Source organism: Momordica charantia (assembly GCF_013281855.1).
Source record: "Momordica charantia cultivar OHB3-1 chromosome 6 unlocalized genomic scaffold, Mcharantia_2.0 BLBB01000006.1, whole genome shotgun sequence".
NCBI classification, from domain to species: Eukaryota; Viridiplantae; Streptophyta; class Magnoliopsida; order Cucurbitales; family Cucurbitaceae; genus Momordica; species Momordica charantia.
In genome coordinates this window covers 24,369,208-24,430,155 of record NW_028275164.1, presented here as the reverse complement: position 1 = coordinate 24,430,155, position 60,948 = coordinate 24,369,208, and the positions used below count along the sequence as shown (strand labels likewise).

The 60,948-nt window shown below is 35.1% G+C and overlaps 7 protein-coding genes and 1 long non-coding RNA gene across 14 annotated transcripts in view; 2 read left to right on the top strand and 6 right to left on the bottom strand.

The window, feature by feature from the left end:
• Window positions 1–1,818: 1,818 nt before the first annotated feature.
• Window positions 1,819–20,939, bottom strand: LOC111025715 (uncharacterized). 7 transcript variants are annotated; one of them, XM_088125900.1, is made up of 9 exons: window positions 20,811–20,939; window positions 4,578–4,829; window positions 4,218–4,488; window positions 3,507–3,657; window positions 3,009–3,231; window positions 2,833–2,924; window positions 2,581–2,716; window positions 2,170–2,501; window positions 1,819–2,085 (listed from the first exon to the last, which is right to left on the bottom strand). In XM_088125900.1, the coding sequence occupies exons 2-9, from the start codon at window positions 4,826–4,828 to the stop codon at window positions 1,835–1,837; spliced, it is 1,707 nt and encodes a 568-aa protein (XP_087982026.1). In that variant the 5' UTR covers window position 4,829; window positions 20,811–20,939; the 3' UTR covers window positions 1,819–1,834. The 7 variants fall into 7 exon arrangements, with proteins under 7 accessions (XP_087982026.1, XP_087982022.1, XP_087982024.1 ...); XM_088125896.1 differs by lacking the exon at window positions 20,811–20,939 and adding an exon at window positions 7,926–7,969; XM_088125898.1 differs by lacking the exon at window positions 20,811–20,939 and adding an exon at window positions 7,437–7,622.
• On the top strand, window positions 15,200–16,715 carry LOC111009471 (uncharacterized). Its single transcript, XM_022282558.2, has 3 exons — window positions 15,200–15,334; window positions 15,418–15,470; window positions 15,641–16,715. Exons 1-3 carry the CDS (start codon window positions 15,265–15,267, stop codon window positions 15,758–15,760), a joined length of 243 nt encoding a protein of 80 aa, XP_022138250.1. The 5' UTR covers window positions 15,200–15,264; the 3' UTR covers window positions 15,761–16,715.
• On the bottom strand, window positions 16,803–20,949 carry LOC111009195 (importin subunit beta-1). The gene is made up of 3 exons (XM_022282181.2): window positions 20,811–20,949; window positions 17,797–20,220; window positions 16,803–17,698 (listed from the first exon to the last, which is right to left on the bottom strand). Exons 2-3 carry the CDS (start codon window positions 20,211–20,213, stop codon window positions 17,500–17,502), a joined length of 2,616 nt encoding a protein of 871 aa, XP_022137873.1. The 5' UTR covers window positions 20,214–20,220; window positions 20,811–20,949; the 3' UTR covers window positions 16,803–17,499.
• A 2,381-nt stretch (window positions 20,950–23,330) lies between these two features.
• LOC111009453 (acyl-CoA-binding domain-containing protein 1) lies at window positions 23,331–32,341 on the bottom strand. Its single transcript, XM_022282538.2, has 6 exons — window positions 31,624–32,341; window positions 30,022–30,127; window positions 29,803–29,903; window positions 26,973–27,064; window positions 23,993–24,090; window positions 23,331–23,659 (listed from the first exon to the last, which is right to left on the bottom strand). The coding sequence occupies exons 1-6, from the start codon at window positions 32,115–32,117 to the stop codon at window positions 23,489–23,491; spliced, it is 1,062 nt and encodes a 353-aa protein (XP_022138230.1). The 5' UTR covers window positions 32,118–32,341; the 3' UTR covers window positions 23,331–23,488.
• Window positions 25,262–26,209, top strand: LOC148210999 (uncharacterized). The gene is made up of 2 exons (XR_015791708.1): window positions 25,262–25,415; window positions 25,565–26,209. It is a non-coding gene; the product is annotated as an uncharacterized LOC148210999 (long non-coding RNA).
• Window positions 32,342–34,663: 2,322 nt separating the features above from the next.
• On the bottom strand, window positions 34,664–38,674 carry LOC111009210 (importin subunit beta-1). Its single transcript, XM_022282217.2, has 3 exons — window positions 38,502–38,674; window positions 35,563–37,986; window positions 34,664–35,475 (listed from the first exon to the last, which is right to left on the bottom strand). The coding sequence occupies exons 2-3, from the start codon at window positions 37,977–37,979 to the stop codon at window positions 35,277–35,279; spliced, it is 2,616 nt and encodes an 871-aa protein (XP_022137909.1). The 5' UTR covers window positions 37,980–37,986; window positions 38,502–38,674; the 3' UTR covers window positions 34,664–35,276.
• Window positions 38,675–47,503: 8,829 nt separating this feature from the next.
• On the bottom strand, window positions 47,504–52,887 carry APO3 (APO RNA-binding protein (DUF794); the record flags this gene model as incomplete). Its single annotated transcript, XM_088125663.1, has 4 exons — window positions 47,504–48,900; window positions 49,526–49,891; window positions 52,325–52,418; window positions 52,728–52,887. Coding segments are annotated over 4 exons (1,506 nt in total), but the record flags the coding sequence as incomplete, so codon positions are not given.
• A 6,346-nt stretch (window positions 52,888–59,233) lies between these two features.
• Window positions 59,234–60,948, bottom strand: part of LOC111009204 (O-Glycosyl hydrolases family 17 protein) — a 2,265-nt gene continuing 550 nt past the window's right edge. Inside the window, exons 2-4 of the mRNA XM_088126177.1 lie at window positions 60,213–60,948; window positions 59,792–60,116; window positions 59,234–59,552 (exon numbers count right to left, since the gene is read on the bottom strand). The exon at window positions 60,213–60,948 is cut by the window's right edge and continues 244 nt beyond it. Coding sequence (XP_087982303.1) covers window positions 59,530–59,552; window positions 59,792–60,116; window positions 60,213–60,948 — 1,084 coding nt within the window. The 3' untranslated portion in view covers window positions 59,234–59,529. The remainder of the gene's footprint in view (window positions 59,553–59,791; window positions 60,117–60,212) is intronic.

Here is a 60,948-nt window from a genome sequence, read left to right as displayed (position 1 = left end):
CAGCTTACTGTTATATTTATATTTATAGAGTTTGAATCCTGATGCCCTTAGGAAATATACCTTGTTGGGTTGTGGGCATCTTGTGGGCCAAATATTGAACTAAGGACCGGTGGCCTGTAGTAGATAGCTTTTATCAAGCGGGCCGGGTAGGTTCGGTTCGATCTCCATGGGGCTGCCAGAGGGCTTTATTGGAGTTCTCCGCAGGTGGTCGAGAACTGGTCAGCTTTGATCGATTCGGATCGCGACCCCTTTGTGTATGTCGTGCCTCGGCCTTCCTGTTGATTTCCTCCATTTGGGTCTTTCCTCTTTGGACCTAATTTAAGCATTTTGTAGCTCACTAAGCTTGACTTGATTTCCCCATACAAGTTATCTACTTTCAAAACTAAGCATATATGATTTTATTTTTAGCCTCTACCTAAATTATCTCAATGAAGATGGTATCCTTAATACTACTACAAAAATAGGCTTCAATGACGGTTATGAACACTAAAAAAATTGAAAAAAAACCGTCATAAATTGCTTCGGATGTGATTTTGATGGGAAAAAACGATAATTTTCAAATTTTTATAAATGTATGATAGTTGAAAGAAAATTGATTCAATTGTTGGGTTTTATGTCCTGAAACTCATAGTTTGAAAATACCAGATATACTTTTATCTTTCAATAAAGTTGTTATTGAAGGTTTTAATCAATAAGTAGTTATTGATCCAATAAAATATTCTTACTAGATCTAAATCCAATAAAATAAAGGATCCTAGACTGTTACCTGAGACTCAAACGCTATGTAAGAGACATAAATATGGATCAAGTTTGATTTAACAGTCTAAATGGTCCATAGTATAGGAATAAGGTTGGGCGCCTTATTTTGGGGACACTATAGATGCGGCCCACTTTGTAGCTAGTACAAACGATGTGATCCTAATTCGTTCATGTGAAGACATGCGAGTGGGGGTGTCCCGTGCAAAGAGTTTGCATAAGATCGGATCATGAGATAGTCACTTTTACTTTATAACACCGTTTACTGTTTGAAACTGACTATCTCGACTTTGATGGCCTAGGTAACTCGATCTTAATCCTGAGCTAATTATGACCGTTTCCACTATTACCAAGTCTTCCAACGAAATTGCATGAATTTTTTTTTTCAATAAAATTTATCAAACCTCAAGGTGGAGTTGTTAACCTAGAGTTATTAAATCTGGGGACTTAATTAGTCTAATTGTAGAGTTTATGGGTGTTCACGGGTTGGGTTGGGTCGGGTTAGAATAATTTTTTGGACCAATCCGAATTTTTAGGTTGGTCAAATTAAGGAATCGACAGAATCGAATATTATGGTTGGGTTGGGTAACCGAGTTTTTGTTTTTGTTTTTGTTTTTATCTGGACTGAGAAAAATGAATAGGAGAACTTTTAAAGAAAGAGCACTGAGAGACATAAAGAGATGAAATCGTGAGAAATTGAGAATCATGTGAAGATGAAAAAGATGAGGAGATGGAGAAGATGCATGGAGGAGAAAGGCAGCACGAAGATGGAGAATCTACTTTCAATGGAACGACACAATAAGATCTACTTCACGACGGGACGAGCGATGAGATTAATGCTACATCAGCGACGAGTGGTGGACCAGTAGCTACTACCGACGATGAACAATCTAAGAAGGGAGGAGAAAACGAGATTGAGAGGCAAGAGGCAAGAGGGGAGAAGGCTTGAGATTTGAGTGATTGAAAAGATGGTGAAAAGATAACCTAAAATGAAATGATGAGAAATTGAATATATAAATCAAATCACAAGAAGATTCAGAAAGATGGATGAATGATGAATACCATTAGTATTTAGTATTTAGTATTGCATCTGGTTCTTGAATTTCATTCGAAGCATTGACAGTCGTTTTTGAAGTGGAAACTTCTCATCTTTGATTCCTAGTTTGTCCATGTAGAACACAATTTTCTTGAGGGTGTCAATTACCTCTTTACCCTCCATCCCAAACTCTTTCTCCTGAATCCTCAGAATTCTCATCAGCATATTCAGTAGCTCCTTTTCATCCTTCCCCACCCTGCTCTGAATGCAAACCAAACAGTCTAGAGCCTCACCTGCGTCCAGTACATCACAAATCAAGTCACCAGAAAACGATTGTCCAACCAAGTACAAAAATAAGCAATTCTCAGTTTTCTCACCAACAGGAAGACAATCTTTTCCAAATGCAATTTCCCGTATTCGCAAAGCTTCCAGCGCAAGTTGCTCGGCGTCTTCGTCCCGGTTTAGATTGTAAAGAGTGACAGCAAGATGCAGCATTGGGACCGTAATTGATTCATCATCTGCTCCAGCTGCCTTAACCATAATGTTCAATCCCATTCGCAACAAACGCTCAGCCTCTGCATAGTTCTTTGACCGCGAATAAGATGATGCAAGGTTTACGAGGTGCTTCACCGAACTAGGATCGTCTTTTCCTTTTGACTTCTCATTGATCAGCAAGCACTCTTCTAGCAGTTCTCTGCCTTCATTTCCTCTGTAATAAACCAATTTCCAGGAATTCATGAACACAAAATTTTACTGTGAAAATAATCCCAGTATCAGTATGACCTTACCTTCCTACAACATGTAGTAATTCTGCCAAATCAATCCTCATCTTCTCCATCACACTGTCATCTAAAGCCATATAATTTGAATCCTTGATAATCTGTAAAGCTCTTCTATATAAGATAACAGCTTCCTCTGCTTCCCCTATGAACAAGTGGAAGAACATGCTTCAAATGACGGACAAGAAATGAACAACATGCTACAAATGACAGACCTCTCAAATGGAGGAACTCGTATCGTCACATATACACAGAAGTTACCTCTTGCACACTTTGCATTAGCCAGAGAATACATAGCCATTCCAACTTTTCCATCTTTCTCTCCATATAAGTTTTTGTATATGTTCACAATCCTAAGGATAAGAGCATACAAGTTTAGTGAATAATCCAAAGGAAGGAGGGAAGGAGAGAGAGAGAGAGAGAGAGAGAGAGAGAACCTCGCAAAACAAGCTTCTGCATCCTTTCCTTTTCCTTCTTTGAGCAAAAGATCGCCCAGATTAAATAGAGGTATAACCAAATCCTCGTTCTCAAAGCCTCTGCTTGATTCCAAAATTGAAATAGCACGATGGTAAAACTGTACTGCTTTTGAGGTTCTTCCAATGGTACCAATAACTTTTGCCATCCCTAAAATTGGAGTGATAAGTAAGCTACTGTCTTTTCCTGCAAAGGAGAGAACTAACGATAACGAGACAAAGATCAACTAAAATGACCAACCCAATTATTGCAGTGTATTTCAACCCAAGAAAATAGCTTCTTATATTTTCTTCTTTTATGGTCTTATAAAAAAAGGTTAAATTACAAGTTTAGACCCTGAAATATAAGGTGGTGATAGATGTATAAAATCATAAAGTAAACTGTAACAGGAGAACTTGAGAAAAATCATAAGAAAAGCATCAGATGGACAATTAAATACTTGTCCCCACTAGCTACCGCACCACTTTTCTTCTCTATGATATCAATAGCCCTCTTGTACACAGACATCGATTTCTCAAACTTCTTTAAGGTAGAGTACATGCTCCCCATATGCAGAAGCACTGAATCCAGAAATGGTTCACCGTCCTTCAGATTGTCAACAACCTTGTTCAACTGCATATACGAAAACCCATCAGAAGAAGGAAACGAAAAAATAATAATGCCACTCGGGAGAAAATTAAAGACTAGAAGATTGGGCAACTAACAATTACAACGGCAATTAAAATTTTGGCTGTAGAAGATATTGGATACTTTTGGAGCGTAAGAATGAGGTAAATATTAAAAGTTACCTCTTTATTACGGCAAAATCACCTAAGATGAGACTGCATTACTAGATGACCATGTGTCTTTGAGCAAGATAAAGGCACCAGAAAACATGCTCATGTAATTTAGAAAACAGAACCAAAATGCCATCAAGAGATAAAAGAATATAGAGTTTATGAGTCCTATATATGTGCATGTCATCTGTCTACATATCGGCCATCATAAAGTGAACACTACATCGCCCAAACTCTAAAAGCCCCCTGATTGCAATTATGGTTAGATGATAGCCTAAAACAGAAAACAATCCTAACAAGTCATGCCATGAAGTTAAAACTTTGTTGCACAAAACTGACAAGCAATGATTTTTTCAAATAAATTATTGTACAGATGATTAGGGAAAAAGAAGTTACTATATCCAATATAGAAGCAACAAACTTCAAGTCTCCAACAGTTATATACCCCAAAGCCACGATGTCAAGGACAGCAGCTTGTTCAATTCCATTAGCACCTGATTCCATCTGTTCTTTTACAGCTTCATAATTTGCTTCAAGTAACTCTACAGCATCATTCTTCCTCCCACTCATAATCATCATTCTAACTTCATTGAATAATTCTTCCAACTGACTCTCAAGTTCACTGATGTTGTTCTCATCAGTTCGGTAATGCACGTGACCAGTACTGCTAAAAAAGTAAACAACCGTCATTCAATATTTTATTTGGACGTCATAGGCAACTCTTAACAGCATTCTAAATGACAGTAATTAAATTACCAAATTGATCCCAACCTTTGATAACCATTTGGAGCTGTGAAGGTTGAAGGAACATGTTTTCTCCGACCCCACCTTAAATCAGCTCTACTAGAAGCAGATGGTGTTGAGGAAGAGTGACAAGAAAAAGCTCTAACAGGTACCGCATAAAGCTTGACATTACATTTCTGTCTTTGGAGACAAACAGAGGTGCATGTGAATTTGATGCCCTTTTGCAACTGCAATGACTGCATGCACATACAGATTTCGCTCATCCTAAGATGTTCAAGAGAGAGATATTAGAATAACTGATCTCCTGAAACTGCAAGGAGCATCTTAATCAACAATTTAATAGTTGTGAATACGCATAGATTGACTTGAAAACAAACGTAATAACTCTGTGTAATCCTAATATTTGACTCGTGGAAATAGATCAGCACCCGCATCCATTGTCTAAAATTGGGGCATATTTTCACGTAATTGGTGCGAGTAGAATTAAATAGCATGGAAATTTTGGTAAAGGCAATGCCACCAACCTCGAAAGGACGCTAAAAAGAAATGAATATAGAAGCAACATCATTGAAATCTCGAGTAATTAAGTAGCAGAAGCAAAATACACAGCCAAACTAATGCAATCCAGCGGTCAGTCAGAGTTGACACGAAATGAAACACCAATAAACCAGTAAACAAAGACATAAACGTAATAGGAAAAAATCCGGAGAGAAGAATTGTAAGAAGCAAAAGAAGGCATCCCAGTTGCGAAATGTTAACTCAGATGGGAATGAAGAGGGGGAAAAGGAAAAAACCTGTGGCAGGAGAAGGAGGGAGAAGAGAGAAGAAGGAAAGCCGCCATTGTAAAGAGTTTAGTTGCAGAAAAGGCTCAGCTGATGAACGAAGGGAGGAGACGGAGACCACTGAGTCGGGGGTCATCGAGCGGGTCAAGCTGATTTGACCCGCCGAGTTACTGATAAAGCAAGGTTTGGGCTTTTCCCTTAACGAGGCCCAAATCCAACACCATCCAACTTAGCCCAAGTCGACGGTAGAAATGGCCAAAATAAATAAATGACCAAACTATCAAATGGCATAAATGGCAAGAAGAATTAGAACTGCCATGTTTTGTTATATTTTAATCAGTGGAATTAGAACTGATCTCGTGGATAATGAGTCCATTGTTTAGGACTCCACAACTTAATCTATCACTTTGGTAAAACAATGGATAATGAGTCCATAATTATCTAACCTTCCAGATTAGAGCCAGGATATTGCCGAATGAAATAACAATCATCCGTAAAGCCTGTAATTATACCAAAGTGGTATCTCAGTAAAATACCCTTACCAGGTTAATTTGTAATTATACCACTTTTGATTCCAAGTCTCAGCCAATGATTACATATATAATTAGGTTGAGGTTATATCCTAATTGCTCCTTTTTGCTCCTTATTACCCGAAATTTGAAAACGGAAGTGTGGTCGTTCGAGAGCGACCATCTCACATAGTCGTCTCTTGAAGAGATGACTGTCTGGACGTTCGGATGTTAATTTATGGAATTTTTTTTTTTTTGATATTTATATATTATTCAGTAGATTAAATGTATAAAACCTCTCAGAGGTGTAGTGGATGTATTGCTACCCTGATATCCCTTCCTTCCCAGGTTCTTATAATTTCCATCCCAGCTTCTTTTTTTTTATTATATATTATTATTTATTTAATAATAATAATAAGTTTCTATCATTGTATTTTCTTTTCTTTTATATATTATTATTCATTTTTCTCATTTTTACTTAATATTATCCTTTTCATCCCAACTTCTTTTTTATATATGTATATTTTATATATTATTAAAATAAAATATTTTATATGTTATCAGCCAACTCCATTTTGAGACGGAGTAAAAGTACTTATTGTGTGAACAGGGGAAGAAAATTGTAATTTTTAACTTTGGATAATTTAAGTAGAACCACTTACACCCTTTGTTGAGGTTGATAGTTTTCACTTTGATGGTAACAGGCATGATTCCTGTACTCTTGTGCCGCTTTGTGTCATTGTCTTTCAACAGTTACAGCATTTCTGCCTTACAAACTTTACTGACCAAATTTGTTGGGGATAAAATATAAACCACGAGAATGTTTAAATTTTATTTTTCATTTTTTACTTGTTACCCTTGGTTTATTTCCTACTTGTTCTATCCATAAATCCCTAAAATCAAGTATATATACCTAATTTGTTATGGGGTCTAAAATTTGTGCGGTTGGAGCTCACACGCAATTATGGATAGAACGCCCGCACAGTCTCATTCAGATTACATTTTTATAGTGTTATATAAAGAAGCTGACTTTATAGTGTTATCAAAGGAAAGTCGATTAAACTTTAACAAATTAATTATAAATGCTTAGATTCTAACAAAGTGGAGACTAGTAACAAGCCTTTGTTTTCCTCCGTGAATCATGCAGGCCAAATTTCACGATAGTTACTACAAGACCAGTACCACTTTTGTTTGAAGTCCTTCCTACCCCAAGTTACGTAGAGAATATTCCTAAACCCTCTGACCAGATAAGATCTAATTCTTCCTTTCCCCAATTTTAAGAGCTAAATTGTTTCTCAATCTGAGATCCTAAACTCCACTGATCTAGATTTGCCTCCTAAAGGAGGAGACACCAATTTCGGGAGCCTCATGCCCACCCCATGAGATAAAGATAAAGCTGTCACTTCGTATTCCTAAGTTTAAATTTAGAAATACTTCATGAATCTGGGGTATAACTTGATTTTAGATGAAAATAACATTTGGAAGTATCATATTTCATGTAGTGCTTCTGATAAAATATGAGGTTACCTATTGTAAATACCTATGCTAGGAAAGGTAAGATGGGATGGGAAATCACCTACCATTTGTGGTTAGGAAACCTTGCTGTACTGGTTAGTTATATAGGGAGGAAGTTTAGCCTAGAAAGGGATCTTTTGTCTGCTGGAACTTCTTCCTTTGTATGCCATTAGGCTTTCTCTATTGTATTTTGGAAATCAAGCTCTCTCTTGTCTTTTGGAAATCAATCTGAATATCATATTGTAAGGGGATACCTTACAAGTTCTCTGTGCAGGTGTTTTTTTTTCCCTTGCAAATGATTCAAGGAGGAAGTTGGGACTGGCTACATTTATTTTTTTTCATCCAAGAATAATCTTAAGTAATATCTTTGCTGAACAGTTTTTTTGAATTGCGGTTGGAGCATCCCCGGCGCGCTTCTTGCATAGAGAGCTAAAGAAATTTGTCACCATGGGACTAGCACTAGAGTCAAAACCCAGATCTCAACATCACAACCAAGCAGTCATAAAACTAACCCAACTGCAGGTGATCTAACCGCTAAAGTTACATAGACCAACCGTGTATCGTCATATTGAAGCCTTCCCATCTAAACCACGAGAAAGAAAAATGAGAACAAATCATCACAAGATCGAAATGAGCTGAATGTGACGATACAGACCACTAAAACAAACTTCACCGCAGTTGAAAAAACACTGATACTGAAAAGGAACTACAAAATACGTCGAGAACTGAATCCTATCGAGGATACAAAACACAATCATAGATGAATCGGGAGAAATCGAATAAAAAACAGACAGATATAGTGTATACTTGCACTGGTATTCACCGTAGTTGTGAGCATGTAACATGGTGTTAGCCACACAGGCTTTGATGCCTAAGTTATAATCAGAAGTTTGACGAGTACTGAGAAAAGGGTTTTCAGTGCACTTTTAGGGTTCAACTTACTGTTATATTTATATTTATAGAGTTTGAATCGTGATGCCCTTAGTAAATATACCTTGTTGGGTTGTGGGCATCTTGTGGGCCAAATATTGAACTAAGGACCGGTGGCCTGTAGTAGATAGCTTTTATCAAGCGTGCCGGGTAGGTTCGGTTCGATCTCCATGGGGCTGCCAGAGGGCTTTATTGGAGTTCTCTGCAGGTGGTCGAGAACTGGTCAGCTTTGATCGATTCGGATCGCGACCCCTTTGTGTGTGTCGTGCCTCGGCCTTCCTGTTGATTTCCTCCATTTGGGTCTTTCCTCTTTGGACCTAATTTAAGCATTTTGTAGCTCACTAAGCTTGACTTGATTTCCCCATACAAGTTATCTACTTTCAAAACTAAGCATATATGATTTTATTTTTAGCCTCTACCTAAATTATCTCAATGAAGATGTATCCTTAATACTACTACAAAAATAGGCTTCAATGACGGTTATGAACACTAAAAAAATTGAAAAAAAACCGTCATAAATTGCTTCAGACGTGATTTTGATGGGAAAAAACGATAATTTTCAAATTTTTATAAATGTATGATAGTTGAAAGAAAATTGATTCAATTGTTGGGTTTTATGTTCTGAAACTCATAGTTTGAAAATGCCAGATATACTTTTATCTTTCAATAAAGTTGTTATTGAAGGTTTTAATCAATAAGTAGTTATTGATCCAATAAAATATTCTTACTAGATCTAAATCCAATAAAATAAAGGATCTTAGACTGTTACCTGAGACTCAAACTCTATGTAAGAGACATAAATATGGATCAAGTTTGATTTAACAGTCTAAATGGTCTATAGTATAGGAATAAGGTTGGACGTCTTATTTTGGGGACACTATAGATGCGGCCCACTTTGTAGCTAGTACAAACGATGTGATCCTAATTCGTTCATGTGAAGACATGCGAGTGGGGGTGTCCCGTGCAAAGAGTTTGCATAAGACCGGATCATGAGATAGTCACTTTTACTTTATAACACCGTTTACTGTTTGAAACTGACTATCTCGACTTTGATGGCCTAGGTAACTCGATCTTAATCCTGAGCTAATTATGAACTTCTGTTTACTCGGGATTACCCTTAGATCTGCATGGGTGAGAGCAGTTCAACAGCGCTGGTTCAATAAGCCTCCCATTTCAGGGGTAAGGCCAGGTAGATAGCTAGGAACATAGGGTGCAAGAAGGAATTCACTTCTACCCAATTTTAGGATAGTAGAAAGGTTGTTCTCTTAAGAGCTGAATCCATGTCTTGAACAATAGGCGCCACCCTCATCAAAAGGTTTGAGAGGATTTTTGATTTGATAGTTGGACTACAAATCATTGTTCATTAGAGGATCAGTGAGACTTAAGGAACAGGAGGTAATTACAGGGGTAAAGCGGTATTTGACCTAGCTGTAATTACGAACAACTTGTGAAGGGTCGACTTACCGATCATGGTTATATCAAATGGACATAATATATCTACAGTGAAGAGAGTGCAGCTACGGGCTTTAGTGGAGTGACCCGGTAGTTAACGAATGTTGGTTAACTAGGTTAAAGAGTTTAACCGGTTAATCTCAGATCGTTGGAGCTCATAATCTATAGGTCCATAAGGTCCCCTGGCTAGCTCATATAGGAATAAACTTGGAATAATTTGAAGGCATAATTCGAATGGTACGAATTAGGTTAATCATATGAGATATGATTAAGTAATTGATATATGATATCAATTTGAGAAATTTGGACAAAATATTTAAATAGGATTTAAATATTAAAATTATGAATGTGGATTCATAATCGGAGGCATGGATTTCATCAAACATCGGATTTTGGAAAAAGTCAAATAGTTGACTTTGACAAGAGAAAAGTCAAAGGTTGACTAAAGTAGATTAAAATAATGTTTTTAACCAAGTTGGTGGAAAATTTCACTAACTTGTTAAGTGGAACATTTAAATAATCTCAAAAATTCACTTTTTGACACTTAGTCATGCCATGCATGAGTGGAATGTGTGTTGTAAGCTTTTGATGAACTTAGACATGTATTTTGACGCTTAGTCATGCCATGCATGAGTAGAATGTGTGTTGTAAGCTTTTGGTAAACTTAGACATGCATTTTGACACCTAGCCATGCCATGCATAAGTGGAATATGTGTTGTAAGCTTTTGGTGAACTTTGACATGCAAGAGTTGCATGTAATTTGCTTATTTAAGAAGGCCTTTGTTCAAACATTAAAAGGCTTGGAACCTTTGGCTATTTTTTCAAAAAAAGCTTACATAACTCTTGTTAGCTCCACTTTTCTCTAAATTTTTCCTTCTCTAAAAAGAGTCTCACCACTCTATTCCAAGCCTTGAGAATAGCTAGGAAGATCTCTTGGTGGTCCTTCATTGGATCTATTTGAAGATTTTTGAAAAGCTACAAATGTTTGTATTTTTCTCTACTTATCTCTAAGCATCATAATGTATGATCATGCATGTTTAATCCTAGATTGTATTATGCATCTAGATTGTTATTTCGATTCTTGCTCACTTCCGCTGCGCATGTATGTATATTATCCATCATCAATGACATTTAAAAACTCCCACTTTTATTCAACCTAAAACTATAGGCCATACAAACATTATTCAAATCCCAACTCACTCCAATACTCTAAAATATGGTGATAAGGAATGTGTGAAGTAATAATTTTTCCTTGTGAAAAAAAAAAGCTATAAGTCAGAGAAGCAAGTCAAATTACTTTTAGCATAATATTTTTCCTTTCAAAACCCCAAATCCAAACAAGTCAACACATGATGTGACTAGAAGTGGAGATAATCAAACCATCCATCTCTCATTTCTCATTTAAATGCAATTTTTCTAATTCTGTTTTTCTTTATTGGGATAAGAGTTCAGAATTTGAAGCACAAGTTTGATAATCACTTTTATTTTAGTATGAAAGGGAGCAAAACAAAAGAGATCGTAACGAAGAGAGCGAAATGAGCGACAATAAGCTGTTTTTTCTTTAAATATCATGTTGGCCAAAAAAATTTTCAATTGTATATCTAAAAGATTTCGAAATGATTTCCTAAAGCAATTGAACTTGAAAAAATTTCGTGGAAACAAAGATCGAGAGAGATTTGATAGTAACCTTTTATGATGGTGACAGCCACAAACCAAATTTTCAAACAAAAACAATGGTTGAATTTAGATTCCCAATCCCTTCATCTTTCATAGGTCAGCTCAGCCATATTGAATGAAAATGTGATCAAAATAATTAAGGCATCTCATAGAGTACTCTCAATAGCACTCACCACTTTGAGTGATTGCACAAAAAACTCACAATATTAATTTTTGGTGTTCAGTCCACTCATAAATGTGAATCTACCACTATTGGACCCACATTTCTCGTAAGAAACTGTTTGGATAAATATATGATGTATATGTAAATTGAATAACACTGACAAACAGATTATAATGTAATTGACTACAACAATATAAATTCGGACAACTTGATGAACACCACAAACTTGATTAAATTAGTCGAGACACGTTTCAATAGAGTTGACCTAAAGATAATTATTTGCTCTGCACAAGTTAGCAAATTACAGCGATCGTCTCAGCAAGATACAACGACTAACTTTAGTAGAACAGCAACCTCGAACTACTTGGATCTGGCAGAACTCTTAGACACTTTGCTCTCAACACAAACAAGAACAAGAACTCAAACAGAAGAGAGAATTCTTGTGAGAGGAGGAGAATACTCAATTGAGGTATCCTTGGATATCATTAAACATGAAACTTCTCATACATGAATTAAGTTCAACTTTAACAACATGAAAAAAAACTTCTATTGGGAGTATAACTTCAACTTTGACAACATGTAACTTTAACAAAATAAAGTTACATAACACAAAATTGAAACAAAAAACAACTTATGAAATAAATAATAAATTTGTTACAAATACAAAATAAGTTTCAAATTCTTAATACACAAATTTAATTATTTCCGGATGTTAAATTTGTATACTCAACGGTTTTCTCACTTTCTTTCACATATTAAACATCTAACAGAAACATTTTCTTTAGAATATTTATGTCATTTATATTTTCTCCTCCAAATAATTTTTCATTATTTCAAGAAAAAATTGCTTCCTAAAGTGCTTTGGGAGGAACTAATTAAGGGAGTACTTAGTTAAAAGTAGTTCTCTAACTTGAACTTTTATGTTGGAAGCTTTTTTTAACTCTTTTTAGGTTGATTTTCTTCTTGGATGCTCATTCTTCGTCTATTCCTACAAAGGATAACTCATGATCGAACATGATGGTCTTTAGCATTTTCTACTATAGCTGGAGCATGTACCTACACCGGAATCCATGAGACATCAAGGATTTTTCTTATTATAATCAGTTTTTTTCTACATATATATATATATTTTTTCTCTTACTTTATCTCCTTTACTAATTAGTAATTTCTCAGGTGTTATTACACGCCTTCCATGTAGTAAATTATCTCTTCTAGATGATTTTTTTTTTCAAAAATTTCACTAAGAAGTTTCTCATGTGGTTTGTAGCAAAAGAGGTCAAATAATATAATGATTAATTTCCAAATCTCAAAGCTTATACTTTGTTTCCAATGCTTAGCATTTGCTTAATTAATTTATGAGGCCACTTTCACAATTTTCAGACAACATTAAAGGCTACAACCCAACCCAAAACAAGGAAAAAAAAAACTAATTACAAAAAAATTATCATTAGAAAAAAAAAACAGAGATTTTTATTAAGTTAACTTATGGTCTATCACTATCCCATAAGCACCATGATTGATTTAGCTTTGTTTTTGTCTTAATGAGTGATTAAAAAAAATTTAGAAACTTTTGTTGAGAGTTTTATATTGAGTTGTCTCTTCTTTTTATTTTTAGTGCTCCCACTAGTGGGAACCTAATTCAAATCTCTTTCCAAAGTTCAAATTTCTTCTTTTTTGGAAAAAAGAAATATATATATATATATATATATATATATATTATGATTTATTATGATTTATTATGTAGCCCACTTTCATGTGTGTCTATTACATCTATTTGAGTTAGAAAGTGATGAAAGCCAAATTATGAGGACCAATGGCTCTCTTTTGATAAAGTGGGTCTTTTTTGCTACCACAAAAATGAGTCCCAAAAGAAAAGGATTTTGGAATTCCCACTATCTTACTGTCGAGCTACCTAAATTTGGTTCAAACCATAATACCCAACAATATGATATTAATATATTTATATTCTATGAATTATTTGATGCTAAACCTAGCAAGATGATGAGTTGAGAGACACATATTTAAGTTGATTGATTATAAAAATAAAAGAGGAAATTTACCACTTCTCACGAGTAAAACATCTATCACTTGATCTATAATATTTCATCGTTATTGTTCGGATTATCGGTAGGTCTTGGGAGTCAAAAGTACAAGTTAGGTACGTTTTGATATTTTTGAAGTTATAGGTTCAAAATTAGAATGAACACCTTTAGATGAAATATTCAACATCTTAGGAGTTTTCTAAACATGTTTAAGGGGGCACAAAATTTTCCTATAAAATTATTCAAAATACATATAAGTTGTTCTAGACATTCTTGGATCTATTATATGTCATAATAAAATAATAATAATAAGGTTAAAAAACACTTTTGGTTCATGTACTTTTCGCTAAAACAACAATTTAATCCTTGAACTTTAGTTTGTGACGATTTAGTCCACGTACTTTCAAATTGGTAACAAATTTAATCATTGAACTTTAATATGTAACAATTTAGTCCTTGTAATTTAAAGTTGGTAATGATTTAATTCTTATCGTGAAATTTTTTTTGTTAAATTTCTTATATATATATTGATAAACTAAAGAGGGACCAAATATGTTTAAAAATTAGAAAGATTAAATTGTTATATGATAAAAATTGATACTTAATTTTAATAAAAGTTTTTATGACAGAGAACTAAATTGTTACAAATTTTAAACTACATGGACTAAATCGTTACAAGTTAAAGTTCAGGGACTAAATTGACTTTAGTGAAAGTATGTGGACTAAATGATTACAAACTAAAGTTGAAGGACTAAATTGTTACTCTAGTGAAAGTATGGAGACCAAATGTGTTTTTTAACCTAATAATAATGAGATAATAGACAAAGATACTATGAATTCACAAGTGAGTCCTAGTAAGATTCAGGGGAACAAGTTGTTAAATATTACATAATGAAGCAGTTGTCTCGAAAACTATTAAGAGGTGTCGGGGGAAGGGGCTCGAATGTGATGAGTATCGCATCTTCAAAGTCGGGTTACGCCACACCGATCACACGCTACACAATCCCATGTTACACATTCCTATTTCCAAAGAAAGGCTTTTCAATCCCAGACATCACACACTCTTAAATTTATCTCCCAAGTTTAACACTCTTAAAAGTGGAACGTGCGCCTCGTCGAGGTGCAGATATTGTGGCAGGTCAAACCCTCCACACATAGAAGGATGCTTGTGCCTTTTTGTCTTCCTACTTTATCATACCAAATCAAGTGAAAGTAGAAGCATTTAGATTCATGCTTTTGGCTCTTCAGAACTTAAAATATAAAATATGGGAAGATTGACTTGGTAAAAAACAACACACCAAAAATAGGCAGCACTGAATTTGGCAATAGCTGAGGCCATGCAAAGGGGATTGGCCATTTACAGTGTAGACAAGCACATAATTACTTGCGTTTCTTCTTTCTATGGTCCCTTTTTGTTTTCCAAACAAAAAAATATATATATATATATTTAAAAATAGATTCTTTCTTTAATCATAAAATAAAAGAATGAACAGCAGAGTTGACTTTGGTGGTTGTGGGCTTAAAGTTAATGCACTCAATCATGTTATTGCTTTCCATTTTCCATTGCAAATTAAGGATAAAACCATAACTTTCCATTCCCCTCTTCCCTTCACCTCCAAATCAAACACAATGTCTCTAAAACTCAAATCTCTTCTTCTTCTCCTTCTATTCTTGATCTTCGTCCTTCCTTTCTCATCAGGTACCTCATTTTTCTTCTACTTCTCATCTCGTTTCGTAATTTCTATTATCTTAATGAATTATCAACATTTCATGTTGCTTTAGGAATGGATAAACCACTTCGAGATACCAAGATTGCAGATAAGTCAATCTTCAAGGTATTGTTCATGTCACATAACATCTTCCTTCAGGAATGATCTCTCAACGAGATTTAGAGTGAACTATAAGAGTCCATATAACCTATTCAAACTATTTCTTTTGCACTTATCATAGTAACATTGTTTTATGCATCTAAATGATTTGTATTATTTTTCTCTAACTTGATAAGGTTGGTGGCATTATACAAATGAATGCAAGGAAACTTATGACACTTGACATACAAGACTACGATGAAACCAAAGCAAATAATAGGCACGATCCGAAGAAGCCTGGGAATGGAAAGCCTTGATACTGCTCTCTTTGCCCTATAATAGCCAAAAAGAGGAAAGAAAAATGCTTTGGGGTCATCTTTTGGAGATTGTATATTGGCCTTCTACAATGAGAGAGCTTCTTCAGTAATATAAAGCCTTACTATTTGCATTAAATTTCATTTCCTTCTCATGCATCCAATTAAAAACCAAGTTAGAATGCTTGGAAATCAGATCTTTACTGCTTGTTAAAGGTACAAGAATCCTATGTGGTTAAGATTAATCACCAAATCACAAGACAGGTAACCAATTAACATACAAAATACTACTTAAATAACAGAGATTAATAAATAGATCCAATTGTGGTTGAATGCAGCAAGTTGTTTGCTTCCTTCTGACTATCAGAAAAACTGTTTTAAAATGGACGTATGAAAATGCTGTTTACATCCAAAATACAAATGAAAAGATCAAGCAACAAAGAAGGTGGCAACTTCTTTACCAAGCTCAGGTCAAAGAAATTAAAGCTAATTTGTAAAAAAGTTACTTCTGCTCCTGCGTGTAAGCCAAAAGAAAATGGTACATCTAGAAGTTCAGTTTTATGAATATCTCATTCTTACCAACATCATCTAAAGGATGAAAAGTTGGCCGAGTTGAAAAGTTAATTTAATCATTCAAAAGGATCATCATGAACAGAAAAAAATGCAATGAAGAATCAAAATATATTAACAAGACAGGAGAAAACAATTTTACTTGAGAGAGGGAGAGAGAAGAAACTGTTGAAAATGTATCCAAACAAGGCGCCACATAGTGGCAGAACCCTGGCAACGAATATACTCTTTGACACCCTCAATTACCAATTATCAAAACTTTCCATGTACAAATAATATATACAAGCCCACAAAATCATCAAAGAAAATTCGTCTAATCCAACAACTGAATCCCAAAACACAATCAACCCTTTACTTACATCACAACTTCTGTGATGCCTCTAATACATATAATCATTTGCAGAACAAAATATCGCAAAAAGGGTGGCAAGATGGAAAGGAAATAAATAGCGCGAAAGCAGACTGAGTACTGTACTTCAAAAAATGACCAGAGTGATATAGTGATATCGTGAATTCACCGTGTATGTTGAACAACTACAAGATGCGACCAAATGAAATGCAAATACAGAATATGATGACCCTTCATGGTGTATTTCTATGAAACTGAACCAAACGAAGTGTACAATATGAAGTGAATTTGACAGGAAAGACCAGAATACAACCCAGACCATGAAAATTCACAAGACTGATGCAGAGAAAATAAACAAAAGGCTAAAATGTCCTTAACTAGAACCGCTAGAGTAGAAGTTCGAGAAAAAATAACTCTAGGGTGTCTAAGTGGGGGTAGAACAAGTGAATGAACAATCCCTGTATTTGATCCATTTCCACAACCCAAAACCTCACGACGGCCAACCCCACTAGGTTGGACACTATCTCAAGTCAGAGATACAATTCGAACCGACCAAGCCATACGAACTGGGAGCGCTAATGGACGCTCCCTCCTCCCACTTCTACCATGACATACAAGATCCCCGACTTGATGCTGCTAATGCAATAGTTAGCAATGCTTTCATGATGATGATGCAAGAGTTAGTGACAACTAGAAGTGAACAGCTTCCCGTTGTCCTGAGAGTGAAGACTTGTAAGATGCAATCTGGACCCCAAATCAACACACCCATATGCATGCAAGGACTTCAAATGTGAAAAAAATAATTTGCCAACCAGCAAAGACCTTAAATTGAAATGGCACGGCTGATGGCCAACTTAGCCCATTCAGCAGATTCTTTAATCAGGTGATCATCGGAGGACAAGCATTCACTCAAGAAGTCTTTGCTTGAGACAGATTGCTGTATCAAAGAACCAGCATTACTCCCCAGTGTGTCGGCTAGATCACCAAGCACACCAATGGCAGTTTTCATTACAACTTCATCCCTACAGGAAAAACAAGCATGAAAACATCAAACAAACAATTCCAATTTGGAAACACATTCACACACAGACATGAAGAGAGAGTTCTGCGAAGAACTTACATGTCTTTTCTGATGTAAATACTATCCAAGAATTGCAGTATATGAGGTGCATAGGGGACCAAAAGCTGAGTTTTTGGAGAGCTCTTGAAACCTTGGAAGATCCCTGAATACGCCTCCAAAATTCCATTTCTCAAAGAATTTGTATACTCCGTCATTTCATCGTCAATCCCTGCTGTGTGTACAGATAACTCCGCTGCCCTCTGAAGCATGGGCATGGCATACATCAAGTACTTCTCAAAATTCTCCCCAATAGCCAGTGCTATATCACCAAAGCATGAGAAAATAGGGGGCTTAACAGAACGATGCAATTGATCGCTAGATAAATTCTTGAGCAGCTGAGTCATAATCCCATCACAGTAAGGCAAAATCTTATCCTCCAATGCCCTGCATATGTCCCCCACCACACCAACAGTGACAGCACAAACTTGATATTCCTCAAAATTCTGAAGCCCCATTTCTATATATTTATAGAACTCAGTCATGTATTTTGCAAAATCTGGGCCTGTTCCATAGGCAAGAGCTCCAATCGCCAGCATTGCTTCCTCATGTACAGTGGCATTTCTGCAAGCAAACACCCTTAGAAAAAGTCCCATAATTTGGTCCGCATACTGCATAAAGGCATACTTATTTGGCTCTGATGATCCTAGCTTCTGAATAAGAACCTGTAAGCACCCACATAGCAGGCCCTGTAGTTCCCCTTGTCTCTCCCTTTCATCAGATGAAAGTTTTTGCCCTTCGAGAGTATTGTGCAGTTCCATCATAATGACAGGAACCAGTTGTAGCACCATGGGGGCTGTTTCATCGGTTGAACACCTCACAACTTCATTCAATGTTTCATATGCAGCAGTCCTCAGACGTGATTCACCAGCATCTTCTCTGTGAGTAACGGTCAAAAGGGACTGGACAATTTCTTGGAAAAATGGAGTTAAAGGAGATGATGGACCAACATCTTCATAACCCTGAGCAAGAAAATAGAGGGCACCACATGCTTTCTCCGCAACATTTGGCACATCCTTCATGCTCTGAAGCAAAACAGTAATGATCTGTTGGCAGTTTGCCTGATTAATAATGGGTGTATCTATGTTTGTGCCGTGAAGGAATTCAAATATCCGCCCTAGGGTCCATGCAGTAGTGTCCTTCACATGGTTATTAGGATCCTGGGTCAAGGCAGTCAGCATGAAAGTTAAAGCCACATTAACAATTGGCATTAATTTTTCTGGGGCAGGCCCCTCCAAAATTGAACCAAAAGCATATGTCGCTGCCTCCCTCTGTCTCCAATCTGATTTCGTTATGTTCTCTTCAATGAATGGCATAACAAGCGGAACAATGTCATCTCCCACTGTTCGTGCAACCAGCCCAAGACATGTACCCCCAGCCATAGCAATGTTCCAAGCCCCTTCATCTTGATCCTGGTCCTCTTCTTGCTTAAGAAGTGTCTCAAGCAACATGGGCACAAGAGCAGGTAGAGCCTGCTTGATGAAATAAAAGCACGGTACATCAGAATCCCCAGTAAAGTCATCCCCATACTCTTCCAAGATATCTATCTCTTCATCACAAATAGAACTCCAGAATTCAATGGCTTGAAGAGCAACAGGTTCTTCATCTTCCCTAACAGCCTTTGCTGTAATGCCAAAAATATCCTGAATGTAACGAGCTAATTTGTCATAGTATGTTGATGCAATTGAGACCAAACATTCAAAAGCTGCCTGGCGTATCCTCACTTCAGGGGATAGTGTGGCCTCACAAACAACTCTCATGATATAATCACGCTCCATATCATTACTAAAGTTTGCTTGGGCAAAGCCGAGAGCATTGTACAATGATCGAGTAGCAGCAAGTCGAACATCGTTGTTTCCTTCAGATGCATTCATTCCCTGGACAACAGCTGTCAATATCCTGTTCACTTGATCTTGATCTATCACGTCTGGAGATACTTCCTCACATAAATAACCAAGGGTCTCCAAGGTGGCTTGTTTGACATGGGATGACTGTTGATGAACATTCAACAATAGTGAACTTATCAATTCAGGCCATTGCTTATGGGGCAACTCAATTCCTGCAATCTTTGCAATGACTTGGGATGATGTGGACCTAGCATCAGCTACTGCTGAAGACAGCGTATTCAACAAACATGTTTTTATCTGGCCCTTCACATTGCTGTCCAGCGTTAACCATCTCTGAATAAGCTCAAATTTTCTATGTTGCTCCTTGGCATCCAGTGCATTCTTAAGTATCAAACCTGCTAATTTACGGCTGTCAACTGGCTTTTCCTCATTTCCTAATTCACCAGAGAGAGACAGCAAGAAACTGGGAAGGTTTTGCTCCTGGAATTGCCTTAAACTATCTTCTGCCTGCTTCCTCACAGTTGCATCTATTGACTGTGCATTCAGAAGGACTTGCGTAACCTCCAATGCCATGTTTCACCTGTAAGCCGAAAATAATTTATCAACCGATTGCCAGATGAGACAAGTTGCTTAAATTTCACAAATCCATTTAGTCCGCAAATATTGAGCAAATCCCGAAAGATCATGAAGAAATATTGGGGGGGGGGGGGGAACGAAACATAACTAATAGCAATTAAAACCCCAAAAACAAAGAGTCAAAACCCAGATCTCAACATCACAACCAAACAGTCATAAAACTAATCCAACTGCAGGTGATCTAACCGCTAAAGTTACATAGACCAACCGTGTATCGTCATATTGAAGCCTTCCCATCTAAACCATGAGAAAGAAAAATGAGAACAAATTATCACAAGATCGAAATGAGCTGAATGTGACGATACAGACCACTAAAACAAACTTCACCGCAGTTGAAAAAACACTGATACTGAAAAGGAACTACAAAATACGTCGAGAACTGAATCCTATCGAGGATACAAAACACAAGCATAGATAAATCGGGGGAAATCGAATAAACAACAGACAGATCAAAAGGCAGAAAATCAGTAAGCAAAATGAAACCAAATGAGCAATAACAAAAGGGGGTTTCGAAGAGAGGAGAGAAATCATTACCTGGGTTGGGGAAATTGAGGGGATTAGAAGAAAAGAAGAGTGTGGAAGAGCGAAAAGACGGCACTCTGGAGGAACCCTAGAGGAGGGGAAGAGCGAGGAAGAAGAAAATGAAAAGGCGCAAAGCTGGACTAGAAATGCTAAAAACTAAATTTTTATTATTATTATTATTATCAATTTTTTTTTTTATTTTGGGCCAAAAGCAATTATTTATGAGTGAATTTCGGATACATTTGGTTTCATTTTTAGGGTTTTAGGTCTGACTCGTCCAACCAATCACAAGGTTGTTGCTGCCTTGTTGGCGAAGACAAGATAAATTAATTTATCATTAAAATCTTTTAGAAAAAATATATATGTCGTTTAAAATAAGAGTAGTTCATTTACTTTACCTTTCTTTCCATCATAATTTTAGCATCAGACTTTACTCAATAAATTCTTTTAAATATAACAATAAATTTGTGTCGAAGGATTTTCATTGTGCATAAAATTTATCTTAAAATTTTACTAGTAGAGTATGAAAGACCAAATTAGTCACTTTTTAAAAGTAAACAACCAAAACGAACATTTTGAAAGTTTATGACTAAAATGAGCAAAAGTAAAAAATGCAGGGATCAAAATAAACGTTTTAGAAATACAAGGACCAACAATCAATTTAAACTTACATAATCTAAACTCTATTTATGTATAACTATTCAACTACAAACATGTGTGTGCTTAACTTTTTTTTAAAAAAAACAATTGAGTATACTTAACTAAAACATTATATACTTCTTAAAAAATCGAAGCTTCAAATCTCATCCCCTCTGTCAAACTAAAAAAGATTGTTCCATGGATGGAATGGATTACACATTTTTTTTTCTTTTTGAAATTTGTGATTATAGTTCATACTAATGGTTGAATGAAACTGCTTTTGTATATTTCATCGATTCATTTTGTGGTTAAGTTCACTATTTTTGTAATTAGGTTTTGGTATATAAATATATATATATACGACCACGTTAGTCCCTTAACTCTTAAGTTACCTTCAAGTTGATAAATTTAGACGTCTATGTAACATGATTTTGATAGACCACAAACAACAAACAACATTCCCATCAGATTTTGTCCACTGATAGTTAATTTTTTATTTATTGGTGTTTTGAGGCGATTTTCTAATTTGGTTATAAGGAAATATTAAATGCAAAACTTACTCAAATTTATAATTTAATTCGATAAAACTAAAAAGTTAAAGTTTTAAATTGACTCACGATATTTCTTCTAACAATTATGTTGTAAAAATAAAAATTATATTAGCAATTATGTTAAATTAGGATTGAGAGCATTTTAAAGCTATTCCTAGTTCTTTACTAGATTGAAAATTTTTAATATTTCAATACTTATTTTACCCTTTAAGTTAATGAATTATCTAATCATGTAAGAACTTTTTGGAATTTTTTTAATTGATTAAAAGCACTTTTTTTTTTTTTTTTGCACTTCAAAAGTTGTGGCTTATGCCTCCCTCCCACCATCTCCAATGCAACATTCAAAGAGAAGTTAACAGCAGAGGAGGAACAAAACAAACTGTTGCATTTCGGAATATTCTCCTTTGGCTTCAAGAATATGGACTCATCTGTAGAAAATTATCGAGTCAAATTGCGGTATTAGACAGAAAGGCAGCGAATAAGTAAGTTTAAGTCAAGTAAGGCACCTGTGATTAAGTTTTAAATAAAAAAATTTAAGTAGAGATCATAGACGCTTATCTAATGTGACAAGGAGTGGTTACATAATATTTAATAAAATAAAAGCATGGAATATATAAATCCAAAATAACATCATCTCCTATTCTTCCAAAATCTCTCTCCCTATCACAACAAATAAAAATCCAATTCTGGAAGTTCAAAAGCTTGTCCTCCATAACAGCTGATGCCAAAATATCCTAGCTGTGCCCAGCTAATTTTCCATGGCACACGGAGACGCAATACTCGAAAGTTGCCTATAGCAAGCGAGCATCAAGGCTAACATTTTCTTTTTTTGGAACTCGAAGACACCATAGTACAACCTATAGAATAGTAGAATAGATCCTGTGCAAATAAGGTCGTGAGCGACCTCATAAACCACGTCCACGTTAACGAAACCAGGCTACATGACATTGCTAAATTTTGCCCAAACAATCCCAGTGAATTACAACGACAAATTGCATAACACTTAAGTCAAGAACCATTTTTCTGCTGTCCATGTCCTATTCATTTGGTATTGCTCTATCTTAACTGGAGACAATTCCAAGTCTTTTTCCTCCCTTCCATCAATTCCTCACCTATCTGTCTACGTATGCATGCACATGTGAGTCGAGAGAGAGAACACAAGATGTCAAATTATCACACATGTTATTCTTATTAGATAATATGGAATCCTAAAAGATAAAATAACAGAAAATTTTCCATGGCATAATTACTGAATAAGATATCTACTATCTATTTTACCCTAAATAATAATATAAACAACGAGATAGATAGCTATCGCCTTCAGCGTCTGATACGAAACAGGTGGAACAAGGTAAATACTCCAAATCTATATATAATGAAGTTGTTAGGAAGGGCGGCCATGCATGGGAGTATTTACATTCAACAGGAACGTGTGAAATAATCAATTAGAAGGTAGAAGGAAAAAACCACACTGAACAAAGTAAACCATTCTACCAATCTCTACTTTGCTGCAGAGACCATGCAAGGCCAGTTAGACTCGCAAAGAGCACTAGGTGAGTTTCCATCATTGTCCTTTTCGTTAATGTTGGCATTGTTCTTCACAAGATGTTCAGCAATCGCTTCTCTGTCGCAAACAACGGCATAATGCAACGGAGTTTGACCATCAACGTCCTATCAAAGAGTGCATTAATAAAACTCCATTCACATAGGAAGGGTAGATCCAGTAGGACACTACTACTGTCCTACTGAGTAGTAGTTTTAATAGAGATTTCTTTAAAAATAATCTACCTTAAAAATGCACAATTTTTCTTCTAATAAAATGTATAATTTGCATATCTTTGGAATTTGGCGTTAATTAAGATCTAGGCATCTATGTCTAATACTACTAGAAGAGTAAGAAATGTGGCATAGGCAAAAGCTACCACCGAGTAGAGGTTTGCTTCAGGTGGTAAGAAAATATCAAAGACAATCTTGATTAGTAACGATAATGTTAAATTTAGGTACCTTCACATCTATATCAGCATTCTTGCTAACAAGCAGCTCCACAACATTAGAATGCCCACGATCCACTGCCCAATGCAATGGTGTCCTGCCTTCACTATCTGCAATCAATTCAAAAAAACTGTTCAGCAAAGATATTACTTAAGATTATTCTTGGATGGAAAAGAATAAATGTAGCCAGTCCCAACTTGCTCCTTGAATAGGAAAAAAAGACATGCACAGAGATCTTGTAAGGTATCCCCTTACAATATGATATTCAGATTGATTTCTAAAAGACGAGAGAAAGCTTGATTTCCAAAAGACAAGAGAGAAAGCCTTATGGCATACAAAGGAAGATGTTCCAGTAGTTAGACTTTTACAAAATGACAAAAGATCCCTTTCTAGGCTAAACTTCCTCCCTATATAACTAAACCCGTACAGCAAGCTTTCGTAACTACAAATGGTAGGCGATTTCCCATCCCATCTTTACCTTTCCTAGCTTGTACTAAGTACAAATGGTAGGTGATTTCCCATCCCATCTTTACCTTTCCTAGCATAGGTATTTACAATAGGTAACCTCATATTTTATCAGAAGCACTACATGAAATATGATACTTCGAAATGTTATTTTCATCTAAAATCAAGTTATACCCCAGATTCGTGAAGTATTTATAAATTTAAACTTCGAATATGAAGTAACAGCTGTATCTTTATCTCATGGGGTGGGCATGAGGCTCCCAAAATTGGTGTCTTCTCCTTTAGGAGGCAAATATAGATCAGTGGAGTTTAGGATCTCAGATTGAGGAACAAGTTAGCTCTTAAAATTGGGGAAAGGAAGAATTAGATCTTATCTGGTCAGAGGGTTTAGGAATAATCTCTACGTAACTTGGGATAGAAAGGACTTCAAAAAAAGTGGTCTTGTAGTAATTATCGTGTGGCCTGCATGATTCACAGAGGAAATATTGGTTATTTATACCTGATGGTTGGAATAGGCTTGGTTGTTCAAACTTCCTCTCCTGGCATCGATATCAAAGAGTCTATCGTGCATCTACAAGCTAATAGAATTGAATGTAGAAAGGGAAGTCAGGTTCTTAATTGTTTATCTTTCCAGAATTATTGGAGATCAATAGAGACGAACTATGTTACATTGCAGTAATGGAAAAACAGGAATACAGGATGGCGTCCTGACTTAGAGAGAGGGGAATGCTTATGAAGAGAAAGGAAGGAAAGCAAACACGAATATAGCCAGTGGATAGTTCTCTAAGACATCGAAGATGGCAGTAGTTGGAGTCTTGGACCTTCAAAATTGGAATTTACTTTCTGGAAGTGCGCTCTTCAAAATGCAGCATTTAAACAGTGGCTTTCTCTTACCAGTGTACTCAGAACTATTCAGTTTAATTATCCTCCTTAATTTAAGCGACAGTCCGACGGAGTTTGATGCTTCAAGGTCCTCACTCATTCCTTTTCTGGTTTTTGGTGTAAGGGAGCATTGATATGGCTAACAATATTCAAATGAAATTCCATATTACAATGTTTTTTTTTTCCTTAACGGTAACTGGGGTCCCTTTAGTAATAATTATTTTTATAAAAATGCAGATATATAGAGAGAGAGAGAGAATGACGTAGACAAAATGATCCCATCAGCATTATTACTCATTAACGGAGCCGTCCAATGGAGTGCAATGATGAAATTGGAAAAGAAGCAGCAGAAAAAAATCACCATGATGCCATCATTATTAGTCATTAACAAAGGGGCATAATAATACGAGGACTAAATGAATCATTCATTAGAGAACACACCCCACCCCACAATTATTGGTCGAGTTCAAATGAAGGTTATCTATGTTGATATGGGTCTTTTCCACATCATCCACATAAAAAAGGAATCTTTTGTTACAATAGAAGCAGAAGTTATGTTGGATTATTCAAGAATCGAAGTCGAGTTGCTTTATAACTCAAGTTAGCTTGAAAAGAATCAATAGTTTGGACAATAGTTTGGACAAAACTATGGCCATGCAGGTTTCAAAATGGAAGAATTTTGTTTGAGCCTTTCTATGGATAACTTGGAAAGAGAGGAACCATCGAATCTTCAACAGAAAAGAGTTACCTTTCGACGGGCTTTTTGAATCTATTGTTTTTTTTGTCATATCATGGTGTAAAATTCTCCCCTTTTCCACGGCTATAGCTTTACATCTTTATTATATAGTTGGAAAAACTCTATGTAATCCCTTTTTAGGCCTCTTTTCCAATTTCATACATCAATCAAATTGTTTCTTCCAAAAAAAAAAATGTTTCCTATCCCAAAAAAAAAGTAAACAATTAACAATTAAAAAATTAAAATAAAAATCCGGCTTAGGCCACAACCCAAGAGACAAATTTACTCTTTTATCTAGATTTAGAATGCATAGATAATTTTAATTACTGGTTCGAAACATTCTGAAGGCAAGCTATTTCACCTAGAAAACGTGCATAGATTCTCCCAATCAGGATTTCTCTTGTGGCTCAATATGAAAGGTGAATATGCTAACGTTTCCCTGATAAATTTAATCTGAGGCATCAAGCTTATTGTTCAGTCACTTAAAAGTCCTTTTTGACGTCAAGTTTGGAAGCAAATTAACCATAATGCTAAGCCAGCTTGGCCTCATTCGCTTTAGATTTTATTTCTCCAATCCCAGAACAATTTACTAAACATATCCATAATATCACAACACATTTTCCCTGATTGTTAGAGAGTCCTATGGAGGCAGACTAATTTAATCGAGCCTAACTTGTCAAGTCTACATGCCTACTTTGAAAATCATCATGGATCTATTCATTTACCAACCTCCATGACTTGTTAGGCCTACCTCGTTTTCGGAAATCAAAGAATAGGTTAAGAACTTTTTTCAGTAAATTTTCTCTTTATAAGAGGTTAATGACTTAGTAACTTATATTCAAGACATTAATAATTAAGCAGAATTAGAAATTATTAGGAACCAAGACAAAGAAAGCTTGAGAAACGAACCCTTGGTATTCACCGAGACACCATTTTCTACACACTTGAGCAAATTTTCCAATTCACCTTCTCTAGCAAAGGCATGAATAGCTTCCAGCTCCCTGAAAATTAAAATGAAAAGCTTCAGATTGTCAGAAAAGATATATATCCACAAAGGCCAAAGAATTCCTTGGCAAGCATAAATTAACGATAAGTTTCTGGTATTCAAACATTAAATTTTCAGCAACAGGAAAAGATATGCAGTATTAAAATATTAAATTAACAAAATAATGATGCCTATTTAAACAAAGATAACAAAATGATGAAAATAAGTCAGCTACTCTACTCACAATAAAAATCACAAGTACCTTAAACATAAAATAAAACAAAAAAGGGAAAGAGGGAAGTTGAAATGGTATGAAGAAATAAAAATGTCAAGTTCCTCAAAATAAATAAAGCGAAAAAAAAAAAAGAAGGGAAGTTAAAATGAAATGTGAAATGAAAATCTTGGTATTGCTTCTTATTAAACTACAAAATAGTAAATTAGCCTCTGGTTTTTCTGTGTTCCTCGTACCCATAAAAGTGTGGGTAAGAGTAAAGTGGCTAAGAAAACAAAATCAATGATGGACTAAATGTTTTACCATCAACCATTCAAAGTAATGGTGAGACAATCAAGAAAAAAACATCATAAACATTCATCTGGGTAATCATGTTGAGATTGGCACTTATTGTAATCATAGTAACAAAGGACAACCCTCATTGAAATTATCAGTTCTTGAGGACTGAACAGATGAAGGTATGCATGGTGTCTTGTTTATACATATAATAAACCATTTTTGCTCAAACCAAGCCATAAACACAGAGCAGGCACACAAGGGAGCCAAAAAATAAAATACAAGGAGCTCCAACTTCTGAGAATCAAAAACAAAGAAATAACACCCAATGGAGAGAGGAGGGAAAAAAAAGGAGCCAAGACCTGCAAAGACCCTCTAAACCCCTTCTTCTCCTTTCTAACTAAATAGTTCCATAAATCAGTCAGCTAAGAACCCAATCTTCCAGAGAAACTTCCTTTGTTACAAAGGGCACGAAAAATAAGAGTTTATTTGGATTAACTTTTTAAATGATTTTGGAGGGTTAACAGTGTTATTCTTTTTTTTTTTTTCCTAATTCATAGTGTTTGGCAACAAATAAATATCACTTTTGGAATAATCAAATTGGTTTATAATCATTTTTAGAATAATCACTATAAAGTTGATTATTGAAAAAAAATGATTCTAAAGTGATTGACCACAAATCACTCTGGTAATTTACATTTGTAGAATCACTTTTAAATATAGTATAACCAAACCTGATTAAAATCACTTTTTACATGTAACCAAAACACTCGTGCATTTTAAATAAAGCTATTTTTATAAAAATTGTATTAAGAACATAATGCAACGAAACTTCATCAAAATTGAAGGCCACCCAAAACTTGCAAAAAAACGTCACCAAAACTGTAGTAGAATACCTTCAAAGAATATAATAAGATCCCCTACAGTCTCCTGAAAAAGAATCCACCACTAAGGTACAAGCATGAAAGAGGAAGTCTCCAGGATAAAGTGGTGTTAATTCTCTCTAATCCAACCAACCAAGAGAAAATGTGATCTTTCTCTGGACTTTAACCTTCCAAATAAAGGAGAAGCAGGCTGATGGGAAAAAGACAGAAGGCTAACATAAAAAGACCTACATGTACGCACACCAAAGGCTCGAGAGTCTAAACTCTTCTATCCTTTTGAATAAGGGATAACACAATTCCTCCTCTCTTTTTTTTAAAAAAAAGAAGAAATGAACCTTTCATTGATGAATGAAAATGAACAAAAATTGTTCAAAAATACAAACTCTCAAAAGAGTGAAAGAGATAAAAAAAATAAAAATAAAAAAACAGCACAATTCCTCCTAAAATCCTCAATAGCTTCATAGATCTCATCTAAAATTTGTCTCCCCACCATGAAACCTCCTTGGTACATAAGATAATACTGGGTAACACTTTTCTCAGTACCCATTCTTGCTGCTGAAGTCTTGGAAATAATTTTGCAAAAGACTAATCGCTATATTTGTGGAAGAAAAATCTCTTTTATGGGCACTAGAACTTTTGGGAATCAAACTTATTCGTGATGTTCCCAATGATACCCCCCTAAAAAAATTCTATGAAGACCTTCAGAAAAAGATCAGTGCAATGATTAGGTTTGGGAGCACAAGTAAGAAGAAGTCTAACACTTTTGCCCATCCCCTGGCCCTGGAAAAGGGGTAATCTTCAGTAAGTTAACTACAGCACCACTTCTAAACCTTATTGCCCATCCCCCTGGCCCTAGAAAAGGGGTGGTAATCTTCAGTAACCACCATGACATTCCAACTCTAAACCTCCACGAGTCAACTACAGCACCACTTCTAAACCTAACGAGTGATAAGACCTCATTCCAGGAGCCTACATAGCAACAGCCACATATCACAAAAAGGTTTTGAAGGGGCAACAAATAAAAGGATGCAACTGAGCCCTTATTAATACCTAATGAAACATAACTTCCCTATGTCTTAAGACTCAGGGAATTATGATTGAACAGAAACATGACAAAGGTAACAGCTAGAGACGCCTTTGACTTAGCAAAACTTCATTACTCCAATTGGCATTCCATACATAGTTCCTTTCACATGTCTGCGAGCTTTCTCCCATAGGGAGCTTTACACTTAGATAACTTGCAAATGTCTTTTCACAATATCAATAAATATAGATTTCGAGATTCAAAAACTAAAAAAAAGGAATTCAGGACAGGTGGACTATAAGTAAAACAAATATCTTCAACATTAGTAGAAACCTTACAAGTCATTTCCAGTTTCCTCGTATACAAAAGTGCTGAAGACTGGCCCCATTGGTCCTTTAGAATCTTTACTTCTAGCATCAACATTCCCATCTTTGCCCTTCTGGTCCTCACAGGCATTTAAAGCTAATTATAAAGAGAACAAAAAGCACAAACAAACAAACAAACAAGAAGCACATAGGGCATGAAAGGATGCTGAAATAAACAGATTAAGTTCTCACCACACTTGCACCAGCCACCCAAGATGGATATAACTCAGTAACGATATCAATGTATTTTTGCATTGCTTCTTCAGGAGGCATAGCACCTAATTTCTGCCATGCTTGCCTGGTAAGAATAATTACCTATAAGTATAAATAAAACACTCAGCCCAAAACGAACCATAATATCGTTACCTTGAAAGTCGATTTCAGGTGTCTTCACTTATGCTGTTTCTTTTCTTTTTTTTTTGGTGACCATACATAACAGTATAATAAACACTCAAGTGTACAGCATTCCACAGCTTATAGAGCAAGAAGCTTTTTTTCTTCTTTTTTTATTTATATCTATAAGTGTTCGGGTTAGTTTGCACACAACTCGACTAATCTCATGACACACTATTTAATCCCATAATATTTGATCATCAGAAAACTGGTATGATTTTAATATCCTATGTAGATAGCCACCAAAGAGGATTTTTGAACTTTGACAGTTATCTGAGCAACATGTTAGACTAATATGACCATTAATCTACTTGAATATAATGCCCTAAACCTACTTTATCACATGCCATTATTAAAGTGATCATAGTCCAAAGATCAAATTTATTACATGCCTTTCATGGGTCTTCCCTATTTCGAGCCCTGCTGGCGTGCTTCAGCTTTTTCATGTGACCTTTTTTTTTTCTGATAAGTGACAAAAGTGTTTCAAGAGAAAAAAGAAATAGCCTAAGCACAGGGGGGCAAAGAGCCCCCTCCCTAAAGAACTAGTGTAGAGTAGCCTTCCAATCTTGAAGATTCATGGCTAAACTGTAGTTACAAAAAAAAATTCCTATGATTAATATACCATAAAGAGGCATTGATTTGAACACTAATACAAAAAAATTGATGAGATGAAGATTTTTTTGTGAAAAACTCTAGGATTTCTCTTTTGCATGAGACGCTTCATGGTACAATGCGGTGGTGGGTCTTATTTGGAAGTTGTGGGACGAAAGGAACAGAAGAATCTTCCAAGGGGAAGAGTTGTTTTCTGGGATACTAATAAATATCATGCTTCTTCTTGGTGTTATCTTAGCAAAGTTTCTTGTAATTATGGCTTTTCAGATATTTACGCCAACTGGGAGAATTTTTGTAAACACCTTGGTTTAATGGGGATATCTCATCTCCTGATTTTGTATATCATCTCTTTTTTAATATAAAATCTTGTTTCCTATCAGAAAAATATAGACATTACATGGGCCAAGGTTTTCTAAAATAGACATCAGCCTTATTTGAAAACAAGGTACACGGTGCACGTTTATAAACTCATTTAAGTTTCATCCCTGTGTCCACCAGTGAGAACCTGATAAAGAAGGCCAAATGGCGCAAGGGTTTTATCTTCTTATCCGTACCGTTGTTAAACAAACCTTCATTTTAACTCTTAAGAAATCCGTTTCCAGTGCATAATAATTAGAGCCCTATAGTCAAATAATATTTCCCTAATGTTGCCACCATACTTAAACCCACCAGGTAATCTCTAAGGAACTCTAGTATTCAATCACTTATAGTAGCTACTAAACAGCAGAGCAATCTTCGTAATGAATGAAAATTGAAGAAACAGCCTTAAACATAGAAAGACGGCAATACCACTTAGCCCGAGCTGTCATTTTCAAGGCCGACGGCTGCGGCGTGCTGCAAGGCCCCTCGGTGGCGATTTTGTAGTAGCCGTAAAGCTGCAGCTGTACGTCGTTGGATACCTTGGGTGAAAGGCGATCAGCTGCAGAGGCAGCGACGAACGCAGTCGCGGCGCTGAACAGCTCGTCCAATTCCGTGCTCTCTACACCTTCCCAGTCATCATCGTCGCTTTCACTCCCACCTATACTCTCATTCCTGACACTCCCATGCTCCGCGATCACGGAGTCGGCCTCGTTCGCAAATCCGAAATCTCCCGAACCCGACCCGACATCAGCCGGGTCGTTGTCGATTGGCTTGGTTCTGGAAGCTCCTCGGGCGGAGGAAGCACGGGAGACGTAGAGGTTATCTTCCTTGAAAGAGACGACTATGGAGATCAACTTAGCAACAAGATAAGAGAAGATGAGGCCTATGAAGAGGGTCTGGAGAAGCTCTTGCCACTCTGCCATGGCGGAGGGGAATTGGGAAGCAAAAGAAAGCAGTGAAGCTATGAACAAAAGGGAATTGGAGAAGCTTGAGATGGAAGAAGCGGAAACCCGCCGGAATCTTCCCGGCAGGAAGATTGGGGTGGATTCAGAAGGGGGAAATCGAGAGTTGAGAAAAAGAGAGGAAAATCAAATTGGCGTTGGCGGACGGCATAAATACCTATGCAACAAACTCAAGCGGCGGCGTTCGCAATGGCAATATTAGGAATCCCTCATCCCCACGTTATTTTTTTCTACTGTTTGCACGTGGCATCATCTTGGACGTCAAAAGATCCTATCGCATGATGTACAATGTGTAATATCCTGTCATTCTTCTTCTCCTATTGTCAAGAAAGTTTCTTCTTCTTCCATTATCAACAAAATTTGCTGTTAATCCATCGGGCTTAATTGTCAAACATAAAGGTTCAAAATTTTTAAAAGGATAATGGCATTTTGCACTTTAGACTACAAATTTTAATAGATCTATAAGCTTTTAATTTTACATTTAATAAGATTTTCCCATTCAATCTGTTAAAATATGAGAATGTTGTTTATTTGATATTGTTTATCAAAAAGTTTCTGGAATCGAAATCATAATCAAGATCTCTTTTATGTTTGTTTACTAAAATTGTTTGGAATCAATTACTAGTATGCCATTTTTTCTTTCTTGTGCTAATATTTGATTTAATAACAATAATAATATATTTGATTTTATTAGGATATTATTGATAGCAAATATTTTTTATTATGATAATTTATTTAATATTAATAAATAATGAATAATTAAAGAACAACTATCATATAAAATATTATTATAATATTTAATAACAATAAATTTTATTTTTAAAAATCCATTGATATTAATTAATAATAACAAAGTAAATTTAAAAAAATTAAAAAATCAAATATAAATTTAAATCGCAATAAAAGTTGTATAAATTTTTATTAAAATAAAAATTATTAGTAGTATAAATGAAAAAGAAATAACAAAAATATAAAATAATTAATAAAAAAAAAAGTTGGATCATTAATAGACAAGGGAGAAAATGTAAAAGTAGTAAAGTAATGATAATAAATGTGTAGAACCCACAAAATAAGGAATGAGATTGATAAGAGTGTATGAGAATGAGATTGACTGTTGGAATGAATTACCAAATTTGAGGTCGATCCGACTGTACCTACAAATTGGTAAACATCATCGAAGGGAATAAAAAATCCATTCTCATTTCGTTGAAGTAAACATGACCTTAGTTATGTAATCATTCTTCAATACAAAGTTGACCACAAATATACATTCGTTCTGAAATTCAAAGTTTAAGAACTTGTTATAAAAATTGTTTAAGTCCAATGAACGAATATTGAAATATTAATGTTACAATTCAAATAAAAGATGATTTCAATCTAGAACAAGGACTAGTTCATTGTCTTGATCTGATGGATCTAGACAAAGAACAGCATCAATCCTCATTTCAAATTGCAACATTGAAAGGCTATTGACGTTGACGATGGCTTCTGGCGAAGAGAAGATGAGAGGGAAGGAGAGAGTGTGGTCACCAAGAAAATAATTATTAAACTAATATATTTTACCAAATCAACAAGCCACATCATCTTACCGTTAGCCAATCACTATTTAAAACATTTTCTCAAAATTTAAGAACTAAAAATGTCTCTTAAAATTTGAGAGAACTACAAACTTAACGATGTTTTGCCCTTCATTTCTATAAATTATCCAACCAAACAAATTAAAAATATATTTATTCTAATAAAAACGCCACAGAAATGGAAATCAAATCAATATTCAAAGAGAGAGAGAGAGTTATAGGAAGAAAATAAACTTAAGCTGAAGTGGCAGATACCATGGCAAGTCCTAATATCTTTTTTTTTTTTTTTTGGTATGAGACTATGAGGTAAACGATTTGCTATTACATAAGATAATCATCAAAATGCCGAGAATAAATGAACATTTTTCTTTATCAAAAGCATATGCCAAATGAATCAAATAATGTCAGTTTCAAAATGGCGGGAAAAGGGGCTTTTTACCTCTTTAACATTCGAACTATGAAGGAAGCTTTAATTTCCCCCCTTAAACTTTTCCAGATGCAAAAGCATCATCTTCAAACGGAGCAACACCCTCACGAACTATTCAGAGCTGGTACACACAGCACAAGAGCCCTGGCAAAATTCATTCACAACAGCAACGATTACAGGAATTCTTCAAGTACAGAAACAATATTAATAAACAATTCCACAGAAGCCATCATTAAGACAACACAATTTGGGGCGGCAAGCGACCCTAAACTGCAACGACACTGCCATTTCATCGCTTTCAATCACAATTCTCTGGTGTTTCTACAAAACACATATCATTTGGCTGCAGAGACCAAAAAGAAAAGAAGCAGATAAAACAGCAGAAGAAACCAGACGTCCGAGAAATGAAATGTGAATTGCAGTTTCAAGAAATGAAACCCAATTAAACGTGTGTACAAAACATAAGTACAGAATGCTAACCAAAAAGAATGAACATACAGGAATGACGCCCTTAATGGTGGTATATTGGTAATGGTATGAAGGTGTGTCCTCAAAAAAGGTGTACAATATGAAGTGGAGAGAGATGAATACAACCCGACCTTGAAATTCATAAGACTGATGCAGAAAAAATTAAACAAAAATATGAATGGATAAAGTCCTTAAATAGAACCGCTAAAAGAAGTAGAAGTTCAGAGAGAGTAGCACAAGGGTGTCTAAGCGGGGCATAACAAGGGAAACAACTCCCTGTGTATTGTACTCATTCATCCATTTCAACATCCCAGAACCACACAAAGGTAAGCCCCTCCCCTCTACGCTGGCCATTTATCTCAAATCAGAGATACATTCAAACTGACCCAGCCGTAAAAATGACAGTACTTAATGGATGCCTCCTCCCGCTTCCACCATGACAAAATGACATATACCGACTTCACCTTGCTAATGCAATAGTTAGCAATGCTTTCATGATGATGCAAGAGTTAGTGACAACTGGGAGTGAACAGCTTCCGTTGTCTGTAAGTGACGACTTGTAAGATGCAATCTTGACCCCGACTCAACACACCCAAATGCATGCAAGGACTCTGAATAAGAAAAGAATATGCCCAACCAGCAAAAGCCTCAAATAGAAATGACACGGCTGATGGCCAATTTGGCCCATTCAGCTGATTCTTTAATCAAATGGTCTTCTGAGGACAAGCATTCACTTAAAAAGTCTTTGCTTGAGACAGATTGCTGAATCAAAGAGCCAGCATTGCTTCCCAGGGTGTCTGCTAGATCTCCAAGGACCCCGATGGCAGTTTTCATCACGACCTCATCCCTACAGAAAAACCAAGCAAGAAAACATCGTATATGAGAAACTCCATCCACAGAGAGATAGAGATAGAGAGATCAGCAAAGAACTCACATGTCCTTCCCCATGTAAATACTATCCAAGAACTGAAGTATATGAGGTGCATATGGGACCAAGAGCTGAGTTTTTGGAGAGCTCTTGAAACCTTGGAAGATCCCTGAATACGCCTCCAAAATACCATTCCTCAAGGAGTTGGTATACTCCGTCATTTCATCATCAACGCCTGCAGTATGTGCAGACAACTCTGCCGCCCGCTGGAGCATCGGCATGGCATACATCAAGTACTTCTCAAAATTCTCCCCAATAGCCAGTGCTATATCACCAAAGCATGAGAAAATAGGGGGTTTAACAGAGCGGTGCAGTTGATCACTAGACAAATTCTTAAGCAGCTGAGTCATAATCCCATCACAGTAAGGTAAAATCTTATCTTCCAATGCCCTGCATACATCTCCTACAACACCAACAGTGACAGCACAAACTTGGTACTCTTCAAAATTCTGAAGTCCCATTTCTATATATTTATAGAACTCAGTCATGTATTTTGCAAAATCTGGACCCGCTGCGTATGCAAGAGCGCCAATGGCCAGCATTGCCTCCTCATGAACAGTAGCATTTCTACAAGCAAAGACCCTAAGGAAAAGACCCATCATATTATCTGCATACTGCATAAACATATACTTGGTAGGCTCTGATGAACCTAGCTTCTGAATAAGAACTTGTAAACATCCACAAAGCAGGCCCTGCAATTCACCTTGTCTCTCCCTTTCATCAGATGAGAGCTTTTGCCCCTCAAGAGTCTTGTGCAACTCCAACATGATGACAGGTACCAGTTGCAGCACCATTGAGGCTGTCTCCTCAGTTGAACACCTCACGACTTCATTCAGTGTTTCATATGCTGCAGTCCGCAGCCGTGACTCCCCAGCATCTTCTCTGTGAGTAACGGTTAAGAGGGACTGAACAATTTCTTGGAAATAGGGAGTTAAAGGAGATGATACGCCAACCTCTTCATATCCTTGAGCAAGAAAATAGAGAGCACCACAGGCTTTCTCTGCCACGTTTGGAACATCTTTCATGCTCTGGAGCAGAACGGTAATGATCTGTTGGCAGTTCGCCTGATTAATTATGGGTGTATCCACATTTGAACCATGAAGGAATTCAAATATCCGTCCAAGGGTCCACGCAGTAGTGTCCTTCACATGGTTATTTGGATCTTGTGTTAAGGCAGTCAGCATAAATGTCAAGGCCACATTAACAATTGGCATTAACTTTTCTGGGGCAGGTCCTTCCAGAATTGAACCAAATGCATAAGTAGCTGCCTCCCTCTGCCTCCAATCAGACTTGGTTATGTTCTCTTCAATGAACGGCATAACAAGTGGAACAATATCATCTCCAACAGTTCGTGCAACAAGCCCAAGACATGTACCCCCAGCCATGGCAATATTCCAAGCCCCTTCATCTTGATCCTGATCCTCTTCTTGTTTGAGAAGTGTCTCAAGCAACATGGGCACAAGAGCAGGTAGTGCCTGCTTGATAAAATAAAAGCATGGAATATCAGAATCCCCAGTAAAATCATCCCCATATTCTTCCAAGATGTCTATCTCCTCATCACAAATAGAACTCCAAAATTCAATAGCTTGAAGTGCAACAGGTTCTTCATCTTCCCTAACAGCCTTTGCGGTAATGCCAAAAATATCCTGGATGTACCGAGCTAATTTGTCATAGTATGTAGAAGCAATGGAGACCAAGCATTCAAAAGCTGCTTGTCTTATCTTCACTTCAGAAGATAGTGTGGCCTCACAAACCACTCTCATAATATAATCACGCTCCATATCATTGCTAAAATTTGCTTGAGCAAATCCCAAAGCATTATACAGCGATCGAGTGGCAGCAAGTCGGACATCATTGTTCCCTTCAGATGCATTCATACCCTGCACAACAGCTGTCAATATCTTATTCACTTGATCTTGATCTATCACATCCGGTGATACTTCCTCACATAAATAACCAAGGGTCTCCAAGGTGGCTTGTTTGACATGAGTTGATTGCTGATGGACATTCAACAAAAGTGAACCAATCAGCTCAGGCCATTGCTTATGAGGCAACTCAATGCCTGCAACTTTTGCAATAACTTGGGACGCTGTTGACCTAGCATCAACTACAGGCGAAGAAAGAGTACTCAACAAACATGTCTTTATCTGGGTTTTGGCATTTCCATCCAGTGACAACCATCTTTGGACAAGCTCAAACTTCCTATGCTGTTCCTTAGCATCCAAGGCATTCTTCAGTATCAAACCTGCTAATTTACGGCTGTCAACTGGCTTCTCTTCATTCGCTAGTTCACCCGAAAGAGATAACAAGAAACTGGGAAGGTTCTGCTCTTGGAATTGCCTTAAACTGTCTTCTGCCTGCTTCCTCACAGACGCATCAATAGCCTGAGCATTCAGAAGCACCTGTGTAACTTCCATTGCCATATTTCACCTGAGCACGTGGAACAATCAATAGTCACTCATTAGTTCAAAAACAAGTAAGCCACTCACAAACAACTTCAAACCTCACAATCCGATCTAGTCCAGAAATCTGAAGAACTCTGGAGGCTCATTAAGAAATATTGTACAAAAAAAATAATAAAAAATATCCAAAATCTCAATAATACAGGTGAACCATTAAAAACCCTAGTCAAACTTCAACTGATCTAACACGAACCCCACCCTCCTACCCCAACTAATGCAGACCTAGCCTCAAGCCAGAAACCCAGACCACAAGAAATACCGCAACAAATTTCAACAAGATCGAAATAAGCTCGACGCAATGACACATAAACACACTGAAACAAATTCCTCGCTTATGAATAAAACACTGACACTTGAAGCAACTAAAAATTAGCCAGAAAAAAGTATATCCGATTCAATATAGTCAAAGAAACACACAAACAAGTCATTGATATACAGATCAAAAGGCAGAAATTGAGTGAGCACATTTGGAATCGTGAATACCAGTGAGTGAGAAATCCGCGGTTCTGAAGAAGGGCAAGGAAGAATTCCGTGAGGTATTTGAAGAAAAATCTGCGAGGGAGAGCGAAGAGACGGCGTCCTTAAAACCCTAGAGTGGGGGAGCGAGAGGAAGAGGAGGGGGAAGAAGTGCAAAGTGCAAAGCTGGATTTGAAATACAAAAACAAAAAACAGATTGATTTTTTAAATAGCAATAATTTCCGGGTAGTTTTATGACGCGGTGTGTTTCATTTTAGGTATTCTGAGTCTGACCCATTCAACCAATCAGATCTGTTGGTCAAGTCAAGTCAAAGTAAATGGATTTCTTACCCGTTGGATTTGCAGAAAGTAAATGGAGTTCCATAATGGTACAGTGAGACATTCCTTAGAGAAGTAAAAGTCAAATTTGAATGATGGGAAGATAACCTAGACGTTGTTTGGAACACTAACCTGCGCTACGGTTAGTTGAAAGTTACAATTTTAATATATTTATATTTTACTACCATTATTATCGCATTATTTCTCTTTATACCCCCAGCTATAAAATATTTACATTTCTCACCCAGCCCCCCTTCCTTTCGCTATTTTCCAAAATTTTTTTTGAACTCTAATGAAAATTTTAAATCAACCAATATGTAAATAACTTCTATTTCAAAATGTATATGCTAATTTGAAAATAGTCAATAGACTCATTTTCAGTCGGATTCGAATTTTTATTATAGTCATATTTACTTTAGATATTTTTTATTTATTAATATTACAATTTAAGTATAAAGAGATATTTCAAATTTACTGTTTTTAAAAAATTACGTTACTTTGATTTTTAACCCAACCGTTGAAAATATAAAAAGGAAGAATTAATATACGTATCTCGCAATCTTAGAATTAATTTATCAGTTTAACTTTTTGTACCAACAAAATAAAAAGAGTAATGTATTACATATAGAAAAAGAAAAGAAATTAGTTAGTTCAAGACATTATATATTTCTCCATGGCATACCATTGTCTTGTCACGTAATTATGTGGGTATGTAAGGCTATCACTTATATTGTTGAACGTGCAATATTTTCAACGAGGGACTACACATCTTTATCACACTTTATTTATTTATTTTGAACATTTTTTTTATCACATTCTATTAGACATTTTTCTTGTGGGTACATGATGAAATCCACGAACCAATTAGCAAAGTTTATTGGAAATTAATCTTCATATTACTCAAAGATACTTAAATTTGTTTAATAAAATGCAAGTTAAATTTCAACCTATAGCATAACTTGTGCTGACATGTATTTATCTATTACCAAGAGGTTTTGACTTCGAATCCGCATTTTACTTTACCTATTTTAAAAAGTTTCAAATTCAACATTAAATTATATTTTGTCTAATTAGTCCGTACTTAAAAAATTAAATAATAAAAGGCTTCTAATTGAGTATTGCACTACTTTGTCTAATTAATCTCGCACTTAAAAAATTATAAGTCTAGCTACCAAATTTAAAACTTTTATTTGATAAGTCACTACTATTAAATAAGAAATTTCAAAAATTAAGGGAGGTATAAAAACTATTGACAAAAGTAAGGTATATGTTGGTCAAAGTAAAAAACTGGGTCGAGTTTCATTTTTTTTTATCTTTTTTAATTTAAATTAATTTATTAAATTAATATTTACTATGGAATATCTAGATGCTATTTATTTATTTTATTGGCATTTTTGTTATTTCCAAGACTATTTAAATTGCAAAGGTTTTTACAGCAAGTTGTAAGGCTTATTTGATCTTATACCCATTTTTTTATTTTGATCCATTTCCATAGACATTGACCATTCTTCATAATCAATATTCTCAAAAATCTATTTATTAATAATTAATCATTAAAATGAGATCAAATTAGCTCAAAACTTTTCAAATAAGTTAACAAATATTTCAATTATGCCAAATACATATAAAAATAATTATTATAATACTCATCAAATCGGTCCAAATTATATAAAATATAAAAACAATCACTCACCCAATCATCCAAACAATATAAAATATGAAAACAAGGAACATAATAATAAATTAGTAATAAAGAAAACCTAGTGCAAGACATCTTAAGCAAATCCAAAATTAGATATTCAAACCCTTCAAAATAATTCATAACTATAAAAAAAAAATCATAAAAAATAGAAAACATACCAAATAAAGAAAAAATATAGCCATACAAAAATTTAATAACTTGTCTTCTATTTTCTAAAGGAAACAGGAAAGTATACCATTATGAAGAAAAGAAAAAAAGAGGGAATAAAAGAAAAGAAAAATGGAAGAAAGGAAGGAAAAAAAGGCTAATAGTAAATTAAGAAAAAAAAAAGATTGAGAGAAAAAGAAGAATAAATAAAATAAAATAAATCGCAGCCGTGTGACTTAATTTTGACCACTTCTCTTTTTATCAATCATATTTGATAAAATTAAAAAAAAAATCTCTTATTTTAGAAAATCAATTATGTACTTAAATCTATTTTTCCAAAATCACTAATTTTTTACCATCACTCTTAATCAGACTCTCAATGGTTGCAATTTTGCTCAAAATCACAGTCATTGTACCGTTCTACAAAAAAAAAAAAGAAATAAATTATTTTTCAAAAATTCCTGTTTAATTTTTCATCTCACATTTTTGTACTAAAAGAACATACCGTACTAAAAGAACATACCATTTAAAATTCATGAATCATTAACAGCTTAAAAAAAAAAGACAAAAAATTGAAAATCAAGACATCTATCTAAAGCTTTTAAAGTATATAAATTAATCAGGTAAACACCATCTCAAAATCATATACTAAACTTCAATTTAATCCCATACATTGTGATAAAACCTATGCTAACTCTAAAAATGTAAATAACAAATATTGATATCCATTTTTTATCCTTCTACAGTATGTTTAAATTAGAGTAGTTTAGTCATTTATTTTGATCGATAATGTAGTTGTCGTAAGAGTTGTTATTTTTAAATATTTCTTTTAATCACTTATGCACCCTAGTAGGGGCAGTATAGTATTTTACACTATTCCCTTTGAGATTAAGGTTTTAATGATGTGAACAGAACAATTACTCGCACAATGAAGTTTAATATATATTTAGTTTGATTACCAAGAGTTCATCCTTTGTTTGCAATTTTTTATCGAGGTTGCAAGTCCGAATATTCTAGTTAGGTTTGATTTAACTTTCTCGTGGATTATTCAACTTTGAATAGGGAACTAGTTTTCCACTTCTCCTTATCTCTTGGTATTCAATTAGCAACCTAATTCATCATCTATTTTTTTTTAGTAAAACAAATTGGGAATATGAGGTTTGAACCTCCGACCTCAAGAAAAATAATATGTGTCAATTACCGTTGAGTTATACTCATGTTGGCAATTCTTCATTTGGAATTGTGCTCATTTGGTTTTAGGGTTTTAGGTATTGTTAGTTAGAGGGCCTTCTATATGGTGGGAGGGTTGAATGAGATCAGTGCTTATAAATGAATGTTATCATATATCCAAAACCAACAGTCAAATTGAATGATGTTAATTGTTATGTGTGAATTTACCATACTCGATTTATGTGAGAGAAGACTCAAGGTAAATGACACGAATCAAGGTCTGGTCGACTTGTTGAGCCGGATATAGGGAAGGTCTTACCAACCAAAGGTTGCCCATCACCTGGAGTCAATCCTTAAAGCTCTAGTGCCACAGTAAATCACAGGTACAATGCTAAAAATCATGTAGTTGTTAAGTCTCTTAGAACCTTGAACAATCACCGTGACGAGTGGCAGAGATTATGAAATAAGTAATTTAAACAACATGAAATTAAACCTTAAGTCACTCCCTCTATAAATAAATAACTAGTGTGAAATATGCCTTTACACAACACCCCTAATTATATCTACATTCAATTGAACCTTCTATCTCATTTAATTCGAAGTATGTTTAATCACACCAATATAATATATAGTATATGCAAGCAATTGTTTAGAGTCTCTATACTTATTACGTGATTCAAACCAAAATCTTGCATCAACAATATTTACAAAGTAGTTCAATCTTAGCCACCATGCATGCACTCTCTCCACCAACTTAATATATACTAAACTTTTATATATATATATATATATATATATATATATATATATATATATATATAAAAGTGCTTATTTGTAAGTTAACGTGATTCAAATTGCAATTAATTAAAACCTTTACCTTATAATAATGATGAAGAGATTTGAGATGGGAGGAGAGAGATTTTTTTTTTTTTCCTTTTTTTGAGGGAGCTAGAGAAGAAAATGATTTGTGCCCATTCTGCTTCCTTTTGGATAAGACAAACCACTCAAAAAGCAACAAAAACATTTGGTTTTTTTAAGATAAGTTTGTGTAAGAAATTAAGAATACGACTGTGGCTTTTGCTGGTTCTTTTCCAAAGAAACGACATGCCTTCTTTTGGGAGGTGAAATTTCAGACCACGAAAAAGAGAGCAATCAGTTGATGTACAAATTAAATGGTGGTGGGGATCCAGCGAAAAGGTATCTCAACGAAACACACAAATGTAGAGTAGACATTACAACACTCGAGAAAGTAACAAGCAATTAGAATTGTGTACCTATGTACGTAGGAGTTGATGGATCTCACTTACCAGACAGTTATAATTGTCATGTGATCTGTGGAGCATTGTTGTAAAGACGGTTGAATAGTTTTGGTATATAGTTCATCATTAGCTATAAGGTAAGGCCGAGGTACTCCATATCCAAGCTAGAAATAAAGGTCGAGGTATTCTTGAGCCGAACTATCATTTAAGACCGAGGTAATCCGTTGACGAGCTATAATTTACTGTTAAGATACTTTGTAGCCGAACTATCATTTATACGGCCGAGGTATTGCTCTTCGAAAAATGGATTTAGGGCCTCACATATTAGTTAATATTGGTAAGCTCTTTTTACCGGTCCACGTGTCACGTCGTTTTTCACCAACCTAACATATATCATCACATGTTATATTTGTTGTCATATTTAGAGTCCGCATGTTAACTTTTTTCTTTGTTTCTCATTTTCTCTCTTTCAATCAAGAAAACATAATTGCATTGGGTATTGTTTGTTGTTTTTGTGTTATTTCTTCTTTATTGGAAAAGAAAAATATTGGTAAGCTATTTTTATTGATCCACACGTCACGTCACGTCACTGTCGTTTTTCATCACCTATAACATAGGTCATCACATATCATATTTGTTGTAATATTTAGAGTGGGCTTGGTAACTTTTTTCTTGTTTCTCATCTACTTTTAAAAACATAATTGCATTGGGTATTGTTTGTTGTTTTTGTGTTCTTTCTCTTTTTTTTTTTTAATTGAAAAAGGAAGATTTGGTAACTATTTCTAATTTTTTTATTATCTAAAATTTTAAATGAAAAAAGTAAAAATTTTATATGGAAAATAATTTTTTAACCAAATATTTATTAATATTATATTTAATATTTGATATTTATTGTGCATTTTACAGGTTAAAAATTATAAAAAAATAAATAAAAAAATAATTTTATGTGTGTTTTGGAAAAAACTAGAAACATGAACCAAAAGCAATAAACTTATTGTTTCCAAAATTTCTACACACTTTTAGAAACGTTTCGTAAAAATGAAAAACAAAATACAAAAATAGTTATCAAACATTTATGTATTTGTTTTTTAAAAATTGGAAACGAGAAACAAAAAAAATTGAGAATGTTACCAAATATACCCTTAATTTCTTGAATTTGAAAATAGGTTTCTAGTAAGTTGACGAGACAATTGAGGGACAAACATTGTTCTTGGGAAAACCATTATTAGAATCCGACAAGTGATATGTCCATATTTCTATTATCATTAATTATTGTGTATTTATGAATATGGTTTTTCTTGTAGCTTTAAAAAAAATGAAGATGTTTTTCATATTTTAATATGAACAATATTTAGGTGCTGACTATATATATTCACTATTATAAAAAGAAAACATAACAGCTCATTATTTATAAAAATGAAGTACTAGTTTATGAGAATATGACTATTTGAACCTAATATTAACAGTGTCTTTGTTAATTACAAATTACTTTTACATGAATGAGTATATTTTAAAATTAGACATGTTTACCTATTACTAATCAGAATGAAAAATCAAGAGAAATCAAATCAATGGGAATGAGAATGCTATTTCTTTCATTGTTTAGGAGAAATTTTTTGGAATCAAAATCAGAACTAGTTTGATTTTGTTTACTAAAACTGTCTGAAATCGGAATCGGATATATGACAATTACTAGTATACCCCTGTCTTCTTTCTAACTAATCACAAACAAATATATATATTGTAGTGCTAATTTTTTCAATTACAATAATAATTTATTTTATTACTATATTATTGATAGTAAATATTTTTACCAAAACAATTTATTTAATATTAATATTAATAAATAATTAAAATAAAATTACATCCACTAAAATACTATTTTATTAGAACCATCATCATTTGATATAAAATATTAATAAATTTTACTATAATAATATTTAATAATAATGTTATTAAATTTTATTATTATAATAATTAATAATAATGAATTATATTTTAGAAAATCTGACATTAATTAATAATAACAAAATTAAATAAAAATTAAATATTTTATAAAATATCACATTAACTAATAAAAGTGATATAAATTCTTACTGAAAATTATTAGTAGTATAAATGAAAAAGAAATAAAAAAAAGTATAAAACAATTAAATAAAAAGTTACGGGTCTCATTAATCATGGGAGAACAAGGGTAAAAGTAGAAAAGTAAATCCAATAAATATGTGAAATCCACGGAATAAAGAATGAGATTGATGAAGGCACACGGAGGAATGTGATTGTTGTCTGGATAAAAAAAAAAGTTGTAGGTCCTACCATTTAATTCTCATTCCAACAATTTGGTAAACACCATAAAAGAGAATTAAAAAAATTGATTCACATTCCTTCATTTCCATTATCTTGAAATAAACATGGTCTTATTAAAACTTAAATACTCAAATACAACTCTGTAATTTGTAGAGATTAAATTAAAAGTAATGACGATCTTATATCTTTAAAAAAACAAATGAAGAAGAAGAAATAAAATGATAAATAATTCTATTATGAGTAGACTCATCAAAGTTGTGGATGATAGTTTTGAGACTACACTGTTATACACATTGAATCGAAGTTAATAACATATTAAATCACAACCAATTAGATATGAAAATGAAGATTTTAATTCATGAATATAGTACAATAGAACGGTTGAATAATAGGATATTCTTTTTTAAGTACACCATCTAAGTTAACTTAATACAATAATCCTAAGAAATATCTTTGTCAAGAAAAAAAAAATCATAAAAAATATGTGTTGGGATAATGGAGCCAAAACAGGAAACACATGTCCCATGAAAAAAATGATTATAATATTGTTTTTCCTATAAGGATTAGGATATTTGACCTCCTATAAATAGAGTCGTTTTGTTTATGTGTTATTGCACATCAAAGTGGCTATGTGTGTTGTCGCATACATCATAGGAGCGGCCAGAATAGTGTTGGTGCACTGATTTCAGAGGTTTGGGAGCAGTGTTTGGTAGAGTTTCAGAGGCGAGATCTCAGGAATCGTAAAACGAAGTCAACAACCAATTTTTAAACTGTGGAAGGAGAAATTATTCATGGTATGTAATTTTTCGCATAGTAATAAGTTAAATGATTTATGATAGTTAAAATATGGCCAAACTAGTTAATATTAATAATTATAGTTTTTAATTTGATTCAAGCAAATCAATAGCACGTATAGTTGGGATAAATTTGCTAAATACTCTCAAACTTTTGTACCATTTTATCTTATCCACCTCCCAAATTATAGGTACAATTTGGACATATTTCTAGGAAGACGAAATGGCATACCATAGAGTATTTTAACAAAAATGTAGTTTTGAAATCAAATTTATTTCAAAAGAGTTAACTCTTCATTTCAAATAATTTACTCAGGGTATAAATACAAACAAAATTTCCCCAATTTGCATAGGCTGAAAATTTAGCAAACCATAACAAAGCTTTAGAAAATCTAGAAAATAAAAACACCAAGAAAATGTCGAGGAAGTGAAAATTTTGTAGCTCATGGAATAATGCAAAAACTAGAAAAGCAATTATGATTATTCCAACTCCCTGCATGAGCAATTAATACAATATTCTTCCAAACAACAGTTCATGAAATTTAATGCTCAGTTCATGCAATAAATTTTCAGAGGCCAAGTATCTATTAAGACCAATATCTCAAAGAACAAAGGGAAATAAAGGGCAGGTGACATTTAGGTTTGATTGTTGAAATTTGCAATTAGCAAACAATTCATTCCCGTACATATAGTTCAATGGTAATTTACATATATCGCCAATCAAGAGGTTGTGAGTTTGATCCGTCATTCCTACATGTTGTACTAAGTAAAAAACTCATCAGACTTGAACGGTCAAAGTTAGTTTTCGTTCACAAAATTCAAGGGCACGAAAATAGTTTTCCATTTGAAACTAATTTCAAGCGGAAAAGTTCCACACACATACTTCATATGTAATAACGACATAGGAACATTTCCACCATATCAATAAGTATACTAGCGCAGACTATGAACAAGAAAAAGAAAGAGAGTCACCTAGTCTTCTTCGAGGTTAGTATCTTCAAACATAGAAATTGTCATTTCCAGTTGAATCAAAATAGAAGCTGTTAACGCAAAAGATAAGAGACCTAACAAAAGTTTATAATAAAAATGAACTAGTAATTTCATCGTCAATTGGTTTTGAGATGAAACCCAATGAATATTGATATAATATTAGAGCTCAAAAGGCTCAAACGAACATCCAATCAAAAACTATAATTTTGAGAGAGCATGTTAAGGATCCACATTGAAAAGAAAATGGTCCTTACAAAAGTTTATAATAAACATAAACTACTTCTCTTAATACAAGCCATGAATATTGATAAATACCATGCGTTTAATCAACAAAATTTATTTCATTTTAATAGCATATTTGATTCACAAAAATTGAAATGTAAATTACACATTGCGTTGTCCCAACATCGATTGTCTACAACATCGACATCAACATCGCAAGAACTAAGTTACAAATATGGTATACTGAATTAGAATGACAGATTGGCCAAAACGATTCTGGCATGAAAATGTCAATGCTCGCTTCCTGACTTCCTACAAATCAAACAATTTGCTTCCTTGGCTTTCTGAATTAGATTAGAGACCTTATCATCTGACCATGAAGTTGCATTATTTCTCTCATTTGCTACCTATAACCTGTCCCTGGAAGGCCGTTTAGTCGTCAAGTGAAACCGAGATAGGCTACAAACCAAACCATCCCATGTCCCATTTGTCCCATATCCACAAGAAGTCATTGCACTGTTCTGGAGAATCGGATCTCTATATTATGGTGATTCCTCTATCTGAATGTGAGGCGCTTAACAGATTCTCCATTTGAGTATTAAGAGCAATGTCAAGCAACGAGATCCACTTCGTCACGGTCTGGAGGAACAACATCTAGCCTCATCATGCTCCTATACTGATCTGGAATAGGTGCACCTGCTTGCACGCATAGTTCAACGACCGCTGGAACCTGACCGTAAAATCTCTTCAACTTGTTATCCAGAGGAGGCCCTTCCAGATCTCTCACATGCCATACATGATTGGCGCCCACAAGATCGTCTATCGTTGCCTCCTGCCATGCATGCAACCCATTGCGAGACTGATGCTTTGAACCTCGACACATTCTTACCTTATGCCCCCTAGGACCAACCTGCACCTCAGGACAGTATCCACATGTTTGCACCCTGTACTTTTCCATTATTTTCTTTGCTCCGGACACCATTTCAAGCCACCAGTCCAGTGTTTTAATGCTCAATTTTCTCAACTCGGCCTCTTCTTCGTTTGGCTGATCCGTAATATTCCATGAGAATGAGCGTGTACTGGTTTCTTCAAGATCTATCCCACAATCAGATTTTCCAAAATTATCACTATTGGTGAAATCAAAATGGCCTGTCTCAACCTCGTTCTTTTCCTTCACCAACTCAAAATCTACAATTCTCCCTTCGATACTATATACAGGTTTTGTTCGTCTTTTGGAAGGGTACTTTTCAAGATCGACACCAGCTTGGATGCATAGCTCCAATATGGCAGGTATCCTTGGTACACCATGCCTCTCATCATGCCCAACTCTTGGTTTCCCTACACGATCATAAAGATGGTAACACTTAGGGAAAAAAACCACATCTTGAACACCTCCCTTCCTCCAGTTGTGAGTAGCACTTCGAAACCCACTATTCGCACCACTGCAAGTTCGAATTTCATGACCTTCATGTCCAATATGAACCTCAAAGCAGGACCTGAGGGAAATAAGCTTCAGCAAGTAAGTCTATCAAATCCTTAATTCAGCCAACGTGTATATGTCAACCTAAACAACTATCCAATTGGTAGAAACAAAGAAAGGAGAATAGTTACAGAAGAGTTTGATCTAAACTCGATAAAAATACATTAAAGTTAATAATCTCTCACGTATCACTCAAATGTTACTTTCTACTTCTTAATAGCACCTCTCATTTCATTCGAGGCAAGTTCTCTCCCTTGTAACTTTCACAATATTCTCTCAAATTACTTTCTTAGCTGAGTGGATTTGGTGGAATTAGTTAAATTCCAAGTAGCCTCTTCTTGTGTCAAATCGAGAAAATTTATTAGTTATTCTAATAGTGATATTTTTGTAATTGCCATGTTTTCAAGTAATCTCTTTATTGGAGTTTTTGATACACAATGTAACTTTTCCATATCAATAAAGTTATGTTTGCATTCATAGAAACTGCATCTTCCAATTCCTATTTAGTATTTATCAAAGCTCCGCAATAGTGGTTGCGTATATGATTATAATTTTCAAGGAAAGCAAAGGAGCAGAAGGATGAGTCACATTTAGAGGAGATGAATGAAACAGAAAATAATATAGAATGGTACAACAGGCACCTGCATCGTTGAACGGGAATGACCTCCACGAGCCTCGACATGCCGAAGAGGAGCGATTTCCAAGCTAGGTAGACTGCTTGAGCTACATGGACAAGATCAGGCAGCAGCAATCCATTGTCGGGGGGATGTTCAACCATCCTACAAGGCTGGGCCTTTCTGGCTTTTCTCTCCTCTTTCGCCCTTAGAATCAAAAGGTTCATGGGAGTGGGATAGGGTTTTCTTTCGGACTTCCTCGTACGGGGTTTGGGTATATCTACATAGAGAGGATCGTGAGCGTCATGTTCTAGTTTCTGTGCCGTCTGGGTGAAGGTGGAAGAATTGTGAGATGATATATGCCGACAGAGATTCTGATGACTACATCCACTCCTGAGGTCACAAATTTGCCGGACAAGTAGAAATAAGCTTCTTCGTCGCATTAGATACTTTTGAACAAAAGTTGAGATCAGAACAACAACGTCCACTGCAATAAAGTTAAATATTTTTGAAAGTCACCACCTTTAAAAAAATATGAGATAAACTTTCAATAAATCTTTTTTTGAAGGTTAACTCAACCTTCACCAGTCAGGTCACAATAAAACATATCTAGCTTATGGTGTTAAATCTCCACATTGTCTAATTCCATCCATCAAGAAAATAAACTAGAAAATCTAGTTACCAACCACCCACTAAAACCTTCACTATGGAATTCCACTACTCGATTGTGTTACTGGAAAAAAACAACAAATAAACGATAAGATTTTGGTACTTAATAAACCGAGATGCAAGAAAATAGACCTTGGATAGATATACAGAACAACCTAGAGGCCTTCACAAAGCTCACTTTTTTTAAAGTTTCAAGGGGGGACTCAGTGAGATTTTGGGAGGATAGATGGATTGTTCCTTCTCCCCTTTCTTCTTTGTTCCCTGATTTGTACAGCCTTTCCACTAAAAAGAACCATTCTGTGGCAGCTTGCTGGGTTACCGAGTCTTCAACTTGGGATATCGGGTTGAGAAGGAATCTTTTTGAGGAGTCTTTTTGATAGGGAGATCGATAGATGGGCTTCTTTCACTGACAAATTAGGAGGTATGGTTCCGGGCCAAGGCAGGGATCGTTTATGGTGGAAGGCTGATAGTAAAGGTTGTTTTACAGCGAAATCAGCTTTTATAGCTTTGACGGCTCCCTCCCCTAAATTGAACACGACCACAGCTTCTATGATATGGAATTTTAGGGTTCCAAAAAAGGTGAAATTTTTCCTATGGACTCTCTTTTATAGGAGCACAAACACAGGCGAGAGAATACAAAGAAAGCTCCCCCATTGGATGCTCTCCCCTTCGGTTTGTGGTCTCTGCCTAAGAAATTCAGATTCGGTGGATCATATTTTCATCCACTGTTTTTTTGTCACTCGAGCTTGGAACTATATGGCTTCGCTTTTGGATTTCTCCTTCTGTCTTCCTAAACATATAGATGACTTCGTAGCGGAAGGATTTGGTGGGGTGACGCTCAAAGGCGAAGCTGCGATCCTATGGCAATGTGCAGCGAGGGCTCTCCTTTGGCATCTTTGGAAAGAGACAAATAGTAGACTTTTTGAGGACAAATCTGTCCCTTTAGATTCTTTTTGTGTGAATACAAAACATACAGCTTCTTGGTGGGCCACAATCCACAAGAAGGCTTTTGGAAACTACAGTCTTTTTCTGATTTCACAGGATTGGAAAGAATGCGATTGTATAGTTCTCTTTGGGGAGGGTTCTCTCTACCCTCCGCCATTAGGTTGTTCTCGCCATTTTGGGCTCTTTTGATGCAAGAAAAGTACCTGGTCGAGGACTACTACGTAGTTCTCTTTTACTTGATCGGACCTAACATAAATAGAGTATATATCTCTAGGCATGTTATTTTTTTTATGAAACTTGCTTCCATTATATAAAAAACACTCGGTACACTAGCCACTTCTATCCTTTGGAAGTAAAAGAATTTACAGGACTGGAAGAATCCCTTAGAAGCAAGAGAAATCTTTGATAAATTTGCTATAGCAAAGGGACTTGATGTTGAGGCACCTACTGGAATTTGTAATCAAAGGTAAAAAATAAAATTTATTACAAGTCCAGTGGAGGAATCTCAAGAATAAGGATTCATTTCAAATAGTGACAGAAATATTATACAACAAAGTCCTTTACAAATGGAAAATATTGAAATTGCTCTAATTTTTGTAATTAGAAACACAAGCAACTCCTATTTGTCATTCAAAACTGCAAATAATGATGGTTACAGGCTACATATGTCATTTAGGGAGTCGAAGTGGGTGGACACATACAACATCAATTAAATGAAGCAGTCACAAATGAAGCTAATAATTCTACCATACACATCCCCTGAAGGTGTAAATTTTTGCATTACCTTTGCATATCAGCTTCTCTTTATGACAAAGGGACTCAAGTAGAATTTTTCTCCTTCACTTCATCATCTCAATACTCCAAAATTACAGCAGTAATTAGAGTAAACCAAGCGGCTATCAGCACTCAATTATCTTCCTTATCTGAAAACTACCACTACTACATTATTCTCTTTATTCTCTCTTGTTGGTCCACTTTTGTATTCTTACTAACTTCCTTCTTTGGTGATCTTCTTCCTCTTTTACTATTCTAACCGTTAGTCACAGAGATGAGTTTGTATGATCTATGTCTTTTCGTGTAAGATATATACATGGACGGATTGCAACCTTTGAATTTTATGCAATGGAATGGTGCAGTGTTATACTACTTTAAATAATTTAGAATAATTATTGCATAAAATTTGAGCTAATGAATAGATACTCCCAACATTACCTGAAACTAAAAGTCGAACGGAGTGGTGCGGGTAAATGAATAGTTGAGCTTATCGATACCGATGCAGGGAAAACATTACAGTCAATAGTAAGGTCTACACAATTAACAAGCAGATAATTCAATAAACACCTGCTGTTTAAACATTATGAAGAAGGAATGGACATTTGCACGATCCTTGGCGTCAATCTCGACCACATAGATTCAGAGATCCATACGAAATTGAAATTTACCAACCAGTGCGTGATCAAAGAAAATGCAGAAGAACAAACAATTAAAAGATACTCGAAAAATCTCAATCGACTTCGATAAGGAGGATTTTAAAGTTGATCTTGCATACCTGAGAGAGTAAGTTGCGGAAGGGACAATTAGCGAGAAGAAAAGGGGATGACGGCAAATCAGATACCTGCGAGATAAGGCACTGCAATGAGCGGCGACCGGTCGAAGGCGACGGACGACGGCGGGGACGAGACGGCACGGCGGCGGTGAGTCGACGGCAACCGGCGGCGGCGGCACGAATGCAAAACTAGGGCTGGGGGCAAAGCAATCGTACGACGATTCCCTGATTATTATTATTATTATTTTCTTTTTGAAAAAGATGAATTCTCAGTTATATTGTATTATACTATTTACAAGGATAAAATAAGCTTTTGGTTTTCGAGTTTGAGACCTTTTTTATTTGCTTCTTGAATTTTAAAAATTAACCGTTAGAGATTAAAAAGTAACAGTTTAGTAAGTTTTAAAAAGTAAGATCCAAAGACTAAATTTTTATTTGATTCCTAAGATTTAAAAGAACTGTTACAAAATGATTTAAAAATCTTTTGAGTCAAACTTCGTTAATGACACTAATAGAAAGTTAACTTGTCACTAACGGAACGTTGACATCAAGTGACATTTATGTTTAGAAAACTAAATAGTTTCTTTTCAAGGAAGATGAAGGAAAAATGACAAGTTTGACCTAAAAAGTTTTTTATTTTGCTCAAATAACGTAACACTTGAAAATATGCTTAAATGACCTAAAAGAACTTTTTCTGATATGGAATGTGAAAGTACAAAATTGTCACTGATATTAGAGGTGTTCAAAAAACCCGACAATCCGACGAACTCAACCAACCCAACCCGGGTCGGGTTGGGTTGGGTTAGATTGGAAAAATCTCAACCCGATATATATATATATATATATATATATATATATATATTAATTAGTAATATTACATATATATAATAATTATTAATCAAAACCTTATTTTTTAGGTTCAATCTCAACCATCCATTTCCATTTAGGGTTTCATTTCTTACTTTCTAGTTTCTAATCTCTTCATCTCTTCCATTTACCCAACCAAACTCTCTCCTCCATTTTTATCCATCATCCAAGCTTGAACTTGAAGCTCCTTCCTCCCCCCGCCGCCACCGCACCATCTTCTCCCACCCCACCTCCCGCTGTATCCGTTGTCTTCCCGCCACCCCGTCGTCGCCGCCCGTTTTTTAACTAGGTAAGTTTCAGACCGACACCTCTGCTTGGGTTCTCTTTGCCTTTTTTGTCTTCTTTTTAAACTGATATAATGAAAAAACTTAAGTTTGAAGTAGAAAAACCGGGTTAAAACTCGAGCCAACTCGAAGCAAACAATGATGGAGGGTGAACTCGAGTATTTTTTAGTACAAAAACTGAGGGTGAAAGATTTGAACTCATGGCCTCTTGGTTAGATACAGATGTCAATTACCGTTGAGCTAAGCTCATGTTGACTTGTGAACATGAATATTGATTAATGCATATCCCTACTTATTATAACTAGTTAATATCACGTGCATTGCACGTTGTTATAAACATTTTAATATAATATTTCTAACAATTGAACATATAGAATAACAATTTAACAAAACTTTTAAATGCACTAATATTTTGTTTCAAATAAAATATATTTAATATAATATTTCTACCAATTTAACGTATAGAATAACAACTCAATGGAACTTTTAAATGGTACTAATATTTTGTTTCAAATAAAATATATTATTCGTTGTCAATTTTTCTTTTTTAAGAAAACAACAATAATCTTTTTGTGTGTTTTCTTAAATTATTTACTCATTCTTTTATCTTCTGTATATTATGTAATAAGGAAGAATGAACCAAAATTAAAGAATTGATATTTGAGAGAGAAACTGAATACTATGTATGCCATGAAATCATTGAAAAAATGTGGAATAAAGAATCACATGACCAAGAAAAATAAAATAAGAACAACAACAATCAAAAAGTCATATTAAGATAAATAAGAAAACTAATACTAAAATATAACATGAATATATTTTAAAACGTGAAAAGAACCTTAACTAAATATTAAATCAAACTTGAAAATAACATTAACTAAATATTAAAACACGAAGGTATCATGAATATATAACTTAAAAGTAATCCACATAAAATATTAAAATAATCTAAAAGAAATAAAAGTTGAGGATAATACGAATACATGATTTTGTTACTCTACCTCTTAATCGATTAAATATGTTTCTGGAATCTCAAATATTCTTTTGACATGGTTCAATTTTAACTCATGAAGATAAGAAAAATCTGCATTAATATTTTGGAAATGAGTCTTAGGTCATAAAAGAAAAAGACATAATCTTTCATTTTATAGATTATTTGCTATGACACCTATATGTGGATAGATGCATCACTTCATCAAATAATTGTAACTTTCATTGGATTAACTTCTCTCAACACACATTTTCACTCGAACAGTTACAACTCTTTTGGATTAAACTCCTTGTTTCATCGAATGATCACAACTTTTTGGATTTGTTATCTCAATAGACACTTTAACTCGAACAGTCGTGTCTCTCGTAGAAATTTGAAGGGCAAAATAGGTATATATTCAAAAGTTGGGGGCAAAATGGGGAGGCAAAGATTCTCCTCCATAGCCTCATTTAGATATAGTATAGATATAGATATAGATATAGATAATTCAAATATAGGACAACAATTTAACATAAAGAGGGCATTTTTCATCTTATAAATCATGTGCTATTTAAGTCGAAAAACTACATTTTTCTATGGACCATGGGTTGTGTTGGTAATAGGCAATAAAATAGACAATAGTGTCTTTGTGGATGAAAAACTCATGAATGACTAGATCTTAGACTTATTAAAATTTGAGGACTAAAATAGAACTCTATCATATAGATTGAATTAAAATTAATGACAACTTTATATCTTAAGGAAAAAAAAGAAGAAATAAAATTGTTATGAGATGAGATTTGGACAGATGAGAAGAAGTGGGCTTAGGTGAACCGAAGAGGCCCAACAAGCCAAGCGACCGAGCAAAGGCCAAATAAGGGCCAAGCCACATGGTCCGACCAGGGCTCGGCCAAATGGCTAATCTCTCTTCCCGCCTCTCCTGTTAGTTGAGGTGGCCTACTCTGTAAACCCCCATGATCCAACAACTCCATCAACGATGGGCTATGATAGCCCAGTATAAGGGATTTCAAAGGGGAATAAAGCAGCATGCTAATCTTAGAGGTATACCTAACATCCCTACCTTAATACTTGGCAACCTTATTCCTCCGCTCATAACTTACGTATCGGAGCCCGTGTGACAGAAGTCACACCGGTTTAGTGCTGCTCGATTTTGCAGATAACCGGTCCCATGATCATCAAGTTTGGTGCTAGTTTGGCGAGAATCCAAGAGACCGAATTCAGCATCAACAAAAATGATAAATGGTTCCATTCATATCATCTATTACGGCTATACTCATCAATTTTGACGATAGTTTTGAGACTACGCTATTACATACATTGAATCGAAGTTAATAAAATATTAAATCATAATGGTTAGAAATGAAAATTGTTTGGGATTTTGGATTCAAAATAAATGAGAGCGCAAGTGTACACCCGTCACAAGTAAAACGGAACAAGTATTCCGAGTATCGATCCTCAGGGACAAATGAAGTCTTTTTATAGGAAATGTTAATGATCGGTGACTTTGTAATTGAATTTGGGGTGACAAATAATAAGGATAATGTTGGTTTTGATATTTAAAAACTCAATGCAATAAACTCAGCCCAGCTACTTCAAATTAGTTAAGAATACGCAAACTTTTTCCAACTAGGCGTCAGGCGCCTCTCATAAATTTTCTTCGGTTTTACTTCGTCATCTTCTTATGTCTAAGTGATTTTGAAGGTTTAAGTCCATTCCTAATATGTCTATTAGAAAAAAGAACTTCATTTAGCAAAAACCAACCATAAGCTTAGGTTGAGGTCCTATGTCTAGGTTACCCGAACGAAATCTTTATGTCTAAAGTATTTCTCTCTAAAGTTAAATCAGTAAAGTTGTGAAAGCGTATCAACCCTTCCAGTATTGATGCTTGGTTAAAACATTAATTGGCCAAATCAAGTTTCAACTTATGAAAACAACTTTAAGTGATAAAATGGGAGAAAAAACGTCTTTTGCCTTGTTGGATTTTAAAAACTTTAACTAACTATCCATAACCGGGCTTGAGAAAAATAAATTTAGCTCAGGCTAATAAAGGAAAAATAGAATTGAACGTTAATGGAAGTAAAAGACATGATTAAAAGATGAGTAGGAATTAAGACAAGCTAGAAATAGTGAAGTTGTAACCCGAATGACCCTAACTCATTCTCTTTTAAGATTTGGGAGCAGTACTCGGTCAATTCCTCAAGGTTGAGTGATTACAACTTTGTAATGAGAACGAGAGAGATGAATAACAAAGAACTTGTTGGAATTTTAATTAAACAAGATTAAAGCTTACAATTCAAGACTAACAAGCTTGAAATAAAGGGTGAACTAGAAATAAGCAAGGTTTAAAACAATAACAACTCAAAGACTAAAAGAGAAAACGTAAATGAGCTGAGAAGGAATGTCTAAAGCTAAAATGATCACTCAGGATGATTAATGAAGAGAATGAGCGACTGAATTTATAGGGACTTCAAAGTGGTTAGGAGGTTGAGAGCTTTGTGGGGAATCATCCATTTCAAACACCTTTTGGTTGGTTAGTTGTTGAATTGACAACCTTTAATGCATGGAAGACATGTGGTGGAGCTTGGGAAGACTTCAAATCACACCAAAACGTGCATTTTACATTAAGGGCAATCTCAGGATTGGGGAAGGCGCCAGGCACCTAGCTCGGAATTTTTCTGCACAAAATTGTAATTTTTGTTAGAAATCAACTCTAAATGATGTAAAAACGTGCGATGTGCATGTATAACCTAAGATAACTTAAAGTGAAAGGATTTGGACACTAAACCAAGCTTAAATCACGGTTTCTAAGTTTAAAACGTTAAAAAACAGAACACATTTATCTTCTTTTTACCCTTATAAACAAGGGAAATCAAAAATGGATATTTTAATTAATTTGTGAATATAGTACAATAGAACGGTTGACTTAATATGATATTTTTTAGTTCACAATCTAAGTTTATTATACTTGCATTGGTAAGTTGATACAATATTGATCAGAAATGCAGACATTGATCCTAAAATTATAGCTACTTGATAATATAAATTAATGATTTATGATAGTTAAAATATGGCAAAACTTGTCAATATTAATAAATTCTAGTATTTAATTTGATTCAAGCAAATTAATAGCATGTCTACAGTTAGGATAAATTTGCTAAATTGTCTATATAACTTCTGTATCATGTTTATTGTATCATGTTTCTATAACTAGTAAGAAATATGAGGCAGGTCAAATTTCATAGTTTTATTTTAAAAGTAATAAAAAGTTAACTAAATAATTAAAATTTTTAATATATTTTAACTTTTTTTTCTGTTCATATTTACAACATTATTCTCTCTTGTTGTTCCTTGCACAAAACTTGACGCTGCAGTAAATCTCATCATCCATTGATATGAAAATTTTTAATAAGTAAAATTCAGGGTGTTTATGCAGTAAACTAGATTAGGTCAAACTTGGTAAAGGTATGACAGGTGGAATAGTTACAACGTCCAGTCAAGGAATGACGTACACAAGAGAGGCAAATACTATGACGCTCAAGTTAGTTTAAACTCTGCCTTAATAGGGAGTTCGAGATAGAATTCGGTACCTGATGTAGGAGTGAGGCTCTCTATTTGGGTCCTCTGTCTTAATAGGGAGTTCGAGATAGAACTCGATACCTGATGTAGGAGTGAGGCTCTCTATTTGGGTCCGATAGGCCATCCGATAGGTCATCCGACTGACAGTTATACGTGTCGATCTAAAGGTTGGACGTGTCAGGTGCCTGAGTTCGGACCTAGACAAAGGTTGTGCTGTTGGGAGGTAACTCTCAAACATCTTCCAACTAAGTAAGACACGTCGGACCTATTTGAGATGGCTTTTTTGGGCAACCTGGTCCACCTGGCACTTTCTCTATTCCATGTGACTAGTGTAAATATAAACCACTTAACACATATCTTTAAATTTTCACCATCTTTCATTCTTAAAAGTAATGATGCATAAAAGAAAAAGAACACTTTATTTTGATTTCTAATTGATGATTGTTTATTGTCGAAGTATTGAGAGGGGAAGAAGAATCTTGTTTTCATTTTTCTTTTTGTGTAAAAAGAAAGAAAAAACGTTTACCCCGTTGTGATAGGATTGAAAAATGACTACAACATTAAGGGCAAAACTGGCACAACTCCTCTTTAATACATGTTATAGAATAGTCAAACCGCAAAGTGTTAGGAATATGAAACAACTCATTAATTGTTTTTCATAAAAAAAAATCCATAAATTAAACCTTTTATTCAGAGGATGGAAATGATTTGTTTCCTAATAAGCATTTATTCAAAATTATAGGAAATACAATAGTTGCATAATTTTACCTCCCAATTTATATTGAAAATATCATAATCAGAAGACAAAAATGACACATAAAATTTCTAATGACTTTTACATGTACTAAAGATATAGATTATTCTATTAATGCAAATGCCTCCAATTTATAAATACGTAATGGCCTTGTTGAACTCAACCGGCCATCTTTCCTTCTCTACCCATACACTCTTCAGCTAAATAACATAGAAAAGTCAAAAGCATAGTTCAAGTGATTAAGATACTGACCAAAAGATCATAAGTTCGAATCCCCACCCCCACATGTTGTACTAAAGAAACTACAGAAAAAAACAAAAATTAAATAACACAAAAAAAAAACAAACAAATAAAAGAGTAATAATAAAAGGTAATTGGCCTCTTCCATGTTCCATTCTGTCAATATTTGCACTTCCCATAACCTGAAAAATAAAACCAAATTAAGCACTTCTAATTAATTACAATTCATCCCAATTTTATTTTAGAATGAAATAACCGAAGAAAGTAGGTAAATTTTAAAAGAAATGTATAGTTCATCTATTTAATCTTTATACTTAAAAAATTATAATTATGTAAATGAATTTAAGTTATTGCCATTAATTTTATCCATTTAATATTTACATGAAATGTTGATCGTATAAATTAGAAATTAACGACTTACTCGGATCCATGGTGGTTAGGGCTCCCGTTTGATCAAAATCACAATCGTAATCGTTTCCGTCCGTCGCTTGGAAGTACGCGTTCATGACGTAAGCAGCATGAGCTCGGACCGTGTTGGGAGCAAAACATGGCCCATTTTCTTGGATCGGCCCACAATCCAAGCCCATCCCACAGACATAGTCAATGTTTCTCTGCAAGGCCTCGGAGTCGGCCCCAGTCTTGGGCAAGCACCACTTTTTGCCTCCAGTCACTGGGCTTGGACTTTTTGGTGGCAGTACTGGGGCTTCAACTGGGCCGTGGTGGGCTCTTGGAATAGACGACTGAGCCTGTTAGATCCAAGTCGACAACAAACCAATCAACCAACATGTAACGATCATGATTATGAAAAACGTTTTAGGATGGGTTCGGGCTGTGGCAGCTACCGTGGGCCGGAGAATCCCAATCTCATAAACCGGGCTCAAGTCCGGTTCAAAGAGCCCAAAGTTTCTCTCACATATTGGGCCGGGCTTCAGATCCTCGTTGAAGAGAGCGAAAATGTAAGTCTCGAAGGTCCGGTTCGGCATCAGCGGCGTGCCCACGCCGGATACGACATGCCGCATGAGATTCCCGTTGAAGTCGGCGGCTTCTTTTGGGCCGATTCCGACTTGGGCCGGGTCGCCCTTGGAGGGCCAGCCCGTTTCAGCAATTACAATGTCCACATCCGCAAAGCCCAGACTCTTCATGGCGGAAAAAACAGCGTCCAATTGAGCGTCCAACATGTTGGTATATAAAAGCCCAGAATCTGGATCGGAAACGCCGGGATTTGGCCGGAAGAGCGCATAGTCTAGGGTTTCTGGGGAGGAGCCGAAGAACGGGTATGGATTCACCATGAACGCCGAATTTGTTTCTCTCAGGAAGTTGAGCATCGGCTTCAGAACGTGCGTGTCGTAGCCTTGCCGGAACCTTCCGGTGGACGGCGGGCTTGAGTTGGAGAGGATTCCGAGAGAATGCGGCGTCGAGACTTGAATCCGGCGATCCAAGGAGGCTCCGGCGAGGGCTGTGTGGAGATTCTGCATCGCCGGGACGAGGTTGGCGATGAGCAATTTGTTGGCGGTGGCTAAGACTTCGTTTCCGACTAGAACGCGGATGATGTCCGTGGCAGGGACGTAGGGCTGGACA

What these genes read in the sequence shown, in the direction of transcription:
- LOC111025715 (XM_088125895.1), bottom strand. Translation starts at nt 5,406, where the DNA reads ATGGCGGCTTTCCTTCTTCTCTCTTCTCCCTCCTTCTCCTGCCACAG. An exon ending in TTGCTTCTATATTGGATATA is followed by an intron (nt 3,658 to 4,217) that starts GTAACTTCTTTT and finishes TCGTATATGCAG; the next exon opens with TTGAACAAGGTTGTTGACAA. An exon ending in TTACTACATGTTGTAGGAAG is followed by an intron (nt 2,502 to 2,580) that starts GTAAGGTCATAC and finishes GGTTTATTACAG; the next exon opens with AGGAAATGAAGGCAGAGAAC.
- LOC111009471 (XM_022282558.2), top strand. Translation starts at nt 15,265, where the DNA reads ATGTCTCTAAAACTCAAATCTCTTCTTCTTCTCCTTCTATTCTTGATC. An exon ending in CGTCCTTCCTTTCTCATCAG is followed by an intron (nt 15,335 to 15,417) that starts GTACCTCATTTT and finishes ATGTTGCTTTAG; the next exon opens with GAATGGATAAACCACTTCGA. An exon ending in CAGATAAGTCAATCTTCAAG is followed by an intron (nt 15,471 to 15,640) that starts GTATTGTTCATG and finishes TAACTTGATAAG; the next exon opens with GTTGGTGGCATTATACAAAT.
- LOC111009195 (XM_022282181.2), bottom strand. Translation starts at nt 20,213, where the DNA reads ATGGCATTGGAGGTTACGCAAGTCCTTCTGAATGCACAGTCAATAGAT. An exon ending in ATTTACATCAGAAAAGACAT is followed by an intron (nt 17,699 to 17,796) that starts GTAAGTTCTTCG and finishes TTTTTCCTGTAG; the next exon opens with GGATGAAGTTGTAATGAAAA.
- LOC111009453 (XM_022282538.2), bottom strand. Translation starts at nt 32,117, where the DNA reads ATGGCAGAGTGGCAAGAGCTTCTCCAGACCCTCTTCATAGGCCTCATC. An exon ending in GGGTGGCTGGTGCAAGTGTG is followed by an intron (nt 29,904 to 30,021) that starts GTGAGAACTTAA and finishes TGTGAGGACCAG; the next exon opens with AAGGGCAAAGATGGGAATGT. An exon ending in TGTCTCGGTGAATACCAAGG is followed by an intron (nt 24,091 to 26,972) that starts GTTCGTTTCTCA and finishes AATTGATTGCAG; the next exon opens with ATAGTGAAGGCAGGACACCA.
- LOC111009210 (XM_022282217.2), bottom strand. Translation starts at nt 37,979, where the DNA reads ATGGCAATGGAAGTTACACAGGTGCTTCTGAATGCTCAGGCTATTGAT. An exon ending in ATTTACATGGGGAAGGACAT is followed by an intron (nt 35,476 to 35,562) that starts GTGAGTTCTTTG and finishes GTTTTTCTGTAG; the next exon opens with GGATGAGGTCGTGATGAAAA.